The 72,089-nt window shown below is 40.2% G+C and overlaps 2 protein-coding genes and 1 pseudogene across 2 annotated transcripts; 2 read left to right on the forward strand and 1 right to left on the reverse strand.

Moving 5' to 3' along the window:
• Positions 1–27,895: 27,895 nt before the first annotated feature.
• LOC104239979 (SUMO-conjugating enzyme SCE1-like) lies at positions 27,896–31,635 on the forward strand. Its single transcript, XM_009794750.2, has 5 exons — positions 27,896–28,242; positions 28,368–28,451; positions 30,681–30,833; positions 30,928–31,041; positions 31,423–31,635. Exons 1-5 carry the CDS (start codon positions 28,174–28,176, stop codon positions 31,483–31,485), a joined length of 483 nt encoding a protein of 160 aa, XP_009793052.1. The 5' UTR covers positions 27,896–28,173; the 3' UTR covers positions 31,486–31,635.
• A 188-nt stretch (positions 31,636–31,823) lies between these two features.
• Positions 31,824–33,912, reverse strand: LOC104239981 (nuatigenin 3-beta-glucosyltransferase-like; annotated as a pseudogene).
• A 10,170-nt stretch (positions 33,913–44,082) lies between these two features.
• Positions 44,083–44,520, forward strand: LOC104239980 (ethylene-responsive transcription factor RAP2-1-like). Its single transcript, XM_009794751.2, has one exon. The coding sequence runs from the start codon at positions 44,083–44,085 to the stop codon at positions 44,518–44,520; it is 438 nt and encodes a 145-aa protein (XP_009793053.1).
• Positions 44,521–72,089: the final 27,569 nt, after the last annotated feature.

The raw sequence follows: 72,089 nt of genomic DNA on the forward strand, positions 1-72,089 counted from the left end.
CCAATGGATGAGATAGAAATGGTCACTATCTTCCTGCAAGCCCAAGAGCCCGATTACTTTCAGAACATGATGTCGGCCATGGGAAAACCTTTTGCAGAGGCCATCAAAATTGGTGACATGGTAGAACACGGTTTGAAAACAGGTAGGATTTTAAGTCAGGCATCCATTAGAGCAACCTCCCAAGCCATCCAAGGTGGATCCGGAGGAATGGCAAAGAATAGGACAAGAGAAGAAACAACCATGGCAGCATCATGGGGAAGAAGATACCGGGCCCCTAGACCTGTGTTCTCTGAAATAACCCCTCAACACTACTATCCTCATTCTGATATGGTCTATGCTCCACCACTTTATGCGGTTATGAATGCTCAACCTTTCAGTCGACCTCAACCACAGGCTAACAGAAATCAAGCTCCACATCCTAGGAATCAGCCTCCTCACCGAAACCACTACAATCCTCGACCTCCTCAGAATAATTTTCGTCCTCGGGAACCACCCAGGAGACCCAACTACACACCAATCGGTGAACCCTATTCCACCCTATTCCCTAAGCTTGTCCAAATGAATTTGTTGCAGCCCATACCACCAAACGGGCAGAACCCGGGATCACCATCATATCAGCGGGGTGTCAGATGTGCATACCATTCAGGGGTAGAAGGGCACGACACCAACGACTGTTGGACATTGAAACAAGCTGTAGAGAATCTGTTAGACCAAGGGAAGATTGTGTTGAGAGACGAGGATATCCCAAATGTGACCAATAATCCGCTGCCCGCCCACAACAACGGGCCGATAGTTGGGATGATTTGTGAAGACGATGAAGTTGATCCGGCACTTAAAGCCATAATTGCTATTGCTGATACAGAAAAGGGACCCAGGGTAACTCCGGAGCAAGAAAAAGGAATAAGTGATGTATTCAAGCAGGCCTCCATGGTATGGGGGACGATCAAACAACCTCGGCCGAACGAGCCAGTGTTTGTCGGACGCATACCACAGAAGCCAAAATACAACAAAGGGGAAGATGATAAGGTGTCCCCGCTCGAAGAGAGTGAGGAAATATGTGAGGCGGTAAGGGAAAAGCTATGCGAAATACACATGGTCCAGCCAGGAGAGGGCACTAGCACCATTGAAGTATCGTACATGGGACCAAGCACCAAGCTTCAGAACTAGAAGGCTACGCCATTCTTGATCAAACAGAAGTCCTAATGAACTTGTCTTGCCACTTTCTCTGCATCACGAGTTACCCCACGGTGTGACTCAGATGTTTTTCTTTAGTTTCATGTTTTTAATTTCCTGAATGTCAACCTTTTTCCTTATCTTCCCCAAAATGCCAAGAAATGAAATCATGTCTCATTACTCACTTTCTTCTTCTATGTTTTCTTTTGTGTTCTCTTCAATTCTGATAAATGCAGCTTTAAATAACATGACATGTTTGCAGACTTCATGCCCGTATCACGAGAACTCCGTCAGACTTCAAATAATGAGTCAAAATTTGAGATATAAAGAATTTGAAAAGTAGGAACAACTAAAGAAAATTGGTTCATGGTTTGGAAAATGTCCGTCACTAAAGCAGAGTTTGAGAGCAGTAAATGGGTTTAGACCCGTACAGATTGATAACCTTAATAACTGCGATTTGTCACGAGCAATTGTACCAAGAAAGAAGGGTCCATACGTCATTGAAAAACGTTACCAAATGGAGCATTTGTATCTGGGCGACGTCGAAAGAAACGACGTCAGCCTTGCTTGGAAAGCAGGTGCAGTGATATGTCTAAATCACTCTGGCGATATCTTTGCACAGTTTGAGATGACGAAGGCTTTCGTTATCGCTACCCAAACACTATTAACCCTTTGCAAACCCATTTGAGCTGGTTACTCTTCTTTGATTACCCTCTTTGGAACCTGAAAATATTATTGAAAAAAAAATGAGAAAAAAAAGAAGAAGAAAGAATTGGAAGAATGAGGAAATATATATACAAAAAGCAAATCAGAAAAAAAATAATAAAGAAAAATATAAAAAAAAAAAAAAAAAGAATTTCCCGAACTATCGTTTGACTTGATTCCGAAAGGATACGTAGGCAACCTCTCCTTGGGGTTCAGTCATACCAAAATAAAATCCAGGAATTCCCCCGAAAGTAAAACTGGGGCAGAAGTTATAATGATTCGGCAATGATCCCGCCCAAAAGGTTCCAAAGTTGTAGTTCAATCCACATTCTTTTCACCCCAAGCCTTTGTCCAAGTCCTTCTGATCAATCAGCAAAGCGTTTCAAAATGGAAAGTTGGAATTATTTGGGTCTGATACAACAAAATGAGGAGAATAAAATGAGAGAGTCTTGTCGGTGAAAACCTTTGGGCACCGTGAGGCGACGCGAGAAGAGAAATCGAAAATGAGAGAGCTTGTTTAGTAAAAACTCGCAAAGAGTGCTAGCAGGAGACAGTAAGAAGAGAAATGAGAGAGGTCGACTAGCGAAAACCCGCAAAGGGCGTTGTCGGCCAAAAAGATGATTCTACCTCAGAAAGTCCTGACAAGGTTCCCGGGTTATGAAAAACATAGATCTGTTTTGATTCATGAGGAAATGCAAGTTCTTGAAGGTCGGGCATCCAGTCCAAAAGGCATGTAATGTCAGTTGAAGCCATCATACACTCCAGATAAGTCCTTCTTCTCTCCCCGAAAGGGACGCTTCTATTTAAACTCATATGCTTTCCTTTACATAGTTTTCTTTGAGTTCCTTTTGATCTAACTCTTAATTCCGTAACAATTATAAAGAAAGGTGGCAGGACCGGTTTTTTTTACAGGGCCCCGTTTGGCAAAAGTCAAATAAAATGTATGGCCTCAGTGGCGCGTCAGCCCCATCCCGACTGACCATGGTAGTTGATTTGCTTCCAAAGTAAAGACTTCGAAAGAAAATAAAAGCCTACAAAGGCAAAATAAAGTTGGAAAGGTTAAGTCCCACGCGGTTAGCCACTGCAGTTTAGGTTTGAGGATCAAAATCCCTGACACAAAATCGACAAATCCCCACAGGGTCTCCCTTTGTAAAAATCCCAGTCTCCCTTGTAAAAATCCCCCAAAGAGTCTGCCCAGCAAATCCCCAACAAGTCTGCCTTGTACAAATCCCCACAGAGTCTCCCCAATAAAAAATCCCCACTGAGTTGGCCTCGTAAAGAATCCCCAAGCAGAATGGGATGAAAGAACCAAAGCCTTACACGAACAAATCATCACAAATCCGGAAATGCGAGTCTGATCAGTTTAAAACGGGTCGTCTGTGAATCCAATCAATGGCAAAGTTTTTCAACAGGAATTAGTCCAAGACCAAGCAATTGGAACGATCAAGGCCACCGAATCAACCACCGTTTTCAAACTGACAATTTTTCTTTGCTTAGGAAAATTGAGACAGGTGCAATCCAAAGCAACCATGCAAGAAGCAGGTTAGCCCAAAAGAAATGAAGCGCGCGAGCGTCGAAACAGCTTTGCAGCAGGAAAACGACCAAAAGTAAGTTTCCCCGGAATTCTTTCATGCATTTTTAAATAAAAAATAAAAATAAAAATAAAAAAATAAATAAAAATAAAAAAATAAAGACAAGAAAGGAAAATGAAAATCCCCAGAAGAAAAACAAATCATGGTAACATAGAACATCATTCCTCAACTATCCCGGTATAAACCATGGATCTCCCTGGCATCACCCAAGGAGCTTTTTCTATCCAAATCCCCGGCATAACCTGAGGACTCTTACCTTTTCCCGGCATAACCCGATGAATCTTTCCGGCATAACCCGTGGACCTTTTCCGGCGTAACCCGATGAATCTTTTCGGCATAACCCGATGAATTTTTTCCGGCATAATCCGATGAATCTCCTGGCATAACCTGATAAATCTTCCCGGCATAACCCGATGAATCTTCTCGGCATGATCCGATGAATCTTCCCGGCATGACCCGTTGAATCTTCCCGACATGACCCGATGAATCTTCTCGGCATGATCCAATGACTTCCCCGGAATAACCCGAGGACTCTTACCTTTTCCCGGCATAACCCGATGAATCTTCCCGGCATAACCCGTGGACCTTTTTCGGCATAACCCGATGACTTCCCCGGCATAACCCGATGAATCTTCCCGGCATGATCCGATGAATCTTCCCGGCATGACCCGATAAATCTTCCCGGCATGACCCGATAAATCTTCCCGGCATGATCTGATGACTTCCCCGGTATAACCCGAGGACTCTTACCTTTTCCCGGCATAACCCGTGGACCTTTTCCGGCATAACCCGATGAATCTTTTCGGCATAACCCGATGAATTTTTTCCGGCATAATCCGATGAATCTCCCGGCATAACCCGATAAATCTTCCCGGCATAACCCGATGAATCTTCCCGACATGATTCGATGAATCTTCCCGGCATGACCCGTTGAATCTTCACGACATGACCCGATGAATCTTCTCGGCATGATCCGATGACTTCCTCGGAATAACCCGAGGACTCTTACCTTTTCCCGGCATAACCCGATGAATCTTCCCGGCATAACCCGTGGACCTTTTTCGGCATAACCCGATGACTTCCCCGGCATAACCCAATGAATCTTCCCGGCATGATCCGATGAATCTTCCCAGCATGACCCGATGAATCTTCCCGGTATAACCCGATGAATCTTCCCGGCATGATTCGATGAATCTTTCTGGCATAAGCCGATGAATCTCCCGGCATAACCCGATAAATCTTCCCGGCATAACCCGATGAATCTTCCCGGCATGATCCGATGACTTCCCCGGCATAACCCGAGGACTCTTACCTTTTCCCGGCATACCCGATGAATCTTTCCGGCATAACCCGTGGACCTTTTCCGGCATAACCCGATGAATCTTTCCGGCATAACCCGAGAACTCTTTTCCTTTTTCCGGCAAAACCCGACGAATCTTTTCAACATAACCCGAACAGTGTCCAGCATAACCTGGCAATCCTCCCAATTTAGGGCTCTGATCCCTAAGTTGAGCAAGTTTCCATTTAGCCAGCATTAGGGCTCCAACCCTGAACTAAGCATTTTTTCTGTTAGCCGACATTAGGGCTCCAATCCCTGAGTTGCGCTTTGTAGATTAGGGTTTTTTCCAATCCCCTCATCAGTGCTGTAAATTTTCATGACAATTAACTCACGAAATCTTCCTAGTGAAACTGGGGCAGAAATTTCGTTCGTTTGTTTTTGTTGTCTCAGCAGGTCTGACCCTGAGGTGCATGGATCGAGACGACCTACGGGATGAGTCTCAATCCAGAATAAAGAAAAGAAGAAAAGAACAAAAAAAAAAAGATGTTCCCACATATTGGAACAAACAAAGGGCAGGTCGCTCAAAAAATTGGATCAAATTCCCGAGCTCCGCCAATCCCGTTTCATTCAATACTGCAGAAATAAACAAACGCCTACAACTTGCAAGCATCAAGATTCGGATCGAAGTCTACAAGCAGAATTAGCTGAGACCCAAGATCAAGTTGCAAAAGAATTATAGATAGGAATCTTGTAACTAGCGGTTGACAGACATAAGTAGCTAGTTCAGTTTCAATTTCCTTTGGTTGTAATAAGGAGGTCAGTAAAGCGGTAGTAGCAACAACAACAGCAGTAACAACAAGCATCGCAATCCCAGGGTAGTCCCAGCTACCAAAGTTTTCCGAACTACATTGGCCTGATTCCTGTTTAGCCCAGGATATGTAGGAAACCTTTGAAGCAAAGGTTCGGTCAAATCTTTTCCAAAAAATGCTTCAACGGAGTACTCGGATGGGCAAAAACCGCTCGCTTTATCTTTGCACGAAAACCCTTCGTGTCTTCGGGCAAAGAGGGGCAGCTGTAAGCACGTGATTTTTGCCCAATATGAGAATTACTCCCAAAAAAATCAAAAATAAAATAATTTTTCTTGGTGTGCAATTTTGTGATATTTTGGATAATTATTTGTATTTGTCTGTGTTTGTTTATTTGCTAAATTAATAAAAAAATACAAAAATATGTCGCATTTTGCATGTAGGATTCAATTCTACAATTGTTAGTAATTAAATTTGTTTTACAAAAAATAAAAATTACAAAAATAGGCATCGTTTGTATTTTTAGCATTTAATGTCCAAATATACAATTTTATGCTTAATTATTACTTAATTGTGCGTTAATTGTTATTGGGAGTTAATTTGCGCTTTTATAACTTAATTTAGCTCTTAATAATAATTTAATTATTTTTATAATTTAGTTTTAGATAAATAAAAGAAGAAAAAAAGAAGACAAAAATACAAAAAATCGAAATTGGGCCTCTTCTTCAATTTCAAGCCACATGCCCAAAAATATGGCCCAACCTTCCCTACGACCCAGTCCATTTCGAACCGGGTCGACCCAATCCATAACCCAAAAAGATCCAAACCCTCTTTTCTTTCATTTTTCATAAAACAAAATAAAACAAAAAATAAATAAAAAACCAAGAAAACCCTAACACTAACCATCCGCCACCCCCCCTCATTTTCTTTCTTCTTCTTCTTCAAGCTCCAAATGATCTCCATCCATGGCTGCCCCATCTTCAGCTTTCTTCGTCCCAAGCTTCATCTTCATCGTCAAATAACATCCGCCATCGACGAGCTCGCCAAGCTCCCATGGCTGCGAATCTTCTTCTCCTTCTTCTTTGTTGCGTCGTTGTTTCTTCTACTGCTGCTGCGTCTGCCATGGTTTCTCCCCCACTGTTTCTGCGTCGCTGCTGCTGCTGCCACTGCGTCGCCGCTGCTGCTGCCACTGTGTCGCCGCTGCTGCTGCCACTGCGTCACCACAGCTGCTGCTGCCACTGCGTCACCACAGCTGCTACTGCTTAAGCAAAAGCTTCGTCCAAATGAGCATCGTCGTCTCCATCGCTGCCACTAGTTGAGTAGCGTTGCTACTGCTGCCCGCGTCGCCACTGCTGCTGCGTTTTTCTTCCAGCTATTTGCTGCTTCACTTCATCGTCCTCTTCGCTGCTATTGTTTCGTTGTCGCTTCGTCGTCTTCAAGTCCGTTTATGTCAAAGTTTCGTTGGATTCGTTTAAAGTTCGTTCGAGTTCGTCGTTGGTCATTTACGGTTAGTTGTTCTAAGTTTTGTTTCTGTCCATAATTTGTTTGATATTTTCAGATTTGGAATTAGTATAAGTTTGCTTTAGTTTTCTTATTTATTTTAGATAAAAATTGTTAGTTTAATTATATTGTTGTTAGATTTAAGTTGAAGATCCAATTTAATTATTTTTCAGCTTGTTTTATTAATTTTAAGAGGATTTAGTTTTAATATAGAAAGATATTAGCTTAAATCGTTCAAATCTGTTGTTGGTTGTTAATATAGATTTAGTTCGTGTTCATCTTGTTTGAAGTTCGTTTTTAATTTAGTAATTTAATGCGAAGTTATGTTTTGGTTTTAATTTTTGGATCATGCATCTTTGTTATAAGTTTTGTTGGATTTAATTTAAGAAAGATTAGTTGATTATTTGAAGATTAGTGATTTGAATATGTTTATTTGTTTTGTTTAAGTTTAATTCGAAGTTTGAACAAAGCATGTTTGTTATTGTTATTGAATATTTTCATTCATGTTCATACTTTGTTTGGTTGATCTTGAATCCAAAATTTGTATAGTTTAATTTCTTGTTTATCATTTATGATTATTTCTTGAATTGGTCTCATAATCTTGTTTAAGTTTAATATAGGAATTGTTGGTTGTAATGTTGTTAGAATTGGTTTTAAGTTCAATATTATTGAATTTAGAAATTTGAATATACTTGTTTGTTGTTGTTGTTGTTCTTGTTGAATCTGAAAATAAGATTGTTTGTTGCTAAAATATTGTTCAATCAAATTTTAGTTGTTATTTGTTGTTCAATTTATGTTCATGTGATTTATTGTTGAAATGTTGAAGAAATCATGTTCATGTGATTTGTTGTTGAAATATTGAAGAAATCATGTTCATGAAATTTGTTGTTTGAACATTGTTAGAAATTAATCATATTGTCTATATTTTGGTTAAGTTTGATTAATTGATGTGTTATAGCTGATGGGTAGTTTGGTAATTTGCAGTACGTTCAGGGGTAGTTTGGTAATTTCAGTAAGGTCGGAGGGGTAGTTTAGGAATTGTACATTTTGTAATTTTTTATGTGAAGCATGGGGGACAAAATGAAATGAGGTGGGTTGTGATATAGTTGTTTAATATAAAGGGGGGACAAGACAAAATTTAGTGGGGGAATCTTGTATTTATTTATGTTAGGCATGGGGGACAAAATATAATGGGGTGGTGTGATATGTTTATTTAATGTAATGGGGATGAGTGGGAAGATAATGGGTTTGGTAGAGAAAATGGGTTGATTTTAATTGATTAAAAGATTTATGGGATGAGATATATATAGAAGTCTTGAATCAGATTTTAAGAAGACAGACAGAGATAGAGAGAAAAAAGAATAGAGGAAGAAAAATTTAAGAGAGGAAATTCCGAAAAAAAAATACTAAGACTTTAGAAAAACAAAAAGAAAAACATTCTGGAAATTCAAAAGAAGAAGAATATACACCTGGTATACAATCCAAATATTCTGAGATACGGATTGAGAAATTTAGGGTTTAACACTAACTAGTCTTTCAAAAAATCTGAAAAGTTTCCCTTTGCTTCTGTCCGCTGGTTGTTGTTGTTTCTGGATTTTGTTTTGATTTTTAAAATCTGTCACTAAGTTTCTCGTCGCTGGTTGTTACTAGTTGCTGGGATTGCTGTTGTTATGCTACTGAATTTCTGCTGATCTCTCACTTTTCTTTTGCTTCCAATATCAGGTACACAACTGACACGCTGATTATTGTAAACTGAAACAGGAAGCATGAATACGAAAAATGAAGAATTGAAGTTCTAAATTTATTTTGAATTATATTCTTAATTTTATTTGTATATATAAATTATTTAGCTTACAAAAATCGGAATCATGTAGCTATTTAATGTATATATAGTGGAACATCCAACGATAGCTTAACGGATGAACTATCTATATATTGCTTAAAAATAAATAAATGGTGTAGTAACTCCGTCTAAGTTAAAAATCAAACGAATAGACCATTTCGGAACTTGTAAGAAAATTGTTTAGTTAAATAATATTGGTTAATTCCAGCATGTAAATGTTTTAGGATTAAAATTAGATTGCCAAGTTTTTTTTTTAATTTGACAAACTGAGAACATGCCTAGTATAATGTAATTAGGTAGTAATACGTGAAGCCCAGGTTTAGTTTAATGCCATATACGTTGGGCTTGTGCCCGTATTGGCAACGGACTGCCTTGCTTGTATCATTTTTCAGAATTTACGAATCATATTCGAAACTCAACTACAACAACTCAAGCATGTAAATAAATTAAGACCTTTTCTCTTTCATTTTTGGAGACAATTTTAATAGAAAATGTAGGCACTTTAGAATTATCCTGATAAAATAAATGAGATGAGCCTCGCCCAATAAAACGCACAAATTGTGGGGCCCTCGATAAATGTTTAATTAAAATTACTTAGACTTCGGGATGAGCCGTTTAGCAAAATTCCACGGCCTTACCCAGAAATAATAATACGATAATTGCTTCAGGCGCGCATTTTAATAATATTACCTTCTTAAATTCGGGTGCACATTTATGTGACCCAGATCCAAATCTCAACGGAGTCGGAATGTATTAACAACCACGGGCGCATTGATTGTGACGTGGTTCGAAACGCATTTTCACGTCGTTGCAATTCCATAAAAAATAAATAATAATAAAAGCGGTTTTAAACTTAATGAAAGCACATAAAGTAATAACATGTATTAAATCAGATATCTAGCCATTATAACAATTTAAGCGACCGTGCTAGAACCACGGGATTCGAGGGTGCCTAACACCTTCCCTCGGGTCAATAGAATTCCTTACTTAGAATTTCTGGTTCGCAGACTTCATTTGGAAAGTCGAATATTTTCCTCGATTTGGGATTCAAGATAAACGGTGACTTGGGACACCAAAAACCTTTCCCAAGTGGCGACTCTGAATTAAATAATCTCATTTCGAATATTGTCACTTAAATTGGAAAAACTCTCTCGCGCATTCAACCCTTCGGGACGGGCACGCAAAAAGGAGGTGTGACACCGGGTCACTTAGTTTTACAAACAAGGAAAGAGTCATAAATGAGTCGGGTATTGCCATCTTGTCAAAATAACCGAATATTCCCGAAAGGGACGCCGGAAGGTTGACTTTGCAAAGACGGCCATTTTTGGTCAATTTTGATTTTTGACCGGTTGACTCTCACAGCCTTAAAATCTTCGTCCTTGGGAGTGCTGAAAGGCCGTGTTCGAAAACCGAGTCTTTCATTTTAAATTTGGAAAAGGAAATAGTTAATTTTGTTTTGAGTCAAATAAAAGTTTTGTTTTTGCTTAAATCACTTTAATAAATGTGCAGGATGAACACGATGCAAAACGAACCTTTCTCAATAATGACTAAAATCCCTTTCGAGTTGCGGCTATGGTAGAACTATTTAGGCAAAGAAGGACAAGACGGAGTCAAGAAATATCTGAAAGGTCTTACGGGTTTATTAGAAATCAAGCCTCGGGGTGATATTATAAGAGCGTTGGTCACCTGCTGGGACCCGGCGTACAATGTCTTCCACTTCTCAGATTTTAAGCTCACCCCAACTCTGGATGAAATAGCCGGGTACATCGGAAATGCTGAGGTTCCGTTAAGAGAAAAATATCTGGTTGCTCCAAGAGCCATCACGGTGCATCAGTTTTTAGATTCATTGAAGATACTCAGGACAGTCCATAATCCAGATTTGGCAAAAGGCTTCTGCACTCTGCGCTTCATATACGACAGGTACGGCCACGTGGGAGGGTTTAACAAGAGGGACATCAAGCTATGCAGTAAAAATAGCCGTCAAAAATGGGATGAGCACAGACGTGTGGCTTTCATGATAACCTTTTTGGGCCTCTTGGTGTTCCCAAGGAAAGACGAGAATATTGATATAAAAGTAGCCGGGGTCGTCAGTACCTTGCTTACTCAAGATGAAAGCACTCTTGCGCCTATGATCGTGTCTGACATTTTCCGAGCTCTCACTGCCTGCAAAGCCGGAGGCAACTTTTTTGAGGGGTGTAACTTGTTGCTACAAATGTGGATGACCGAGCATCTATGCCACCATTCCCAGCTCTTGAGTTATGGTTCGTCTGACAAAACCTGTATAGGAGAGTTTTACACAAGGATTGACGGGGTTAGTCTGCCTGAAGGAGTAACAGCGTGGATATCATACTTTCGTACTCTCACGGACAGTCAGATACAGTGGACGTTGGGATAGTTGTCTGTTGAAGAAATCATATACATGCCAGCAGCTATAGGTCGCATTTTCTTTTTATGGGACTTAAGAGCATCCAACCTTATGCTCCATGTCGGGTTCCAAGACTACTCGGGAGATGCCAAACAGTGCCACGGGAGGAAGATCTTAGTGCTCAAGTAATTGAGATTAGCCTTGACGGACAGTTTCCCGAAGCAAAATTTCGCGAGATTTGGAATGAATGTCAATATCTACAAGCAGATACTTGTGTGCAGGATCGGGCCAAAGGAGAAATGTCGCCAGAATACCTCGCATGGTACAGAAGAGAACTTGAGCATTAGAGGCCAGCTAAAAGACCCCACATCCAGGATTTCACTGAATCATCACAAGAATAATGGGGTTGGCTAGCAAAAGAAGAAGGCTATCAGGCTGAAATCGGCAAGCTGAAACAACAGATGTGAGCTCTGAAATTTGAGAACAGTGTGCAAGTTGCTGCTGATCAGGGAGAAAAGAACAGGTTGGCCCAAGAAAATGAGGCACTTAGGGCCTAAATCCAGCAAATGAGGATAGCTGCCAATAACCAACAAAGGAGCCGGTCGGACGAGCGGTTGATAAAGGGGCTGAAAAAGGAAATTAGTGAGTGCCGGGATGAGCTGAAAAAATCCTAAGGCACCATAGCGGGACTCCGGGCACAGTGGGTAAAAGGAACAGAAGAACGCACCCATTACATGCAACAATTAGAGAAGGATTATGAAAAGACCATTGCTAGTCTGAAAAGAAAAGTGGTTACCCTTGAGGATAAAGTAGCTAAGCAAGCTAAAGCTTTTGAGACCGAAAGTGGACACTGCTATGATTTACTGGCTCGAATGGAAGTAGAAATACAACAGCTGCAGGATTAGCATCTTCAGGATTATCATGTGTTGGAGGCTCGCAATAATCAAGTAAGGCGATTGCTTATAAAAATGGGTCGAACAAGAGACAGGATTGAGACCATTGCCCACGCCATCCTTAGGAGATGTCGGGCATGTGAAGACATGACCCGCACTACCTTCTTCTCGGCAGTGATGATTTATGTCAAGCGAACCATGTATGAGCTGGAGCAACTTGAAAAGGATTTGGCACCTTAGCCCGCGGCAAGGCCGAACGATGCCCCGCAGGCACCCACTTTTGAAGCACTAATGTATTCATAGATCGAGTCTGTATTTTCCATTTTAGAGTTTGTTGTTTGTCAGTCTGTTTTCTTTTTGCGTCCAAGTATGCTAGTATGTTCGGAGTCTGTATTTGAGTTTAGTTGGAGTCTGTTATTTTCCATTTCAAAATGTTTAGTTTGTAATAGAATGTCGTGGTAATGAAAAATTTGAAAATTTCCAAAAATTGTTCCTTTATTTTGGCACTTATTTTCACGAACTACGCCTGGTCTGATTCATGCGGGGTCATGATACGTAGACAATCTCCATAGGATTCGACCGTAACCGAGTAAAGAAAAGAAAACAAAGAAAGGGAAAGAAGAAAGGGAAAAGCGGAAAGACAAGAAAAAAAATGAATGAAAATAAGAGAAGAGAGAAAAGAAAAGAGAAGAGCGGAAAAACAAGAAAGGAATAGAATAAAGGAGGAAGGAAAGGAAAAAGAAAAAAAGAGGAGAAAAGAAAGAGAGAAAAGAAAAGAGAAAAGAAAACAAAAAGAAAAGAGAAAGCTTACAGTTGGAACTAAGAAAATGCCGGGATGACGCATGTGGTCGAGCAAATGCATAATAGAAATGGTTAACTGTATAGGTGCATTCATGCCCAATGTGCGGTTATCCAATCTGTTAAAGCCTAATCGCTAACGGAATTGTTGTCTAAATGTGTGAGTCTAGGTAGGTGGTTAGTTGTTTGGCATTCTGGCAACCCATCCATACAACACCCGGTCTAAAGATAAAGTGAACATGACTGGCCGGAATCTGATACGAGTATCGCTGACCCATCAAAAGAAGTAGAAGAAATGGACGTTCATGTAATGAGGGAGGAAATGTATAAGCTGAAGCAACAGATGGCTGAAATGTACCAAGCCTGGGCGAAGGGGTATCCACCGCCAGTTTATCCCGCTAACCCCGCTTATATCCCACCATTGGCTCAGCCTCAGGAGCCACCCACTGTGAATTCATCTCCAGCATTTCCCCTCTACCAACAGTGCCAATGCACCACTTCTCATACATCACAGGCTCCTCCATCCAAACAAGTCTCATACCCTCCTCCACCAATCGCTCCCGTTTTTGTGGCCCTCCGCCTGCTACCCTACACCGATCCCCTAGTGAACCTCTGTTCTAGATGCACGACAACCAGTATTATCCCCCTGAGCCTACCTTCAAAGTTCCAGAACCCTACTCTTATACCCCTCGTCTTGATCTCACGGCAGGCACCGAGAAGCCGCCCAAAAACCCTGAGCATGAGGAGATGATCAGAAAGGTCAAAAGCCTGGAGCAATCATTCCGAGACATGAGCGGGTTAGGGGGCCAAGTAAGTGTGGCCTATAAAGATTTATGTCTGTTCCCAGATGTTCAGTTACTGGTCGGGTTCAAGATGCCTAAGTTTGATTTGTATGACGGGCATGATGACCCAGTAGCACATTTAAGGGGATTCTGTAGCAAGATAAGAGGAGTAAGAGGGAGAGATGAATTGCTGATGGCATATTTCAGCCAAAGTTTGAGCGGATCGGCGTTGGAATGGTACACTAGACAAGACCATAGCAGGTGGTACACCTGGGACGACTTGGCCCAAGCCTTCACCTGTCAGTTTCAATACAATCTTGAAATCATCCCAAATCTACTATCATTGACAAAGATCGAGAAGAAGCCCGGTGAGAGCTTTCGAGAATATGGGTTCCGTTGGAGAGAGCAAGCGGCGAGGGTTGACCCCCCAATGAAAGAGAGTGAAATGGTTGATTATTTCTTGCAGGCTTTGGAGCTCATCTATTTTGGTCATTTGGTGTCAGCAGTGGGCAAGTCCTTTAATGAAGTCATGAAAATGGGAGGCATGGTTGAGGAGGGACTCAAATCCAATAAGATCATGAGTTATTCAGCAATCAAAGCAACCACCCAAGCCATTCAAAACGGCACTGGGGTGTGCTTGGGAAGAAGAAGAAAGAAGAGGTTGCAACTGTCGAATCCGGAGCATGGTCCAGGTCTAGAAGCCCTTCACCCTATTACAACCAACCCAGACCTCACCACCCAAATTATCCGTATACCCCATATGGCCCTCCTCAAAACTATTATCCACCACCAGAGCCACACTTTCCGTCCATCATGCCCAAACTTATACCCAGCCTCCGGCTCACGCGCAATGGCATGCGCCGGCTACCCAAAACACATACCCAGCTCCACAAAACACATATTCACACCCGAGGGCTTATAGGCCAGGATCCGGCTTCCGCCCAAACCAAGCTTTCAGAAACAAGAGAATGCATAAATAGAAAATATTCACTCCGTTGGGAGAATCCTATACCACTCTTTTTCACAAACTGAGACAGTTAGGTCTGTTGAACCCGGTTGAGGCCAAAATGCCAAATCCCCTTCCTAGAAATCTGGACCATTCAGTGAGCTGTGAGTATTGTTCAGGGGCTCCCGGACATGATACTGAGAAATGTTGGAGATTGAAAACTGTTGTGCAAGAGCTTATTGACACAAACAGGATCGAGGTTCAGGCCCTGGAGGCACCCAATATCAACCAGAACCCGTTGCCAGCATATCATGAGGCCAACATGATTGAACTGATACATAAGGGAGCAGAGTTTAAGAGGCCCTCACAGACAGTCATGATGATCCGTTCTAGTGAAGCCAAAGTGAATGAAAAGTCAGCTAGTGTGAAACCAGCGGTTCAGTTGAAAAGAATAGACAACAAGCCAGTTGTGGTGATGGGGAAAGGATCGTCCATTGTTGCGAAGAAACTAGAGCCGATCAAGGTAGTGGTTCGGGGAGTATCAAGCACACCTGCGGTAGTCGTGAAAGGGGCTCACATAGAACCAGTTATTATAAAGCCAGTAACCCAGTTACCAGTAATTGACAGTAAAGTCATTCCGTGGAAGTATGAACAGGTAGTTGTGACCTACAAGGGGAAGGAAATCAAAGAGGAAGTCTGTGAAACACAAGGTTTAACTCGCTCGGGACGTTGTTTTGCCCCCGAAGAGTTGAGAAAGGCCAGGGCTCCCAAGGAAAATCCGGTGCCAGTTAAGAAAGCTATTACGGAGGAAGAGGCAGAAGAGTTTTTGAAAAAGATGAAAGTGCAAGATTATTCTATTGTTGAGCAGCTAAGGAAAACGCCAGCCCAAATCTCGTTGCTTTCATTGCTTATCCACTCAGATGAACATTGCCGGGCTCTGATGAAGATATTGAACGAAGCTCATGTCCCCGATAAAATTTCAGTGAATCATTTGGAGAAAATCGCGAACAAAATCTTTGAGGTAAACAGAGTGACATTTTCTGATGATGAATTGCCCGTGGAGGGTACAGAACATAATAGAGCTCTTTATTTGACCGTGAAATATGAAGATTCGGTAGTCACTCGAGTACTAATTGACAATGGGTCCAGTTCCAATATCTGTCCTTTGTCTACATTGAACAAGTTAAAGGTTGATGATGACAGAATTCATAAGAATAGCATCTGTGTTCGGGGGTTTGATGGTGATGGCACAGACACAGTGGGTGACATCATACTTGAATTGACAATTGGTCCGGTTGAGTTCACCATGGAGTTTCAGGTATTAGATGTGGCGGTGTCTTATAATCTTCTGTTGGGGCGACCATGGATCCACGCTGCCAAAGCGGTGCCTTCTACACTACATCAGATGGTCAAATTCGAGTGGGATAGACAAGAGATCGTAGTACATGGGGAAGACAACATGAGCATTGTAAGTGATGCCATCGTACCCTTCATAGAGACTGATGATGATAAGGGGCCGTGGGTTTACTAGGTTTTCGATACAGTCTCGGTAGAAAAGGTTCCTGAAGGGAAAAGCATCTCGGTCTCCAGAATAATAGTTGCAACTGTCATGGTAGCCTCTGAAATGTTGAAAAATGGGTTTGTACCAGGCAAACGGTTGGGTGCTGATTTGCAAGGTATTGTTCATCCAGTTTATTTGCCCAAGAATCTGGATGCCTTTGGGCTGGGGTTCAAGCCTACGGCGGCGGATGTGAGACGAGCCCGCAAGATGAAAAAAAGAGTCTGGGTTCTTCCCAAGCCAATTCCACGTCTGTCCAGGTCCTTCGTCAGGCCAAGTATCGGGAAGCAATTATTGGCAAAGGTGTCTGGTCCACTGATTGGTGCGGATGGGGACTTGGAGAAAGGGCTTTAGAGGGTATTTGCTGGGGTGAACATGGTTGAGGCCGGGGAAGGGTCGAGCAAAGCAGATATACAGTACATCGGGCCACGTGCTAATGTCAACAACTGGGAAGCCACTCCTTTTCCATCTCGGAGGGAGTCGCGGTAGTGTGTTTTGTTTTCCTTTTGTTCACCCGGATTATTCCAGGGTTTATAATTCAGTTACTATGTTCCGTCCGCTTGGATGAGTTAAAACCCTGTTATCTTTACATTCAATAAAATGCAATTCCTTTTCTTTCTTAATTCCTAATTTTGTTTCCATTTTTTCTTTTCTTTTCTGTACAGTTCTTTTTATGCTGATATCAATGACATGACATGCATGAGGAATCTTCGGCCCAGTTTTAAAAGCCAATCTAACTTAGAAATAATAGTACAAGAAATCGAGTGTGATGATGAGGTGGAATATGATGATGACGAGGCCTATGAGGAAGTTAGTAAAGAATTAAGTCACTTTGAAGAAAAACCCAAACCTAACCTAAATGACACAGAAGCAGTTAATCTAGGGGACCAAGACAATGTTCGTGAAACTAAAATAAGTGTTCATCTGGAGCCACAGCTCAAGGAGGGGATAGTCAAAGCATTGTTTGAGTACAAGGATATTTTTGCATGGTTGTATGATGATATGCCGGAGCTAAGTACTGATTTAGTGGTTCACAAATTGCCCACTGACCCAGCATTCCCTCCTGTCAAGCAGAAGCTGAGAAAGTTCAAAACGGACATAAGCGTAAAGATCAAAGAAGAGATCACCAAGCAGTTCGATGCGAAGGTCATTCGGGTTACACGGTATCCCACCTGGTTAGCTAATGTTGTGCCTGTGCCGAAGAAAGATGGCAAGACCAGGGTGTGTGTCGATTATCAGGATCTTAACAAGGCAAGTCCAAAAGATAATTTTCCGCTACCGAACATCCACATATTGATTGATAATTGTGCCAAACATGAAATTGGTTCTTTTGTGGATTGTTACGGGGGTTATCATCAGATTTTAATGGATGGGGAAGATGCAGAAAAGACGACATTCATCACGCCATGGGGAATATACTGTTATCGGGTCATGCCGTTTGGTTTGAAAAATGTTGGGGCAACTTATATGAGGGAAATGACAACAATATTCCATGATATAATACACAAGGAAATCGAGGTGTATGTGGACGATGTGATTGTAAAGTCCAAACAGCAATCTGACCATGTCAGGGATCTGAGAAAGTTCTTCCAAAGGCTTTGCAGGTACAATCTCAAGCTTAATCCTGCAAAATGCGCGTTCGGGGTGCCATCTGGAAAGTTGTTGGGGTTCGTAGTCAGCCGCCGGGGTATTGAACTGGATCCATCAAAAGTTAAAGTCATCCATGAATTGCTACCTCCGAGGAACAAAACCGAGGTGATGAGTTTACTGGGAAGATTGAATTATATCAGCAGGTTCATCGCCCAGCTCACGACAACTTGTGAGCCTATCTTTAAGTTGTTAAAGAAAGACGCTACGGTCAAGTGGACAAATGAATGTTAGGAGGCATTTGATAAGATAAAGGGGTATTTGTCAAATCCACCCGTGTTGGTTCCGCCAGAACCAGGGCGACCTTTGATTCTATATTTAACGGTATTGGACAATTCGTTCGGCTGTGTATTGGGTCAACATGATATCACTGGAAGGAAGGAGCAGGTCGTCTATTACCTCAGCAAGAAGTTCACACCCTATGAGGTTAAGTATACTCATCTTGAAAGGACATGTTGCGCCCTAACTTGGGTGGCACAGAAGCTGAAACACTATTTGTCATCTTATACTACTTACCTCATATCTCGTTTGGATCCGTTAAAGTATATCTTTCAGAAGCCTATGCCCACAGGGAGGCTTACAAAGTGGCATATCCTGCTTACAGAGTTTGACATTGTCTACGTGACTCGGACTGCGATGAAAGCACAGGCCTTGGCAGACCATTTGGCTGAGAATCCAGTTGATGAAGATTATGAACCTTTGAAGACTTATTTCCCTGATGAAGAGGTGATTCATGTTGAAGAGTTGGAACAAGTTGAGAAGCCAGGATGGAAACTTTTCTTTGATGGGGCTGCAAACATGAAAGGCGTGGGAATAGGAGCGGTGCTTATTTCTGAAACAGGGCAACATTACCCTGTTACAGCTCAGCTTCGTTTTTATTATACGAACAACATGGCAGAATATGAGGCATGTATCTTGGGGTTGAGATTAGCTGTAGATATGGGTGTCTAGGAAGTCTTGGTCATGGGTGACTCGGACCTACTGGTACACCAAATTCAAGGAAAATGGGAAACACAAGACTTAAAGCTTATACTGTACCGACAATGTTTGCACGAGCTTTGTCAACGGTTTCAGTCAATAGAGTTCAAGTACATTCCAAGGATTAATAATGAAGTGGCCGATGTGTTGGCTACTCTGGCATCGATGTTACACCATCCGGATAAGGCTTACGTGGACCCTTTGCAGATTCAGGTCCGCGATCAGCATGCTTATTGTAATGTGGTGGAAGAGGAACTTGATGGTGAGCCGTGGTTTCATGACATCAAGGAATATATCAGGATGGGTGTGTATCCGGTACAGGCCACAGGTGATCAGAAACGAACAATTCGACGGCTGGCAAGCGGGTTTTTCCTTAGTGGAGGAGTGTTGTACAAAAGAACTCCAGACCTCGGGTTGTTGAGATGCATTGATGCGAGACAGGACACATCTATCATGACTGAGGTACATGCCGGAGTTTGTAGACCGCATATGAGTGGGTACGTTCTAGCAAAGAAGATTCTCAGAGCAGGTTGTTACTGGCTCACTATGGAGCGGGATTGCATCAGTTTTGTGCGTAAATGTCATCAGTGCCAAGTGCATGGAGATTTGATTCATTCTCAGAGCCTTTTGTTTCTTGGGGCATGGATGTCATTGGGCCAATTGAGCCAGCAACATCAAACGGACACAGGTTTATTCTGGTGGCCATTGATTATTTCACCAAGTGGGTTGAAGCGAAAACTTTCAAATACGTGACCAAGAAAGCAGTGGTTGATTTTGTTCACTCAAATATCATCTGTCGGTTTGGGATTCCGAAGGTAGTCATCACGGATAATGGCGCTAATCTCAATAGTCATCTGATGAAGGAGACATGTGAGCAGTTCAAGATTACTCATCGTCATTCTACACCATACCGCCCTAAGGTAAATGGTGCGGTTGAGGCAGCCAATAAGAATATAAAGAAAATACTTCGGAAAATGGTGGAAGGGTCTAGACAGTGGCATGAAAAGTTGCCTTTTGCATTGTTAGGGTACCGCACCACCGTTCGTACCTCGGTGGGGACGACTCCTTATTCATTGGTGTATGGCACCGAGGCAGTAATACCTGCAGAGGTGGAAATCTCGTCTCTGCGAATCATCGCGGAGGCTGAGATCGATAATGATGAATGGGTGAAAAGCCGCCTTGAGTAGTTGAGTTTGATTGACGAGAAGAGATTGGCATCAATGTGTCATGGTCAATTGTACCAGCAAAGAATGGCAAGAGCGTACAAAAGAAAGCGTGTCCGAGGAAGTTTGAAGTCGGACAGTTAGTGCTGAGATGTATTTTGCCTCATTGGGCTGAAGCAAAAGGAAAGTTCGCCCCAAACTGGCCGGGGCCATTTGTTGTAACCAGAGTGTTATCTAATGGTGCACTATATTTGACAGACATAGAAGGAAAATGTGTAGAAATGACCATCAATTCCGATGCGGTCAAGAGATACTATGTATGATTCTTTATTCTGAATGTACTTGTTTGTATTTGGAACCTTTTAAAGATTGAAATGACGAAGGCGTTTTGTTCTGCTATCCAAACAATTTATCCCTTGTTATCCCCTTTGAGCCTTAATTATTTTCGTTCATACCCCTCTTTCAGAATCAACGGCACAATCAAGAAATGCAGGTGCCGGACATAAAAAAAAAGGAAAAAGAAAAGAAAAGAAAAGAAAAAGAAGAAAAGAAAAGAAAAGAAAAGAAGGAAAGAAAAGAAAAGAAAAGAAAGCAAAAGAAAAGAAAAAAGAATCACGACGAAAGTAATCACGATAACGTGAACTACGTTTGACTTGATCCCGAAAGGGTACGTAGGCAACCTTACTCCGAGGTTCAGTCATACCAAAATAAAAGTCCAAAAATCCCCAAGCAAGAAACTGGGGCAGAGGTTGTGATTATTGTGAGAAATTGGATTCCGAAAGTTGTAGTTTTAACCCATTTTGAAATTGTTTTGAGCCTTTTATACCTTTCTTTCTAACCCATCCAAAAGCCTACATTACGGTCCAAAGGAAGACCTTCTGATCAGTCTTCGAGAAATGTCAAGTCAAGCAGGTAGAGTTAATTCGTGACAGAGCAGCACTCTGGTTCAAGCAAGAAAAACAAAATAAAATGAGAGAGTCTTATTGGTGAAAACCCTCACGGGCACCGTAAGGCGACGGGAGTTGAGAGAAAAATAAAATGAGAGAGTCTTATTGGTGAAAACCCTCGGGGGCACCTTGAGGTGAAAGTGAGTTGAGAAATGGCTAATTGAGAAAGGTTTGTTGGTGAAAACTGTTTCGTGGCACCGCAAGATAAACAAGGTTAAGGTTTGGGCAAAGTAATCGAGTAATGGAAATTCTGGGGAAACAAAGTATGACAACTGAAAGCTGGTTAGTTGGACCGATTGGGCCGGTTAGTCCGAAATGCATGTCATGATCATTGGTGCCAGCTGTTCCGGTCAGATAAGTTTCTCTTCTTTTTCCTTTTAACAGTCATCTGATTTTGGATTCTTCTTATCCTTAATTCATAAAATCATTGCGTTTCATTTTCTTTTGGGGGTTTCGTCTATCTAAAATGTTCCAATGTCAGTTTTTGTTCAAAACAAGAGGGAAAGGATTTCAAAGCTCACTACCAGCTTCCGAAAATGGTAAAGCATAATGTGGTCAGAGCATGTCAACAACAACATGATGTAAAGTGGAATAGAGGAGGTCGCCGGGAGTTTTATCGGTGGAATAATTGGAAAATGTTGTGGGAAATGTAAAGATTCAGATAAAAGGGTCAGAGGTATGAAACAACAACACAGATACACGACAGTCGGGTTGTCAGAGGTTCGGGAATTTGAAAGTCAGTCAGAAAGTCAAGCGGTTCAGGGTCAGTTCGAGGAATTCAGTCAACACAAAGCAAGGCAGTGGAAGGATTTTTCAGCAAGAATGCCATCAACTAACCACCATTTTAAACTAACGAAATTTGCTTTGATTGAAACAGGGGCGGAAAAGTTATTTGTTCAAGAGGAATTCTCCATGAGGGAAAAACAAGAAATAATCAGGTTTGACTGCAAGTGAGTCAGGAGCCCGCCTGGATAACAGAGGAATACATTTCAAGTTTGAAGTCAGGAGCCCGCCTGGAGAATAGAGGAATACATTCAAGTTTTGAAGTCAGGAGCCCGCCTGTAGAACAGAGGTATTACAATTCAAGTTTTAGTTTTAACTCTTATTAACATCCGATAACATGTACCCAGTTTTCCAAACTGGGTCAGAAAGTTTTCTTTGTTTGGTTTATTTTGTGAAGTCAGGAGCCCGCCCGGATAACAGAGGAATACATTTCAAGTTTGAAGTCAGGAGCCCGCCTGGAGAATAGAGGTATCACAATTCAAGTTTTAGTTTTTAAATTCTCATCCAGTAACAGGTACCCAGTTTTCAAACTGGGGCAGAAAGTTTTCTTTGTTGTGTCTGTTTTGTGAAGTCAGGAGCCCGCCTGGATAACAGAGGAATACATTCAATTTCAAGATTCAGAAGTCAGGAGTCCGCCTGGAGAACAGAGACATACAGTTCAAGTTTCAGTAATTGGGAGTCCGCCCAGATAACAGAGGAATACATTCAAGTTCAAGATTATTCAAGTTCAGCAATTTAGAGAGAAGAAATAACATCTCAGTTCACGATTTGAAGTAACAACAATGAGTTTCACTAAGGGAACACAAGACAACAAGGAAGTACACGATGTAGTTGGAAGATTTCAGATAGGATTTTGTAATTCATAGTCCATAGATTAGGCTAGCTTCTTTTATTTTGACATGGTGTAATAAGGAAGGTCAGTGAGCAGCAGCAGCAGCAATCGCAGTGAAATCACAGCTCCTGGTAGTCCCAGCTACCAGACACTCCCAAACTACACTGACCTGATTCCTGTTTAGCCCAGGATATGTAGGCAACCTCTGAAGCAGGGTGCGGTCAGCTCTTTCAAAAATGCTTCACGCGGAATATTCAAACGGGCAAAAATCGCTCGTATTTGCTCACTTATCTTTGCACGAAAACTCTTCATGTTTCCGAGCAAAGAGGGGCAGCTGTGAGCACGTGATTTTTGCCCTATATATGAATTATTCCCAGAAATTCAAACAAAACAATTTCTTTATTATTTTACAATTTTTGTGAATTTTGTGTTATTTTCTTGTAATTGTTTGCATTTTATTTGTGCATTTTAATTCATATAAAAAATACAAAAATACATTTTCATTTAGGATCTAATTTCATATTTATGGATTAATTAGGGGTTAATTTGCTTTAGAACAAAATATGAAGAAAATAACAAAAATAGTTCACTTTTGCATTTTTAATTGTTTAATTGTGAATTCGTCACGAAATAGATTTTAAACAATTGTAGGAGTTAATTAGTTTAACTTTGAAATATATTAGGACTTTATCTTTATTCTTGCATTTTTATAAAATCAGAAAAAATAAAAATACAAAAATACAAAATGAAAACAAAAATAAGTAAAAGGAATAAAAGGAAAAACAATTAAAAAAGGGTGGTCTTAATAAGAGACCAAAATTGGGCTCATTTTAATTTGACCAAACCTTAGCCCAAATAAAAATTCCCACCAGAACCCATTTCCGACCCAAGCCCAAAAACCATTCCCCACCGGTCCAGCTCTTTATCGCCCAAAACGACGTCGTCCCCTCACCATCTAATCTTGGCCGTCAATTCTCCTTGATCTAACGGCCACAATTGGCTCTTGGGTTTATAATAAAACTGTCCTAATATACGTATAGCCCTAAACGACCGTATTCATCTTCCTCGTATCTCTCTGTAGCACCACCGGCGGAGCCGCCGCCGGTGAACGTCGCCGTCACCATTCACGCCCAAATTAACACCCCGTGATCCTCTCTTCTCCCTCATCTCAAATCTACAAATAGCTCCCTTCAAAACCCAGCCCAGCTCTTCGAATATTCGTCCAAAGTTTTCCGGCCACCACGCCGGTTACCCCAAATGACCCCAAAATAGAACCGCCTAATCTTCCTCTATCCAACCCCCATAACTGTGTCCCTCAAATATTGCCCGATTTGCTCGAATTTGAACTCGAAGACTTTCCGGCCAAACCCTAAAATGCCCAAACGCATGCAAGTGACGCCATAGAGTCTCTGGGCCTTCCTCATAATGCATTTTCTTATTTTTGATTTTCCTCTGTTGATATTCACTGATTTCCTAGGATTATATAGCTTCTTAATTTGTTTGGTAACAATGTTTAGTCCGGGATTAATAACTTTTCTTTTTCATCTTTCTTGTTGATCCCTATCTGCTTGATTCATACTAGTTTTAGGTGATTAATTAGTTATTCGTTAGGTTTGTTTCAGTTTGGCCGTTTGAATAATGATTCTTAATTTTAGTTGTAATTCTGTTTAATTACATATTTGTTTGAATGTTATTTGGTTAAGTCTGATTTAATGACAGTTTGTATTTAGTTGATGATTGTTGCTGTTAATTCGTCCCAGTAGATAGGATTACATTTTTTTAGTTGAAAGTTCAGACCCTAGGACTCTTTTGGATATAGCTGTTCTGTTTAGTAATTTTGGGTTAAATTAAGGGCAATTGGGGTAATTTGGGGTAGGAAATTTAGCTAGAATTTCCTAGAAGCTTCTAGGTGTAAGTGTTAAGGCATATTTCAGTTAACATAGAGGGTTGACTTGAGTCACAAGGCAAGAAGTAGGGGATTGAAGTTGAAATTAAATAGAGACTTGAAATAAAAGCAAAAATCTGACCATTCACCTGGGTTGTCTATAAAAGTGATCACAATTGTTTTGTTAGGGGTTCTTCTTTTGATTTCCAGTCATCTTTGAATTGAAAAAACAAGTCCCTCTCATTAGTTTTTTTGTTCCAGATCTTAAATAGGAATTCAAATTTCAAAAAAAATCAAAAAAAAAAAAATTTGAACAAAACTCAAAAATCCAAAAAAAAAAGTGTTACTGTCCCATTGATCACTTTGATTCAATCTCAAGTTGGTCTGATTAATGTCGATATTCTGATTCCACAATTGATAGCTGATAGATAGAAGCTGAGTGCATTTTGAATTTGAGTTCGTCTCTGTTGCTGTTTGGTTGAAAGGGTCTCAAAAGTACCTTGTGTGGTTTGTTTACGAGTGATTGTGGGTTGTTCAAGTTGCTGTTGGGTTCGTGTTGTTATTCTTGCTTGGATTTTTGAAATTTCTGGATTTCTAGGTTTATTGTTTGGACTGGATCGTCGTTCTACTACTGGAAATCGAATATTGTTGCTGCTGCTTGACTGTTGCTGTAACTGACCATTTCTACTCTCATTTCTGTCCAATATTCAGGTACACACATGAACTCACTGATGATGTAACTCCGAGATTAAGCATGAAATAAAATATTTGGGCAGTTGCTCGCTGGATGAGGCGTCTGTTGTTATTCCATTATAAATGATAGTTGAAATATGTTTTGAGCTGATTAACACTCGATGAAATTTGAAGCTGTGGAATGTGTACTTAACGAGGACTATATGGGATCAGTAATCTCACCTTATTTGATTATAGATTTGGTAGTTAAACACTGAATTCAGTAGCATAGACTTTCAGGTTAACTGTACACTCTAAATAGTCTAGTATGCTGTAATGTGGTAGTGAATAATGTTAGTTTCCAATCGTTAATTGTTAGTGTTAGTTTAAATGAGTGTTGTTAAACATGAATTTGTTTCCAGTGATCGTAAAAAAAAAGGACAAGTTTAAAAGAGGTCTGTGTCTCGTTTGATTCAATTCCGTAGTCCAGCTGGTTTGAAGTATTAATGTGTTTGAGTGTTAATCTAGTAGTAGTGATTTGAATAATACATTATTTTGAATTGGGCCTTTAGCTGGCTTGTATGAATTGGTTATTCTGTTGTGAACTATTTAGGCACATGTGAAGTAATTTGAAATAAGTGTAGCAGATCTGGGCCTGCTGTTGGGCCTTACATGACTGGGTTGCCGATGGCCCAGTTTCCAGAGATGTTTGGTTATAGTTTAGGAAAAACACGGGTTGCCCAGCTCAGGGAATCGATCTCCCGATCTGTCCTCCAAAGCCTGATCAGTTGAGGCGTCTTGGGTCACACAGCTTGGGCCATTTGGGCCTGAGATTAAATGGAAGATGGACTGATAATACCCAAGGGATATGTGGTGGATCTCATTATCTAACAATAATTAATTAGAATTTCATTTTATTTTAGAGACAAATAGAAAATCGTAGTCAATTTTAGGTTGGCCTTTTAATAAAATAAAATGAGATGAGCCTCGCTGAACACAGATACAAATGCGGGGCCCTCAATAATGTTATATGAAAGTTAATTAGAATTCGGGATGGCCGTTTAGCGAATTTCACGGTTTTCCCCAAATAATAATACGCTAGACTCTTTAAGCACGACTTTAATAAAATTACATTCTTAAATACGGGTGCACATTTATGTGACTCAAATCCAAATCTCAACGGAGTCGAAATGTGTTGACAACCACGGGTGCATTGATGTGACGTGGTTCAAGACGTATTTTCACGACGTTGCAATTCTCGTTAAAAGAATAATAATAAAAACGGTTTAAAATTTAAAAGCCCATAAGCAAGAACATGTTTTGAATCAGATAAAATCAAATACAATAGTTGAGCGACCGTGCTAGAACCACGGAACCCGGGAATGCCTAATACCTTCTCCTAGGTTAACAGAATTCCTTACTCGGATTTCTGGTTCGCGGACTGTTAACAGAGTCATATTTTTCCTCGGTTCGGGATTCAACCGGTGACTTGGGACACCATTAATCTCCCAAGTGGCGACTCTGAATAATTAATAATTAAATCCCGTTCCGATTGTCCTTTAATTGGAAAAACTCATTTATACCCTTGCGGGCGTAGGTGAAAAAGGAGGTGTGACACTAGTATTCATATAAAATTATAAACGATACCAATTGATTGAGGTTAATCGAATTAGCCAAAAAAAAAATAGTGTGGTTTCAAATATTGTCGCTAAATTGATATCAGACGACAATGTTCAAAAGATATATTTTTAGATTCAAACTTGTACTAAGGACCGTGACACCTAAAAAAAAAATACTCGACACTAATATTCTGAAGAGTTAATAGTTTAACATCTCCAAAACTATTATTTTGCGAATTTTATACCTAAATAATTGAGTGTTTGTAAAACTCCTACGAACTCATATTAAAATACTCCCTTGAGAAATATGACCTGCTATGTGAACATCACATTACAAAAAAATCCTCAAAGAGTTTCAAGTGGCAGTGCACGTGGAATTTTCTTTTCGAGTAATCGGTAAAACTCCTAAATAGCATTGTTTTGCTATTTTTATGTCTAAACTATTAGGTGTTCATAGAATTCCCGGTAAGATACGGCTAGGTGGACTTATTTTTAAGATTTTTCATATTACACGTGCCTCTCAACAAGTTATTGTACATATTTATAGTCCATATGAATTAAGATGAACGCATAAAACAACTATTCCACGTATGCGCCAGAGCGACTAAAACTAAAGCATCTCATCTCCAAAACTATTATTTTGCGAATTTTATACCTAAATAATTGAGTGTTTGTAAAACTCCTACGAACTCATATTAAAATACTCCCTTGAGAAATATGACCTGCTATGTGAACATCACATTACAAAAAAATCCTCAAAGAGTTTCAAGTGGCAGTGCACGTGGAATTTTCTTTTCGAGTAATCGGTAAAACTCCTAAATAGCATTGTTTTGCGAGTTTTATGTCTAAACTATTAGGTGTTCATAGAATTCCCGGTAAGATACGGCTAGGTGGACTTATTTTTAAGATTTTTCATATTACACGTGCCTCTCAACAAGTTATTGTACATATTTATAGTCCATATGAATTAAGATGAACGCATAAAACAACTATTCCACGTATGCGCCAGAGCGGCTAAAACTAAAGCATCCCTTTCACCGAAACAAACAACCTAATGTCTAATTTAGGTATGAAGCTTGCAAAATGAGTATTATTAACACATTCACTCTACATCTTGTTGCATTAAACAATATGTCCCGATCATTTTCCCCTTTGCATATATACTCCTTTTTCCCTCTTTTAGTTTCGAAACAAAAACCATCATAACCAAAAGGTGAAATTGATACTACTATTTGAAGTAGTGGAATAATCAACTCATTTATTAAATCCAACTCGGATTACATTACATTATGTTCGAAATTGCAGACAGAGTTACCTAGAAAAACCCTTTCATTTTCCCTTTTCCTCCTGCGCAGTTCTTCTTGATTTCATCATTCAGAGAGAGAGGATAAAGGGGGGCAAACAAACATGTCAGGCGGAATCGCGCGTGGTCGTCTTGCTGAGGAACGCAAAGCATGGCGTAAGAATCACCCACATGTACGTCCTTTTCTACTCTTTATTTATACCCTCTTCCTTTCAATTACTATGTCTATTGATACACAGTAATGGGTTTTCATTTGATGAGTATGTTAACTTTATGGGTCTCTTCTTTTCTTTTTTAGGGTTTTGTGGCTAAGCCGGAAACAGGTCCAGATGGGTCTGTTAATTTGATGGTGTGGCATTGTTCTATCCCTGGCAAAACTGGGGTATGTGAAGTTTCTTCCTTTCTTCACGAATTTCTCCGTTTTTTTTTTTGTAATTTTTCTGGAGATGTTTTAGTAGTATTAAAAATGGAAAGCTAGAGTATTCTGATGATTTTTTTTTGAAATTTGTTTCTTGGAAAATCCCCATTCCTTGTCCATAAAAATCTCGGTGTTTGCATGAAACCACATTAATTTATCACGGTTAAGTGATACACATTGGCGGAGCCACATACACACTTTTTAGATAGATAAAAACTACTGATTTGTTATGTATATATTGAATCCCTTGGCTTCTTCGTGTATTTATTTTTTTAAATTTTGACTCCCTTTAGTGATAATTTTGGCTAGGTTACTCGTGATGCATTGAGAATTGAGATGTGGAATACATATTAGTTAATCGTGATAGGTTTGGTCCAACACTGGGTGGTGGATAAGTTTTCTTCGGGTGGAAATGGAGTGTTTGTTGTGCCTAGCCTTTCTCTTGCATTTAAGAAATAGGTTTCCACACCTTGCATCAAAAATGTGATCTACAGGTCATCAACAGCACTACCATTGTGCCAAAGATCATCCTCTCCTCGTCCATGATTGGGATTTTGTAGACTGGAGTCTGTCTAGTTTCTACAGACGCCTTTTTTTCGTTGCTTGCTTGCCTTGGTATCTAAAAATTAGTGGTTTTGCACTATAATTAATCCTTTTTTTGTACGTTGATGAGGATGTTAATTGATTCCACATTAATATGAAGAAAATATTGCGGAGTTTAATCAGTACCTAAACAAATCAATTTGGATATATTTCACAGCCGTTATGGGAAGTGTTCAATTATATTGGTTGTGACTCACTTAGTTTTCTTTTGATTTACTTCACTGTATAGACCATTAAAGCAAGGAATTAAATAGAAGTGAAGAGAATTTGGTAATGGGGGTGGGAGCTGGGAACTGGGAACTAGGAAGTAGATTTGAGAGATCTACGTTACGTTTAGTTGGATGAAAATAGTTGTCGCATACACTTTCTTTAATTGATTATGGATTAAGCTTAATTTCATCCACAAATGGAAAGTATTCTCTCTGGAAAGAAAAAATCAAACTCCAATCAATTGATGATCAATAAAATTACAGTTCCTGTTATAAGATTTAAAAAATATAAGGTTTCAGCTTGATCATAACAACTACTTGGAGCAACTTGCATATGCCTTTTATGTATCCTAATCCATAATCCAGGAAAATATTTTTTTTCTGTGGTTGAAGATGTTAGATTCTCCATAGGAAAAAAAGGGAACAAATATTGCATTGGAAAAGAAATAATCTTGGGAGAGGGGGTTGAATTATAAAGTGCCATGCATTAAAAAATAACAATATCAACCTGAACGGACTCTTCAGGAATCTATGAATGAGTGAGAAATTAGACTTCATGATGTTTGAAATGAAGAAAATATTGATCCCTTAGGTGAAATTTTTTGTAGTCTAGTAGTGCATTTAGAAATCAGGCAACAAACAGGTCTCTCTTGGATTATCTAAAATCTATAAGAAAGACCCTTTGATGGTGTTCGCAAAATTCATCTTACTGAACTATTCATAAAGGTTGTAGTTGGTGATTTTATGAATGGCATTGCCAGCTGTAGACCTGAAATCAATTTACAGTTACTTTATGGGAGTCACTTAAATCCTTGGAATAGCATTTGCATTTTGGTATTGAGAGGGCAGCGAAGAGGTTCTTACGTTGTGCTAAACAAAGTGAGAAAGTTACTCGTACAGCCTGGTAAGGTAAGTCTGTGCATTTTTCCTGGATTATAGTATAAAACGTAAGAAGAACATGAACTTTGCAAGAATGCAGAAGACCATTTTCCCGAATACCAATAAGGTTTAAACTTTAATAGCTTTAATATAAATTAATTGCATAAGAGTGAGAGCATGTTGTGTTGAAATGCTTGCTTTTAGTTAGCGCCGCCATTTGTATTTTCTTTCCTTGACCACAAAGAGAAAATGCTTGGTCTTAGTTCTGTTAGTGACTTGCAGTTAACAATCATGCGACAATCTTTTGTGCATGGCATATGCGACTCTCTCTCTCTCTTGAGTTTCAGGAAGATGCTAGTCCTAGAAGCTTTTGGGAAGTTTATCTTATTAAAAAAATTGGGAAGTTTATGGTTTTAGTCATAGTTGGGTCATTTAGGTTTTACCACCGAACACAATTTACAAGCCTGAGCAATAATGACATGCAATGTTGTAACTGGCACAGACTGACTGGGAGGGCGGCTTCTATCCAATAACAATGCACTTCAGTGAAGACTACCCTAGCAAACCACCCAAGTGCAAGTTCCCTCAAGGTTTCTTTCATCCTAATATCTATCCATCAGGAACAGTATGCCTGTCTATCCTCAATGAGGACAGTGTAAGTTCTTGTCATTGCTGTTGTGTTACTTTGTCAGTCTTGTTTGGTATAACAGCTTCCATTTGATTTTTGTGTTGGCTATAACCTTCTTTAGGGGTGGAGGCCTGCCATTACAGTTAAACAAATTTTGGTGGGTATCCAAGATTTGCTTGACCAGCCAAATCCTAATGATCCAGCGCAAACTGATGGTTATCAGCTATACATGCAGGTAGTCTACTCAAGCTTGACATGTATTTCATTGACCTTTTTTGAAGAAAAAAATTAAATTAAGTTGACATTTTGATTATCGAAACCTTTTACCATGATAGCTTTCAATTCTGAATTAGTGAATTATGTACATAGATGCCTTGATAACAATTAATTTTTACAGTGTTTGAAATCCATAAAAAAATGTTTGAGATACTGTTGGATTGTAGAAGGGATTCCAAATGATAATTAATTGCTTCCAAATTATATTGAAATTATTAAGAAGAAAATTAACTGTCGGTTTCCATTCAGAGAATGTGGTGCATTTGAAATGCGATATTGGAGTGAACCATATAAATCCCTGTTTAGCTTGCCATTACGATATGTGACATTGCTTTTGCAGGATACTGCTGAGTACAAGAGACGAGTGAGGCATCAAGCCAAGCAGTATCCAGCTCTTATCTGACATTAGTTGTTTTGAACTATATAATTATGTGACATTGGTAGTCTTATGGACATAGTGGTTTTGTGGCTAAAATGGTGCTTTTCTTCTTTATGATTCAACAATGAATATAGACAGTATGCAACACGCATGCTATCTGTTATTTTGACAGCATGATTGGTGTATTATTTCTGGTTTTACTTGCAATTCCTTAGACAAAGGCTTTGTTTTTCTGTGCTGGCGATCCGTCTGTTGCTGATTGTGTGAAATCAAAAAAGCAATCTACTGGTCGCTATTTTGTTTATAGAAGGGCCAAAGGCCAAAAGATGATAAACTTCTCTCTCAGGTAACTGAGTTTTCTTCATGTCTTATCAAATACCCTGCTGTCACAAAAATGGAAAAAATAGTGATCTTGAAAGGTTAGACGCAGCTCACTTTTGTTAATAGCTATATTTGAGACATGGGGAAGTATTGCGTTACACTTGAGATTTTGTCATCTATAAAATATTGCATGAAACGTAACATGCTTTTCTGTTTTCCTTTTATTCTGTCTTGTGATACAAGCGAGGTCAGCATCCTTGACGCATATTTTGGGAAAATATGCCAAAAGCATGACACTTGAGCCAAAATTTAGGAGGTCAGGACATTAAATTTTGGATTACTTTCCCAATGTGCCAAAAGCATGACACTTGAGCTCCTGTATTACTGCTGTTAGATGATTATAAGACGAGCCACCTTCTTCTACAGCCCTCATAACCATTGCTTCGATGTCTTTTGCTCTACTTCTGATCTTTTCACTTTCCTTGGAGGTGCTCATTAACATTTTCATGCTCTCCTCTATCTTCTCCTTCTTCACAATTGTATCCTCGATGTCAAAGGAAATGTGCCAGACCTCTGCCCCAACCCCAATCCCACATCCAAGAAGCTCTACCAGCTTCTCATTGTAGAACTGCTCTGCGAACAAGGGCCATGTAAGCATTGACACTCCGGCTGTGAGAGATTCCAAAGTGGAATTCCAGCCACAGTGAGTCATGAACGCTCCAGTCGCTGGATGGTTCAAAATCTTCAGCTGTGGCACCCAACCTCTGACAATCAAACCTTTGTTGTTTGTAAGCATCTTTTGTTCAAAGCCAATTGGCAGCCAGCTTTCTTGCTCATTTTCCTGGGTTTTGTCTCCCTTTCTCACCACCCAAAGAAAAGACAAATCCGAGGCCTCAAGAGCCAAGGCAATTTCAGTGAGCTGAGCATCAGAAAACCTTCCCATACTTCCAAAACAAATGTACACAACAGAGTTTTGTTTTTGAGAATCAAGCCAACTTAGGCTGCTGTCTCGCTCTTGAACTGCAGCGTTTCTTGATTTGCTAATTGCCTCTTCTCTCTTTGAAAAATGAAACAAAGGACCAATAAGCCAGGGTTTTTTACCTTTGATTTTCTGATAAAGCTCACCATAACTAGGCTCTAGATCATAGATAGTGTCATGAATCATGGCATAGCTCCGAGGTTCTGATTCTTTAATTCTCTTCATCAAATCCCAGTATGGTCCTTCCGGTTTGCTTTTCACATCGTCTGGTAGTTGAGATCTTTTCATTTCAATCTTATCAGGCAAACCTGGAACCAAGAAACTTTCCGAATCTGAACTTACCTTCTCATGAGGGGTATACAGCTTCAAACAATGTTCCACACACTGGAACATAACGTTTGTCGAGTAAAACATTAGTCTAGGTATCTTCAGTTGCTCAGCTACACCCACAGTCCATGGAAAGAACAAGTCTGAAATGATGCTATGGGGACGAAGCTCAAAGATAAGATCTTCCATGGGTTTTTGCAGCAAAGCAATACCCATAAATACACCTGTAGCCATTTCTGTGGTTGTGGCTGCACTGAAGTTCTCGATTCCTTCGGGTATGCCAACTTCAGCTGATGGGAACTCGAGTTTGTGAACGTATATTTGGTGTCCAGAATCGATGGCATGATCGGTGGAGGACTCGAAAAGGAGGGGGTGGTGATAATACTAACTTTGACACCATGGCTAGCAAAAAGTCTGGCTGTATCAACTAAGGGGATCATATGACTTGGTGTCAAATATGGAATGAAAACTACATGGAGTTCACCATTTTCTTGCGCCATGACTGACTAGTAGTCACTGGTTAGAGGGCTTTGAAAATGGAGGAATGGTATACCTACACTCATATAGCTTATTGGGTTTAAAAAATGTTGATTAAGTTTCATTGAAGTCACCGCCGAGTTGTTGTTGATCGTTTGACTGGAGAATATGTCGTAACAAGAAGACTTTGGCCTGCTTTAACAATTACAAGATAGAATCCAAAGGGAAAGCTGTATACTCAAAAGTGCCAATTTTTAGACGGTTTTGACTTGTATGGACACCCTTCAATCACATAGTAGTACTATTTACTCGCTTTCTAACCTTAAAAAAGAATATTAAAACTCCATTTGGCCTATTGTACTAGGTCACAGGACTGCAATAATCGCCAGCAGCAGCAATAGGGGATTCTGCCGACCGAAGTACTGTCTTGTTGGCATATCGGATCCTCCAAAAATTATGCATTTTTGGAAGATTCAACACAAGTGTGGCGATACTTTTGGAGGATGATTCGAGTAACATAGCCGACGACAAACATCCTTGTTTCATTGGCAGTAGCACTAATGTTGCAGGTGGCTAATTGCCTGTTTGGTCGAGCTTCTAAAATCAGCTTATTTTGATAAGTGCTTTTAGAAAAAAGTACTTTTGGTGAGAAACAATTTGTGTTTGACTACTTAGTTTGAAAAGTACTTTTGAGTAGCAATTAATGTTTGACCAAACTTTTAAAAAGTGATTTTAAGTGTATTTTTCTCAAAAGTATTTTTGGGGATAAGCTATTTTTTTTTTTTTTTGCTTCTCCTCTGAAGCGCTTTTTTTTTTCTTCCAAGAGCTTGGTCAAATACCTTAAATTTAAAGAAAAAGAATACTTTTAGCTCAAAAGAAACTTGACCAAACAGGTTATAAGTGTTGTCCTCTTTCTCATATATGTTACGCGTTTCAGTGGTCTTTAAATTGTACTTAACTGTAACATCCCTACCAACCTTGTCCTCTAGAAACCCCAAGTTTTAGGCGCTTGTTTGAATTAACAAGTAGTGTGTCATGTCCTTAATCATTAACTAAGTACACATGTGGCACTTGACAACTCGCTCACGATCTTGCACAATTTGCTCACGTTCTTGATATGCCAAGTCAGTTTTACTACACTTAAGAGCTCTAAGGAATGTTAGAACACATGAGAACTGCCAAAGGAAACTTTTGTATTAGAGAGAACTTGATTGTTTTGCTTGATGAATTTACAAATGAATGATCCCCTTTATATGCTAGTCTCGTAGGGACTAGAATGTAAATATTAATTATTACACAAGTCTTTAATATTTACAAGTAAGTCCATTCTCTAGAATTTCTACATAGCTAGAATCTTCCAAGAACTTTTTTAGCAACTTCATGGGGTTCTTAGGTCTTCCACGAGAAATCTTCATATTTCTCTAGAACCTTTCCACATGTACTAATTTATTTCATATGTAAGTTTTTCATATCGTAAAAATATATGCTAAGTGGTACGTATATGGCATGATGACGTAACGGTCATGAGTAAGTGACTGATTATTACTTTCACTTTTGAATGCTGACTTAACCATTAACAAAGAAGAGTGAATTAAGTGGAGCTACCAGAGCACTGAGGGTTATACCTTTTGTGAAGTCAGTTTTTCATCAAACTTTAATTAGTCCAATAAATAGATAAGATCCGTAAAGTTAAGAAATTGGTGCCTAACAGAAGGTTATTGATTGAATATGGAACTGAGTAACGATTAATTACTTTCCTTTCTCATTTATTTAAGAGGAATCTTTATAAACCACTATAGTTCAGAGTTTAGTAATTATAATTTGCCTAATTATAATCCGTAATTATTATTTAATTGCTACTAACTTGTATCACTTGTATTCAAATGGGAAAAGAATACAATCTGTGCCAACTGTATTTATTTGCGTAACGAGTATTTATTTGCGCAACGAATATAACTAAGGCGAAATATAGGAAAATAAAGTGTTCTTGTTGAGAGTCGAACTCAAGACCTCCGTTAACTAAGCGGACGCTCGAATTAATTGAGCTACAAGAGCAATATTTTAGTTCAAAATAACTAATTTCTTATTTCATGAATTTGATATAAAATTCAAATATAACTATGAATAGTAAATTTGCTAAAGTATAATTACGAATAATAAATAAAATGTACATGTTTGATGTGTCTGCGTAATTTTCCCTTCATTTAATCAAGAAAAAAGAAAGGGCCAATTGAAAGCAGTGGATGAGAGATTATCGTGATAAGAATAAGAAAAGATTAGATCAATCAAAGGATTATTAGGAGTCCTCTGTCCCAAATCCACGTATCTAGCTTTTTAACAATTGAATTATCTCATCAACCACCAAAGAGTAAGACGGATGAGATTCTTCCACCCTTATTCCGATGTTTCGAATTTGAATTATGAATTTTTTTTTGTAGGGAACACTTTTTCGTAAATTGATCTTATGTAACGCATATTCGAATTAATCGAGATCTCATCACAGACTCCAATAGAAATAACGTAATTGGCTTTATAATACTTGTATGAGTCAAAATCTAACCAGACAAGAATCGGCGTGGAAAGAGACGGCGAAAAGTTACTTGGGACTGTCGTATCCATACCACGCTGTAATGACACACACCTCAGCCTTGTATTCAGAACGCCTGAGAGGCGAATTGGATGTTACAACATTTCAACGGGTCAGCACGTACTATAGTCAAATGACTTAAGTACTATGGTTAATGACCGTTGGGTAAGGGAGAAGACCTAGTATATAAACTAAGTGAAAAGAAGAAGAAAGGGGGCTGAACCAAATACATACACAGACATGTTCTCCTAGAGGAGGAGGGATCTTCATCTCTCTCCCCGTGAAGGAGAAAGAAGCAAGGAAGCTCAGATCCTCAATATATATCATTAGTCTCATCACATCAAATGTATGGGGTTCTACTTTGTTAAAGATCAGTGACCCTTTTCATCCATATATTCTTCATTGTTGTTTAATGTTCTGAAAATTGCCATCCTCTTCTTATATAATGAGATTTAATCAATATTACAGTTAAATTTTATGCTTGCTTTGTTTTCTTAGTCATATCTTCTATCTTAGATCTAGGGTAAATTATCTTTGGCTAGGATTTACCCAAAACCTTCTTAGTTAATTAATTTAACAAAAAGCTAAACACTTTTTGGTCAAACAATTTGGCGCCGTATGTGAGGATTTTCTAGCCAAAATCTTAGTTCCCTATAGATCTAAAGCCAGCCAAAGCATCACTTCCCAGTTGTCATAGCCTCACCATCTCAATATAAACACCAACTTGAAAAAGTGGTAGACAAGCTTTTGAAATAACCAAACCAATCAGGGTCAGATCTTTGCATGAAATCGAAATAATGTGTGATATCTATAAAAAATCCGCGTCTCGCTGTGGCAATGGTTTGGTACGTCGTACGAGTACTCAAAGTGGGATTACGGCCACTACGCACTTAGCACGTCCGCGATCCTATTCGTTATATTAACGTTATATATCGATAAATACTTCTACCTCTTAGGGAAGGACGATAGCCTACTGTGTGATTCTTTGAAATAACCGGCTTATCCTGCCTTATTTTTGTACCCGTATGCACAGTGAGTAATTTATGTACGGAGTATAACTTATGTTTCCCTTATTTTTGCGCATATCGGACGGGATTGTACCGGGACCCGAGCTCGAGATCCCAACGGGCAAAGTATGTCCAGCCCATAAGAAGCCTAGACGCCACTAACGACGAAGCCAAACACGAGGCTACCAAACCCGAAACTGCCATTTGAGTATGGGATAAAACGAGTTGTCCTACAGTGCCCTTCTCCCTTCGCTGACTTATCAGGTCAAGGTAACAGGCAATTTTGTTTGGGCTTAACTTGTCGTTTTTCTTTTTTGGATCGGGATAGGAACATGAGCATTCTTACAGGTGTGCGAACAAGGAAAAACGCCACCGAACACATCAGGACAACGTTCCGCATCATGCCATCCCGTAGGCAACGGTCGAGCAGAACCCTCCACACCGTACCATATTACAAAGAACGGACAAACGGCTCAGAACAAGCCGGCATTATTAAGAAAATCTCCATGACCTGGGACTGGGCGGTGAGCCCATAGAACATACACTATCCAACACAAGCAGAACATAGGCACAAAAATCTTGCACGGCTGCTCGCCATGACGATCTTGTGCCGGTTCAACCGACTAGATATTACGAATCACACCCGAACTTCGTTCGAAATTAATCAAGTCCCAGGGTGCCCAGAAGTACAAGCGACAAAATTCATCGCCCATCCCGCCAAAGAAGGGGCTAGATAGGCTGGGACTCACCCCGATGCACAGTACTCCAACGAAAGCAAAATTACACAAACTGGGACTTGCCCCGACGCACAGTACTCCAATGAAAGCAAAATTAAACAAATTGGGACTCCCCCCGACGCACAATACTCTCCAATGAAAGCAAAATTAAACGAATCGGGACTCACCCCGACGCACGCATACTCTATGCAGCAATGAGTAATGTTCTCCAATAAAAGTAATGCAACATGAAAATATCACCATCCCACCAAGCCCGCACATCGCCAAGCGAAAGGAAAGTTTGACTTCGCTCGAACTCACAACGGGTTACAATTTCGACCCCGCTCGAATTTACACCCTTACAGCCATCGGCGATCGCCAAGAGAAAGGAAAGTTCTACTTCGCTCGAACTCACAATGGGTTACAATTTTGACCTCGCTTGAATTTATACCCTTATGGCCATCGGCCATCGCCAAGCGAAAGGAAAGTTTGACTTTACTCGAACTCACAACGGGTTACAATTTCGACCTCGCTCGAATTTACACCCTTACGACCATCGGCCATCGCCAAACGAAGGGAAAGTTTGACTTCACTCGAACTCACAACGGGTTACAATCTCGTACTCGCTCGAATTTACACCCTTACGGCGGTCGGCCATCGCCAAGCGAAAGGAAATTTCAACTTCGCTTGAACTCACAACGGGTTACAATCTCGACCTCGCTCTAATTTACACCCTTACGACCATCGGCCATTTCCAAGCGAAAGGAAAGTTCGACTTCGCTCGAACTCACAACGGGGTTACAATTTCGACCTCGCTCAAATTTACACCCCTACGGCCCCGACCATCGCCAAATGGATGTCTAAATTCGATCTCACTCGAATTAATAAGTCAAAGTTCGATGCCGTCGAATTCATAACGAGTCATAATTCGAACTCGCTTGAATTTATGCCCCTACGGTTCCCGTCCATTGCCAAGCCAAAGTAAAATTCGGCCTCGCTCGAATCTACAAGTCAAAACTCATTTCGCCCAAATTGGCAAATTAGAAGTCAACCTCGCTCGAATTTGCAGATCAAAAGTGACTTCATTCGAACTCACAAAACGAGATCCGATCTCACTCGGATCAGGTGAACTAAATTCGACCTCATTCGAATTCCCAATTAAAAATTAGGGACTCATCACGAGGAAATCTGAAGATTTTTTTCAAATAAGAGAAGAGAAAGAAAGTCAAAAGATATGTAACCAAAGGCAAATCGACTATTTTATTCAGAAGATGTACATGCGTAACAGCTGCGCCTTACGAAAGGCCAAAAACGGGCCCCCGAGAAAAAGATGAAAACAAACAACAAAAGAACAAAACAAAAACTAAGTACAAAAGTTGCAAAAAAAATTCATTCGGCATCATCTCCACCGCCGTTCTCCCCAGCATTGTCGTCATTAGAAGGAATACCATCTTCAATCTCAGCACCCTCACTGGCCTCCGGTATAGCAGGGTCATAACTGCAGGCAAGACGAGCCTCGCGTGCCTTCGCCCGAGCATCTTCAAAAGCGGCCTCAGGAATGCTCCCCGCCTCCTACAAGCCCTTATATATATCTCGTTGGGCCTCGGCATGACCCATAGCTCATACAAGCAGCGGGGGGTTGCAGTAGGGGAAGATTCTTGAGGGCGGGTCTGAGCCAACAACTGCGCCTTCTTAGCCTCGAGGGTCGTAACTCGATCTCCTAGGCTCAAAGCATCCCGATCAAGTTCACCGATCTGCCCCTCGAGCTGTGCCTCCCTTAGTGTGGTCGTCGCCTTCTCGGCTTCCAGCTCAGACCTAAGGACATAGATAGTGTCTTCCAACGCCGTCGCCCTCGCCAAAGCCGATACTCGAGCCCCCTCGGCTCTCTCCAACTCGGCTACCTTCTTTTCTAGCTCAGCCACTTTCTCCGTCCATTTCACGCTTAGGTCAGCGACTCTGGTGGCATTTTGTCCAAGCTCGGCTCGTAAGGACAACACCGTCGCCTAAAGGTCTTCGTACTCCACCGCAACCCCTTTGCCCACATCGAGCTCCTCGTCTTTGGCATTGGGTAACTCCTCAAGCTCGCTGCATCTACTGATACACCACATCAATTCCTCGGCCCATTTTCTTCAACTCCTCCCTAACGGATTGAGCACTACCGCCCGCCCTAAGCTGCGCGTGCATCTCACGGCACTTGTTGTGATACCAACGATACTTCGCGGCCATTTTTAGAAAGACTCCGGCCCTAGTCTCAGCCCTACAAGCACTCTTGATATCCAGCATGTAAGTCTTAAAAATAGGAGGGAAGGAATCAGCAAAAGCAAAATAGCACAAAACAAAGAAAAGGGCGAAAGGAAACTCACCTTCAAGGCCATCCCGGCCACACCACGTGACAAAGTGGAATCATTGATCTCCCGAAGAGACTCACTTTCAGCGGCAGAACACAGAAGGTCAAATTGAGGTACCAACTCCCCCGTGTCCTCCAACAGGTTAAAATCAGATGGAATCTCGAGCACACGAGAAGGACCTTCCGCCCGCACATCGACCCTGGTAAAGCCTTCCTCGAACATCCTCATGCCCTCAGGATCGACTTCGGAATCAGATTCGTAATCATGCACCACCACACCCTCCAACCTCTCATTAGCCGAAGAGGGGGCGCGACCCTACCAAGATGACGATGGATTGCTCGGAACAATCGCGGCAGCCCCCGAACTCTGTCCCCCTTCCACGGTGGTCTCTTCCATGATCAAAATAGGCGTCGCCTCCGCACCCAGGCCGGTGTTACCCCCAGCTTTAGATACCGCTAAATAGGGTCGCCCCTCGAGGACGTCTCAACCAAATATGCCCCCTCTGACAACCTCCGCCTCTTTGACGTCGCCTCTTCGCCACTGTTGCGAGAAGATTCGTAGTGTCTGATCGGAGAGCAACCTCCAAACGAACAAGTCCAATCGCTGACGTGGTCTGCCGAGCAACCAAACTTTGGGTGCCCTCACCCGCAATTGCCCTTGGAACGGGTCGGGCAGAGGGAGCCGGTTGGCAAAAAGCAAGCGCATGAGCTCTCACCCTTCTCACTCCTCTCTGACCTGCCAATGAGAGGAGATTCGACCAAACAAAGATAAGGCAAAAGGAACTACGAAGCAAAGAACAAAGCAACAAATCACGACGAGCCGACTCACCCACAAGAGGCTTGCGCCCAAAATTCTCATGGAAAGGCGCCCATTCGCGAATCCCCATCGTATGGGGGAGAATCACGCTCACCCACTCACGAATATCAACAACTAGCGGAGGAGGTGCTCTCTCGGTTACTAAATCCAAAACAAACCCTCAACGAGGTTATTAAAGGGAGACGACCGACAACTATCTTAAGAAAAATTGCATAAAGTAAAAAAGAAAAGAAGACCTACAGGCGAAATTCCACGTCTCAGGAAACCCCGCCGGGTTCGATACGACGTGCTCTGTTTGGACATAGAAGAAGCTCTCCCAAAAGTGGTGATTTTCCTTGTCATCCATCTTCACCACCAAACTCTTGGCTCCTCGGTGACGCATGTGAATCATCGTACCCCTAAAAAAATGGGGGGCGAATAGGTAAAGCATGTGTTGTAGAGAGATTCCTCGGTCAGCCAGCTCCGCGTACTTGATGAGCATGAGGAAAAGCTTGTATGCGTATGGAGAGAGTTAAGCCGGACACACCTCATAGAAGCGGCCAAAATCCACCACCAAGGAAGGAAGGGGAAGCGTGTACCCGATGACAAAGGGATACGTATAAAACTCACAGTAGCCCGGATGGTGTATATGCACTATGTCCTGATCCGCCGAAACCAGTTCAATGTGATCAGGGATCCCCCATTTGGCTTTGAATGTTGTGAGCACTGCAGCATCCATCCTAGAAAAAATAGGTTTTGGCTCATCTCCAGTAGGGCTATTGAAGTCGGTCCTCGCCTTCCTTGGGCAGGGAACCACCTCATCTACTGTCGGAAAACCCTCGTCCTCCGCTATCTCCACTCCCTTTTTGATTAGGGGTATATCATTTTTCGGCACCGGAGCACCGACAACTCTATCAGAGTTGGAAGAAGCATTAACCATCTTTTCTTTGATTAAAAGAAACGAGAATGATAAGGGAAAAAGGTAGTGGTCACAACAAATCCTAACAGAAGCAGAAATATGAGAAACTGAAGGAGAAGAAGAAGAGTTGCAAAAAATCTCTCTTGAGCGATTAAAAAGCGTAACATTCAAATGAAAGATTCTCCCCTATTTATAAAGATATAAATGCCCTGTGCGGTAAAATCAAATGCCGCCATTTAGAATGGCAGGGGAAATGACACAATGCATAGAAAACGTGTGCCATAATGACGCATGAGAAGTATTAATGACATTCTGAACTGACGTGACGGTCTGTCGCAGCTCTCGAAACGTCACGTCGCTACCTCGCCATGAGGTGCTCACCTCTCGCATAAAGCGTTCAGATTTATCCCAATTTTTGAATCAATAGAGTCCGCCCATCGAGCTCGCCAAGAAACCACCCCAACGGGCGGAGGGACTAACTGTATGGGTCAAAATCTGACCAGACAAGAATCGGCGTTGGAAGAGACGATGAAAAGTTACTTGAGACTGTCGTATCCATACCTCGCTGTAATGACACGCACCTCGGCCATAGCCGAGGTCATGTATTCAGAACGCCTGAGAGGCGAATTTGATGTTACTGTATTTTAGGGGTCAGCCCGTAATATAGTCAAACGACTTAAGTACTATGGTTAATGACCGTTGGGTAAGGGAGAAGACCTTGTATATAAACTAAGTGAGAAGAAGAAGAAAGGGGGCTGAAACAAATACATACACAGACATGTTCTCCTAGAGGAGGAGGGATCTTCATCTCTCTCTCTCTCTCCGTGAAGGAGAAAGAAGCAAGGAAGCTCAGATCCTCAATATATATCGTTAGTCTCATCACATTAAATGTATGGGGTTCTACCTTGTTAAAGATCGGTGACCCTTTTTATCCATATATTCTTCATTGTTGTTTAATGTTCTGAAAATCTCCATTCTCTTCTTATATAATGAGATTTAATCAATATTACAATTAAATCTTATGCTTGCTTTGTTTGCTTAGTCAAATCTTCTATCTTAGATCTAAGATAAATTATCTCTGGTCAGGATTTACCCAAAATCTTCTTATTTAATTATAATTAATTTAACAAAAGGCTCAATACTTTTTGGTCAAAACAATACTAAATCAGATGTCAATATATTGTAATCACAACGAGAAGAAAGAAAGTGGAAATTAAAACTTGAACAAAACAAAGGAAGTGATTGATGAATCACTATCTCCCTCTTGTTTAATTGGACCACAAGTCACTCTCGACACCCAAGTAGCTAATTCATGCACCACCGAGTCACCGACCAGCTAATTGTTTTTCATTTCCATAAGTCAAATTAAATTAAGATGTTTACGATTTAATTATTAATTAATCGTCCCACCTAAATATCCCCTCCACTTGGCAACAAACTAGTCATCGTCATCTTGATCATTTAGACAAATGTGCACGGTAGATCTTATTCCCCACACACTTACTACTTTAGTTGTGTTTCAAAAGCAGAGAACACAGGACAACAATATAGAACCTAACATTTGGTTTAGGGAAAGGATTGCCCTCCAACAATAATAACAAATTCGACGTAATTTTATAAATATTGTTTAGAGAAAATAGGATGTGTGGAAACTATTTATAAAAGTAAAAATATTATTTTTGATAGACCATCAACTTAAGAAAAAATAATAAAAATAATAACAACAGTAAAATAAGATGATAAGAAAATTAAAACAAAAGAAAGAAATAATATTTCTTGGTTCAATTATACTCCGTCCCATCATATTTCTTGGCAGTTCTTGTTACTGTGTATACACGCGTATTCTTTTTTAATTCCATATTACTGTATGATAGTAGTATTATTTAAGAAGTGGGCTAGTTTTTCTTTTACTTCGATTTGTTCATACTTTTTAAATAACAATATTAATCAACAAAATCTATGGTTTGTGTATATTTTTAATGTGATTCAATATTTTTTTTTTAAAAGTACGAATTGAGAACGCTATATATACCCACAGCTGCTTCGGTGTCTCTATACATTCCCACCACCTCCATATAAATTTCATCTTTCTTTAATTTCTCCCTAGTCCTATTCTTTCTTATTCCTTTTTTTTTTGGTTGGAAGATGGAAGGAGGGTCATGTTGTTCAAGAATAGAGAAAAGGCAAAATAGCCAACAAGAGAAGCCATATAGAGGAATTCGTAAGAGGAAATGGGGAAAGTGGGTGGCAGAAATAAGAGAACCAAATAAAAGGACAAGAATTTGGCTAGGTTCTTACTCTTCTCCAGTAGCAGCTGCTCGTGCCTATGACACTGCTGTTTTTCACTTGAGAGGCCCTTCTGCTAAACTCAACTTCCCACAATTCATTGTTAATAATGAAAATCATCAACTTCACAACCAACTCTCTGCTTCTGATATTCGCAAGAAAGCTACTCAAGTTGGTGCCAAAGTGGATGCTAATTTGCAAACTGCAACCAATTCTACTGAGTCCAACTGGTTATCAATGAGGCCAGACTTAAATGAATATCCAACTCCAGAAACCTGGGAGGAATTAGCTATATAATTGAAGCCGCAGTTCTATATCTTTAATTTATGGCTATATAGATGCTTGTGATTCATGTTCTATGAACATAATCTGTAACTTTCATATAGTTGTACCTATCCACAAGAAATAACAACCCAACTAGCTAGCTATAGCCAATCTTGGTTTTAGTACTTAATTTGCTGTTGGGAGTTTGTAAAGTTTGATATTTAACGTTGTTTTCTTTCTTTTCCCAATCTTTATACTGTTCCATTCAATATTAGTGTATATGGTTGGAAGGACTTTGGGCTACCTGACGAGGCAGAGACCATAGAGTGGAAATGCAAGAGATGGGAATTGAATCATAACTCATCAGACACCAAGGATTGCTGAGATGGTCAAACACTTTCCCCTACAATTCCAGGCCGTGGGTTCGAATCATCAATAGCTCCAATAAAGAGGATCAAAAGGAAATCAAAGGGACAAGAAATTTAAAAAATAAAAAAACTCATAGCTCATCACTCAGCAATCATCAATCATCATCATAGAAGATAAAACAAATAGTACAATAATAAGGGTACTGGCTTAATTAATTTAGATTCACGTTGGACTAATTCATCCAAAGAGAGAAAACTTTATTTATTTTTATTTATTTCATGACGTAAACTCATGATCTCTTATTAAAAGGATATAAATTCCATATTCCTACAATTAGTGATTCAAAGTTGCTATCAAGGGATGACAAGAATATCTCGTGCACATTTTACTCCTTGGGTTGTCCAAACTATATGTCGCCCCCGAGTATTTTTCGAATATTAGACTTTTGACTTGAATAATATGTTAGGTTGTTAATAATTAAAAATTTGATGACAGGGTATTATTTTGTATGAGCATATATTATTATGTTTAATAGTTAAATGGATCTTTCTACATTTTTTTCCTTTGAACATTATACAATTTTTAGATATATATATTTCCTACAATTTCCTATCAAAATGACTAATAGCCCGTTCGGTCAAGTTTTTTTTTTTTTTTTGTTTTTTTTTTTTGCCAAAAGTATTTCTATTTTTGGCGAAAAATATTATTTTTCTAAAGTTAAGATGTTTGGCCAATCTTTTAGAAGGAAAAAAGTGTTTTGAGTAGAAGCAGTGTCAGAAAACTAATTCAAAATACCTACTTGTTTAGGATTTGATATTTGCCAATTTATTTATTTCATGTCTAAATAAGATTCTTAGTTAAAATTAATATAGGAATAGTTTTTTTCTATTTCTATTTAAAATAAAAATAGAAGGAATTATAGCCCTTGTCACTTGGCCTAATAGCTCAATCGAAAATGACACAGATTTGAAGTTCTTACCTGGTTTAGCCCATATTGTACATAACTTCAAAGAAACTTTTCAGTTTTTAGCCCATTATTAAAGACACACTTCTAGGGTTTTTATTATTTTCTTCCTTCTTCATTCCCAGCACACCAAATTCTCTTCCCACCGCCTCTCGCTTCTTTCTTTCCCCTCATCCTCTCTTAACCAAGCCCCCGCTATTCTCCGTCCCCCTAACCCCTATGGAGTTACTGCCATCAATGGCTCAAAGAAGGCTCAGGCTCCTCCTCCGTCGTCCAAGCCCATCAAGTCTGATGGTGGCAAGCAGAAGAATATTGAAGATTTTAAAAGAAAAATGAAAATACACACAGATCTAAAAATAAATAGCTCTCAAACTTGATTTGCACCAAAAAATAATCACTAATTTTGGAAGATTTTGAAGTTTGAAACTCTGGTCATCATTGTTATGACCTTGAAGTCTCGAATCTAAAATTGGGTATATCTTGTATGGTTGTTGAATTCCGATTGTTGATGCAAAATTGTTAACCTATTGAGGAGTTGAATCATCCAATACCTTCTACTACAACTCGAAGCTTGGATAAAAAATCATAACTATGTAGCAGTTTGTATCAACATTGTATAATAGTGTATAATTATGTATATGGATATACAAACACCTCTTATACACTGTTATGCATGTTTATACAAGTTGATACATTATTTACAGTAAGTGTAGTGTTGGACATACTATGTTTTCCAGTGAAAATATTGTATGTGTGATATTTATATACACATATACAGTATTGTATAATTATGTATAATTGTGTACAAATGTGTATATTTGTGTATAATATTGTATAATTATATATTTTTTCAATTTATAAGGATATATATACATTGTCAGTGTATAAGGGCCTCTATGGAAGTTTGGCACTTTTTCTCTTTTTCTTTTTTGTGTATGTGCTGTATGAAAACGATCTTGTACGCGTTGGAGAGATTCTACAATTCATTTACTGAGTTTTAATTTTTCTTTTATCCTATTGGATTGCTTTAGCAATTGCATATAAAAGTGTATGAATTTTTTGCCTTCAGATAATATGTATAATTCAGGATTTTTGAATTGCGTTGTGGCTGATTTGTATTTTTTTATCAAATGCTTAATAATGAAAGAAAATCAACAGAATAAAAATAACTGATTGTATAAAGAGGGAACAATAATCGTAGTTGATTGAGTGAAATAAGCTATTTTTCAAGAATTAACCTATTATTTTTGGGCTATAGATTTGCAAAGTGGTATCTAGGCTATTATGTTGCAATGCAGGTGTGTGAGATGTATTTATGTGAAATTATCCCATAAAAATATTAAATTAAATTTGTGGACTGAAATCGGAATATTTAAAAACTGCAAGTAATGTGCTTAGAACGTTTTACTTTTTCTAATTATAATACTTGGTTATCCGGAATTTGGGGGACAAATTCCTCCTAATTTGAGTACCATAACCATGATCTTAGGATCAAGATAGGTTATTTTATCTAGTCATTAGATTTTCTCGGCTATCTCAATGATGTAGTGTATACATTGAAAATGGGTCACAAGAGTTGGGTGAATTAGGAATAAGCAACATATGTCAAGAATGACCAGACAACAATGATTCAACTATGTTGATATCGGATATAAACTTGTGGCCGGATAAGAAGCAATTAAAATATGACCGCTGCTGAAACGTTACAGAAGACTCCAAGATCCATCCAACCGTTATTAGTCTTTGTTAGCCTTTATTAGACTTTATTAACTTTTAATTATTTTTTATTGCAACATTAATATTAGTAATTAAGGGGGCATGATTTGTAAATTATTTACCTCATAACTCTAGTACAAATAGAGGCTTTCATTCTATTATAAGTCATCAAAAAATACTAATAGCAAAAGACTAGTATTCTTTCTCTCATTCTTTTAAGATTTATACAAGTGTGATCGAGATTTTCCAATTATTCTTAATTCTAGTGGGAACATTCTGAAGCTCAGGCTTATCTCTTCTCAATTATCCTTATTTACTATATTTTGCACTTTATTATTTTACTTTATCGGGTTAATTTAATTCATGTGTCTGTAAATCACGTATAAATTTAACGGTACCGTTTTACGGGTAAATAATTTAGCGCCCACCGTGAAGCATAGACAATTGTGATGTTATTTTGATCTGTTCATCTTTTATTAACGTACTTTGAAGTTTTCCTGATGTAAGCGTAAAATAGATATGACACCCAATGATGTCAACAACTCGCTCAATGTTGAAACAAACAATAACGACGAGCCCATGGACAATCTCTATAATGGAGATCAATAGGATGGTTCAACCACTGAAATCTGTCTCGATGGGAATGAGTCAACTCCTAACCGGGTAGAAAGAAATACTCGGCAGGCAAGGAGTCCTTGTTACAACCCAGCCCACTAGTGAGATTGTCCGCTTTTTATCTCAACCACCAAGGATGATTGAGCCTTATGGAACACAGTCAAGTTACCCTTTTAGTCTTGTCAAGTCTGATTCTCTCATTGTTGGACAATTTCTGCACTTCTTCTGCCAATGGCCTCTCCTCTAAGTAATTGTGTTAAAATACCCCATAGACTTGCGGTTAAGAGCATCGACTACTACATTAGCCTGTTCAGGGTGGTATAAGATATTTATGTCATTGTCCTTCAATAACTCCAATTACCTTATTTTTCTCAAATTTAACTCTTTTTGCTTGAAAATATACTAGAGGCTCTTATGATCTGTGAATACTTCACAATGCTCACCGTAAAGGTAATGTCGCCATATCTTCAAGGCAAAAACAACTGTTGCAAATTCCAGATCATGGGTAGGGTAATTCTTCTCATGATTTTTTAATTGTCTCGATGAATAAGGGATGACCTTCCCATTTTGCATTAGGACACAACCGAGTCCAACTCTGGAAGCATCACAATATACCGTGTAGCCGCCCGAGACCTACGGTAATTCTAAAACTGGTGTAGTAGTCAACCTCTTATTTAATTTTAAAACTTTGCTCACAGGCATCAGACCACTGAAACTTGACAGCTTTTTGAGTCAGTTTAGTCAATCAAACTTTCTATAGTAACCAGCTAACCCCAAGAAACTCCTAATCTTTGTCGGTATCGTCGGCCTTGGCCAAATCTTGACCGCTTCTATCTTCTGAGGATCATCTGTTAACCCTTCACTAGATACCACATGGCCTAGGAATGCAACGGATTGCAACCAAAAATCACACTTAGAAAATTTGGCATACAACTCATTATCCTTCAAAATCAGTAAAGTTGTTCTGAGATGTCCTGCATGCTCTTTCCTGCTTCGGGAGTACACCAAAATACCATCTATGAACACGATAATAAAAGTGTCCAAATTGCTTGAATAACCAATTCATGAGGTCCATGAATGCAGCTGGAGCATTAGTCCACCCAAAAGACATTACTAAAAATTCATAATGCCCGTAACGAGTTCTGAAGGCCATTTTTGGAATATCCTCTTCCTTGATCCTAAGCTGATGGTATCCTGACCTCAAATCTATTTTTAAAAAATATTTCGCTCCTTGAAGCTGGTCAAATAAGTCGTCAATTCTAGGTAGAGGATATTTATTCTTGATAGTGGCTTTGTTCAACTAACGATAATCGATGCACATCGGAGTGATCCATCCTTCTTTTTGACAATTAAGAATGGGGCACCCCGAGGTAACACACTTGGTGTAACGGCCCGACCGGTCGAGTTGAGATTTTGCACTTCGCTCACCAGTTCGGGCATGACTTGCCCCGTGTGTTATATTATGCCTTATGTAAATCGTTGGTGTTGGGTTTCAGGTTAATCAGAATGAATTTGGAAGAACAGTCTCAGTTGAAAGCTTAAAATTTGAAAGGTTTGACCAAGATTTGACTTATGTGTGTTTGATCTCAGATTAGAATTTTTATGGTTTGGTTAGCTCTGTTAGGTGATTTGGGACTTAGGAGCGTGATCAGAATGCATTTTGGAAGTCCGTGGAAGGTTCAGGCTTGAATTGGCGAAATTGAGATTTCGGCGTTTTCCGGTTGATAGGCGAGATTTTGATATAGGAGTCAGAATAGAATTCCGAGAGTTGCAGGAGCTTCGTTGTGTCATTTGGGATGTGTGTGCAAAATTTCAAGTCATTCGCACGAGATTTGATAGGCATTTTGATCGAAAGCATAATTTAAGAGTTCTTGGAGTTCTTAGGCTTGAATCCTATGTTAAATTAGTGATTTGATATTGTTGTGAGCGTTCCGAAGTTTTGAACAAGTTTGAGCAATGTCATGGGATGTGTTGGTACAATTGATTTGAAGTTCCGGGGAGTTCCGGGTAGGTTCCGGGATGTTTTAGGCCGAAAATCATAGTTGTAGCAGGTCCAGAAGGGTTACAGGCCTCGGAACCCACCAGCTCGGTCCATACAAAAAGAAGTGCGTCCGCGGTATATGCTATGCGGACCGCCAAAATGAAGTGCGGCCGCGGTAGGTGCTGTGTGGACCGCACAAAATGCTGTGCGGCCGCGGTGGGGGACATTTCACTAATCCTACTTCGAAAACTCCTTTCTTTTGATCTACAAGGAATTTTAAGATGATTCAAAAACGAAAGTTGTAGGCCTTCGTGCCTAGTTTCCAGAAAGGTAAAGATATCATAATTTGGATATCTATAGTGAATTTTATGGCCAAAATACTAAAGCTTGTCACTGTAGCGGAAAGCCTGTGCAGCCGCGGTCGATTTTGTGCGAATCGCGGTCGATTTTGTGCGGTCCGCGGAGGTGGAAATCTGTGGGGTACTCTATAAATATGAGGTTTTGGCTTTTATTTGATATTTTGTCCTAGAGAGCTCGTATTTTGGCGATTTTTCGAAGGTTTTTCAAGAAATTCATCGGGGTAAGTAATTCTAACTTAGAATGGCTAGAGTACATGAATCTATCATTGAATTCATCATTTAATTCGTGATTTGGGATGGAATTTGGGAAGAAATTGTAAAATCTTTCAAAAATATAAAATGATGATTTGAAGGACCAAATGGTATCGGAATTGGATAATTTTCGTATGGTTAGACTCGTGAGAGTATAAGGATTTTAGTGTTGTAAATTTTGTCAAATTCCGAGATGTGGGCCCGGGGGTCGGGTTTGACCAATTTCGGGAATTTTGTGATAATTTGATTATTTTCGAGTGGGCTTTGTTCCCTTAGCACATTTTGACGGTTTTGTACTGATTTCGGCTAGATTTGGAGCATCCGGAGGCCGATTCGAGAGGCAAAGGCATCGCGGGCTAGAGCTCGGACCGGATAGAGGTAAGTAATGATTGTAAATGATGCTCTGAGGGTTTGAAACCCCGGATTGCACATCGTAGTGCTATATTGAGGTGAGGCACACGCTTGATGACGAACGTAGGGTCGTGTGCTATTGGGGATTGTGACTTGGTCCGTCCCGATTGATGATTTTACCGCGTATTAGATTGAAACTTATTTGTTATCATCTTGATTTGGGCTGATTGCCATATTTGGGCTTCGTTCCAACTATTTGAACCATTCGGGGATTTTTATTACTATTTTCTCACTGTTTTGACTTACTACTTGAACTCAGTCTTGTTATTTTTCACTGTTTTACTACTCAGCCATTTTACTCAGTTTTGAGACTTAAACGATATTTTTAAATGATGTTTTGGGCTGAGAAATACTGTTTTACTATTGCCCGAGGGGCTTGTAAGTATTGTTGACTAAGTAAGACTGAGGGCCTAGTTGTGAGGAAACACTGATACTGATTGAGGCCGAGGGCCTGAGATATATACGCTACGGGGTGGCTTGTTGATGTTATTTATGAGGTCGAGGGCCTGAGATATATACGCCATGAGGTGGCTTGACTGATATGAGGCCGAGGGCCTAGATTCGATGCCACGAGATGGCTTGATATTGAGCTTGGGCTGTAAGGGGCCCATCTCGGAGTCTGCACACCCCTAGTGAGCGCGGGTACCCATTGTGATGTGAGATATAGCCCGAGGGGCTGGTATTGTTCTGAGATTGTGCCCGAGGGGCGAACCTTTATGTGTCTATCTTCTTAATTGCCTGTCATTACCTGTTGATTGTGTATTTGTGCCCGAGGGGGGGGGGGGATTTTTGTGCTTATTTGTACTGATTGTTTGCATTCATTGCGTAACTATTGAAAAAGTCATTTTTAAAGAAGTTTAAACTGAGCTAAGATATTTTAAGAGATTTTTACAACTTCACCACTTTGTTACTGGTTTTGGACTGCTTCTATACAATATCTTGATATGTTTTGTATGATTTCTTGTCTTTAGTCTTTATTTATTATTATTACTCACTGACTCGGAGTACTCACATTACTCCCTGCACCTTGTATGCAGATTTAAGTATGTTTTGGCTTATTAGAGGCAGAGTCATCAGAGTTTAGTAAGGTAGCTGCCGGCGTTCGCAACACTGCTTTTCTCTCTTTTGTTTTCATTAGACTGTATTTGTACACTCTAGGCTTTCAGTTGTATTTATACCCTAGTAGATGCTCGTGACTTGTGACACCCCAGTTAGGGCTGTGTTGGGTTGTACTTCCGCACCTTATTGACATTATCCGCTACTTAGTATTGTTATATCATGTTTTAGACTGCTTTTATGATATTTAACTATTTAAAAGGTGAATTGGGTATAATTGGCTGGCCTTGTCTTCACGAGAGGCGCCATCACGACCGGGTTCGGGTTTAGGGTCGTGACAAGTTGGTATCAGAGCCTAGGTTACATAGGTCTCACGAGTCATGAGCAGGTTTAGTAGAGTCTCGCGGATCGGTACGGAGACGTCTGTATTTATCCTCGAGAGGCTGTAGAACCTTTAGAAAAACTTTACATTCTTGAATTTTTATCGTGCGTCCTTTGATTCAGCTTGAAATGTAACTCTTTAAATTCCTTCCATGCATTCGTGTGCATGCATGAGCGCTCAGTATCAGATGTGTATCGATGGCTTGTGATTCCCTGATCGAGGGGCGAGATACGATCTCTGTGTATTGATGTTGGGCCAGTCTGGAGGACTTGAGGCCGGATTTTTGCCTATAGCTTGAGCACCAAGGTGCTGATTGTGTGAGCAAGTGCTTTTGAATTTATATGTTCAGTATATTTCCCTATTAGTAGAAGTGATGGCTGGATGGCTATGTAATGAGAATGTTAGTGCTGCGAGATATATTCATATGATTTGGAAGTGACGAGAAAGGTATGCTGGAGTATAGAAGAACTATTAGGTGCTTGATTTCCATCTTGATTCGAGTTATAGCCCGAGTTATGGGTGTGTGAAGAATCTTTTCATGTCTCCTAGTTGGGAGTGGAGAAGATTTCATGTTGCGGTATGAGTTAAAACTCAGGAAGACTAAGTGACTGCGTAATGGTTATGACGGTGGAAGGTATACATAAATGTTAGTTTAAGGCAAAGCATGTGGGTTATCTCTTGCGAAGTGCTCTGGAGTTGTGTGATCTTTATGTTGTTTGTTAGAAGATCCCATTTACAAGTGAAATATATGTGTGAATTTAATTTGGGTCGCTTAAGAGAGTGGGTTTAATTGTTACGAGAGTAAATGCGAGATTTGTAGAAGATATGAAGTACCAGATGGTCTGTATTCCACGAGCTTATGAAGGATTGAGTTAATCTCACTATGGTGTTATGGCAGCAATAAAGTGTATGCGTTATGAGTTATGGTGCGTGTTTTGATCTATGGCTTCGAGCCTAGTGGGAGAGTCCGCTATTGAATAGTTGATTGCACGGTTATGTGCTCTAATGGTTCCAGCTCAGGGCGTATTTGTGAATCAGTTATGGCTTGAGTAAAGAAAATTTCAATAAAGGCTATGTTATGCTTTATGGGTGTACGAGAATCGGGGAATGATTTGAGTTGTGGTTGGTAAGGAATGCTCGGTGCATAGGGCAAGAAGTTGCTTGGTTATATTGGAATGAGGTCACATTCTGCAGTGTTGGAGTGCTAATGAAGCACAGGTTGTTCGGTTCGTTTAATCAATCTAACTGCGGGTTGAGTAGAGTAGATGGCTGTAGAGAATGGTCCTATTGTGTTCAAAACTCCACATGCAATAATTGGAGGCTTTCAAGTTGTACTTATGGCTAGAAACTGAGTTTTCAGTAGAAGATGGCAAGACTTGTGGTATTTTCTATATTAATTATGGGATTCTATATATCGGTATCGGGAATGTGAAGGTAATGGCTTTGGGGAACACTTAAAAAAGTATTCAGCGGCTTATGAGCCTTAGACGGTCTGGCTTTATGCTTGGGTTCCGTGTGGTAAGTCTGGGTTGAGGAATTGTGATGATATAGCAAGGAGGGATATCAAGCTGAAGGTAAATCAGAAGGGAACTTGGATAGATGGGGTAGCTTGGTAGTAGGCCAGATCAGTATAGTAAGGATATGATTAGTTCCTTGGGGGTGTTCAAGGTAATGAGTTTTTACGGGTATTTCGCAGCAATGCCCTTAGGCTTTAGTGACTTGCGTAGGTTGGTTGAGTTAGGAAGATTCAGTCCTGGTGGACTTGTTGTGCAAAGGGGAGTCGGAGAATTCTTGTCGATTTCTACCTTGGTTAGAGATGTATATTTCTGCCGGCGTGAGAAGCAGGGGATGTATAGTGATTTTCTTCCACGTTGGGCTCAATGGAAAGTTCTTGGTTGGTTGAGTGTGTAGTTACTTGTGGTTCGGAAGGGATATGAAGTTCTCATGGTTATCCTAGGACGGTATAGTATATGCGGTATGTGTGGAGGATCGAGATTTGCGTGTGTAAGGTTACAGTTCAGTTTTGAACGGAAAGTCATAAAATTCTAGGCAGCACAGGCAGTTTCAAATGATTAGAGAAATGAGCTTCAGATGATTAGGGGGATGATCTTCAGATGATTAAGGAAATGGTATTGCTAGTTGGAGTGACTTGACGAGGGTATATGTTTTAGGAAAGGTAGTGTGATTAAGTTGATGGTAAATTGGTAGTATTGCGACACCTTCTTGTTAGATCGACGGCTGGTGTTTGAGTTTGCTTGGTGGCACCGAGGAATTTTAGAGTATCTTTCGTGGAATGATTGGGTATTTGAGGTGCAGTATGCATTCGAACGGCGGAATTGGGATCAGGTATGTTGATTCATGTGCCATATGGATTTGGAGACATGGAAGTTTTCACATTCGGGCTATGTTGTGGTTGTGAGTCATGTGTATCGGCACTGTTTAGTGACTATCACGGTTTGGAGACCCGAGCGGATCTTTTGTGCTTGGCATGTTAGATTTTGGATGGGATATTGGGTTCAGACTAGTTTTCTCCGTATTATGTCATTCTAGGCTATTGCGCTAAGGCGACACTATTGGCTATTCCAAAAATGCCATGAATTGAGTGGCGAGGTCCGTAAGATTATGCCCTAGTGGAGTGGTTTTATATTTCGAAGACCCAGCAGACGGTTGAGAAGGATTGTCTTTCTTATTTGGGCTTTCATGATGGATGTCAGTGTAGAGGCTTCTACCATTGATTCAGTTCCGGTGGTGAGGGAATTTTCGGATATGTTTCTTATGGCCGAGCAATGTTATTGATTTCGGTATTGATTTGATGCCGGGCACCGTATCGTATGGCACCAACAGAGTTAGAGGAATTGAAGGAACAACCTCAGGATTTCCTTGATGAGGAGTTCATTGGCAGGCCAATGTGGATGTGTGTTCTAACTTGAGTCGGCTTGGGTGGCTCTGAATTGTATTACTGAGAGAGGTGTTGTGATTTGTTGGTTATAGGCACCTAGGGTGCGGTTCTATTGGGGTTTCATAGTGGAAGTCGAGCAAGAAGAGTGATTGGGTGTTGCTCGATGAATGGTGTATCGGTTATGTCCTTTTGGGTTAGTGTGGTGTATGTTATTTGCTCTACCGTGGGTATGATGACTTGCTTTGGTTCCAGACATCGAATTGTGCATGGTTGTCGATTTCGAGCATAGTGACTTAAGGTGGTTCATGTGGAGCAGTGTTGGATAGGGTCATACATCATAGAGAAGTTATGTGGAGGTATGACCTTGTGGGTTAGATTCGTGTGTTCTATTCCTATGATGTGAGATGGGTTCTCAGCCTTGTGTTGTGGTGGTACTGGTGAGCTTGAGGTACATCTATTTCATTTATGTCATTTTCATAATTTGAGTACATTTGGACTGTTGCTTATTGGTGCACGTATTGTGCAAGTTGTGGCATAGGCCTACATTGATGTGTCGTGTCACCAGAGTAGTGTGTTGGATTAAAGGAGACCGTTGGGATCATTAATGAATACGAACGCATTCGATTTCAGCATATCGGAGGGATAATATCGAGTTTTGGCTCAGAAATTTGCTATGGTATTTGCCAAAGAAGAAGTGGCTTCTTGAATGGTTGATCTGGGAAATGGTTATGGCTTACCGCGTGTTTTAGTGATCATTAGCAGTATATGAAAGTGTTGGGGTGAGACTTTAGTTGATAAGAGTTTTTCTATCGGTATTCGGGTGTTGTGTGCAGCAGCTGTAATTAGAAGTTATCACTACGAGTGTTTGAGTTATGTGGTATATCAAGTGATTGCACCTAAGATTGCAAGTATGGGTGATTACAACTTTTTCGGGCTTATTCGGAAAATAGATGTGAGATTCTGATCTTGTGAATGATTTTAGAAGAGGAAATGTGGTTCTAAGGCTTATGGGCTAGGTTGGTATGTGGAAATACAATTTCATTGTGTTATCAGACCTATATGAGATAGGGTTTCGTGGGATCACCCCCGAGTATATGCATGGTAAGGTTATTCAAGCGATTGGTTGGCTTTTGGAACAACTCTAAGCACGTTCGAGGACGAACATATGTTTAAGTGGGGGAGGATGTAACGGCCCGACCGGTAATGTTGAGCTTTTGCACTTCGCTCGCCAGTTCTCGGACATGACTTGCCCCGTGTGTTATATTATGCCTTATGTAAATCGTTGGTATTGGGTTTCAGGTTAATCAGAATGAATTTGGAAGAACAGTCTCAGTTGAAAGCTTAAAATTTGAAAGGTTTGACCAAGATTTGACTGTGTGTGTTTGATCTCAGATTGGAATTTTTATGGTTTGGTTAGCTCTATTAGGTGATTTGGGACTTAGGAGCGTGATCGGAATGCATTTTGGAAGTCCGTGGAAGGTTTAGACTTGAATTGGCGAAATTGAGATTTCGGCGTTTTCCGGTTGATAGGCGAGATTTTGATATAGGAGTCAGAATAGAATTCCGAGAGTTGCAGGAGCTTCGTTGTGTCATTTGGGATATGTGTGCAAAATTTCAGGTCATTCACACAAGATTTGATAGGCTTTTTGTTCGAAAGCATAATTTAAGAGTTCTTGGAGTTTTTAGGCTTGAATTCTAAGTTAAATTGGTGATTTGATGTTGTTGTGAGCGTTTCAAAGTTTTGAACAAGTTTGAGCAATGTCATGGGATGTGTTGGTACAATTGGTTTGAAGTTCCGGGTAGGTTCCGGGATGTTTTAGGCCAAAAATCATAGTTGTAGCAGGTCCAGAAGGGTTGCAGGCCTCGGAACCCACCAGCGCGGTCCGCACAAAAAAGAAATTGCGTCTGCAGTATGCGCTGTGCGGACCGCACAAAATGAAGTGCGGCCGCGGTAGGTGTTGTGCGCACCGCACAAAATGCTGTGCGACCGCGGTGGGGGATATTTCACAGGTCCTACTTCAGAAGCTCATATCTTTTGATCTACAAGGAATTTTAAGATGATTCAAAAACAAAGTTGTAGCCCTTCGTGTATAGTTTACAGAAAGGTAAGGATATCACAATTTGGACATCTGTAGAGGAAGTTATGGCCAAAATAATAAAGTTTGTCACTGCATAGGAAAGTCTGTGCGGCCGCGGCCGTTTTTGTGCGGACCGCACTGATTTTGTCTGGACCGCACTGGTTTTGTGCGGACTGCGGTCGATTTTGTACGGTCCGCGAAGGTGGAAATCTGTGGGGTACTCTATAAATACGTGGTTTTGGGTTTTATTTGATATTTTGACCTAGAGAGCTCAGATTTTGGCAATTTTTCGAAGGTTTTTCAAGAAATTTATCGGGGTAAGTGATTCTAACTCAGATTTGTCTAGAGTACATGAATCTATCATTGAATTCATCATTTAATTCGTGATTTGGGATGGAATTTGGAAAGAAATTGTAAAATCTTTCAGAAATTTAAAATTGATGATTTGAAGGACTAAATAGTATCAGAATTGGATAATTTTCGTATGGTTAGACTCGTGAGAGTATAAGGATTTTAGTTTTGTAAATTTTTTCAAATTCCGAGACGTCTGCTCGGGGGTCGGGTTTGACCAATTTTGGGAATTTTGTGATAATTTGATTATTTTCGAGTGGGCTTTGTTCCCTTAGCACATTTTGATGGTTTTGTACTGATTTCGGCTAGATTTGGAGCATCCGGAGGTCGATTCGAGAGGCAAAGGCTTTGCGGGCTAGAGTTCGGATCAGATAGAGGTGAGTAATAATTGTAAATGATGCTCTGAGGATTTGAAACCCCGAATTGCACATCGTAGTGCTATATCGAGGTGAGACACACGCTTGATGACGAGCGTGGGGTCGTGTAATATTAGGGATTGTGACTTGGTCCGTCCCTTGATGATTTTACTGCGTATTTTATTGAAACTTATATGTTATCATCATGATTTGGGCTGATTGCCATATTTGGGCTTCGAGCCAACTATTTGAACCCTTCGGGGATTTTTATTACTATTTCCTCACTGTTTTGTCTTATTACTTGAACTCAGTCATGTTATTTTCCACTGTTTTACTACTCAGCTATTTTACTCAGTTTTGAGACTTAAATGATATTTTTAAATGATGTTTTGGGCTGAGAAATACTATTTTACTATTGCCCGAAGGGCTTGCGAGTATTTTTGACTAAGTAAGGCCGAGGGCCTAGTTATGAGGAAACACTGATACTGATTGAGGCCGAGGGCCTGAGATATGTACGTCACGAGGTGGCTTGTTGATGTTATTTATGAGGCCGAGGGCCTGAGATATATACGCCACAAGGTGGCTTGACTAATATGAGGCTGAGGGCCTAGATTTGATGCCATGAGATGACTTGATATTGAGTTTGGGCCGTAAGGGGCCCCTCCCGGAGTCTGCACACCCCTAGTGAGCGCGGGTACCCATTGTGATGTGAGATATAGCCCGAGGGGCTGGTACTGTTCTGAGATTGTGCCCGAGGAGCGAACCTTTATGTGTTTATCTTCTTAATTGCTTGTCATTACCTATTGATTGTGTATTTGTGCCCGAGGGGCGGATTTCTGTGCTTATCTGTACTGATTGTTTGCATTCGTTGCGTAACTGTTGAAAAAGTCATTTTTAAAGAAGTTTAAACTGAGCTAAGACATTTTAAGAGATTTTTACAACTTCACTGCTTTCTTACTAGTTTTGGACTGCTTCTATATAGCATCTTGATATGTTTTATGTGATTTCTTGCCTTCATTCTTTATTTATTATTATTACTCACTGAGTCGGAGTACTCACATTACTCCCTACACCTTGTGTGTAGATTCAGGTATGTTTTGGCTGATCAGAGGCAAAGTCATCAGAGTTTAGTAAGGTAGCTGCCGGCGTTCGCAGCACTGCTTTTCTCTCTCTCCTTTTCATTAGACTATATATATACACTCTAGGCTTTCAGTTGTATTTATACTCTAGTAGATGCTCGTGACTTGTGACACCCCAGTTAGGGCTGTGTTGGGTTGTACTTCCGCACCTTATTGACATTATCCGCTACTTAGTATTGTTATATCATGTTTTAGATTGTTTTTATGATATTTAACTATTTAAAAGGTGAATTGGGTATAATTGGCTGAACTTGTCTTCACGAGAGGCGACATCACGACCGGGTTTGGGTTTAGGGTCGTGACACTTGGCCTAATGAATCCATTATCAAGAAGGTCTCTCAATTGTTCCTTCAATTCTTTTAGTTCTGCTGGAGCCATTTTATAAAGTGGAATAAATGTAGGTTGAGTGTCTAGTTGTACCTCAATGACAAAATTGATTATTCTCTCTAGAGGAAGACCGAGCAGGTCATGAGTAAAAACTATTTAAAATTCTTTAACGACTGGAACAGACTGGAGTGTTTGTGCTTCTGATTCTAGATCAAAAATTTGGACAATATAATCTAAACACCCCTTGCCCATCATCATTTAGATTTAAGGTAAGAAATAAACTTACCTTAAATGACTTTGTACAACCTTTCCATTCAATGACTTCTTCATTTGGAAACTGAGATCTAACTATTTTGGCTCGACTATATACATATAGCATAGCAGGGTAATAACCAGTTGATACCTATAATCACATCAAAATCTATCATTTCTAGTTCTATGAGGTCAGTTGTAGTATTACGGACATGAATTGAGATTGTGCAGCCTCTGAAAACTCGCTTTGCTTCTATACAATCACCGGTTGGAGTGGAGACTAGAAAGGACTCTTTTAGTGGTTCTGACTCTATTCCCACGTTCTTAGAAAAATATGAGGCAATATATGAATAAGTAGATTTCGGGTTAATTAATACATATGCATCATATGGACAAATTGGTAATATACTCGTGACCACAACTGGGGATGCCTCTGCACTATCATGATCCAAAGCTACATATAGGCGAGGTTGTCCCCATACCTAACTAAATAAGCCAGTTCCCTTACTCGCTCTACGGTCGGGCTGAGTCTAAAAGCCACAAGCTATGGTAGAGTCGAAGTAATAGCACAAAAGAACCCAATAGGCGAGTTGACGCCCCTTGTGCTCTCTGCTGTGCTTTTGGGAAATTAACCTTGATGTGTCCTAGATCACCACAACTATAGCATCCTCGAAATCCGAACCTTTATTGTCCCAAATGGTTCTTTCCACAAGAATTGTAAGGTGATCTTTGTTGAGACTGCTACCCAACACTACTCTGACTCTGTAAGACCAGAGTTCTAAAATTTTGACTTTGGCAGGACTGATATCTGAAACTTTGACTCTGGCTGGAAGGATTATTTTCTCTAAATTGAGGATTAGACTGTGTTGGTGCTGATGTCCCCTTATTAAACCAATTATTTCCTCATCCATCAAGTGCACCACTGTACCTACCTGTGGTACAAGCCTTCTTGTTCTGCTCCTTGTTTGCCCTCCCCTTATGCCTGTTCAATTCTAAGTACTTTGCAAATCCCATGACTAAAGAAAAGTGTTCCATACTTACAACTGCAACTTCAGTAGTGTCCTGAATATGCTTTCCCAGCCCGAGTACAAACTTGCAAATTTTTGCCTTCTCTGTAGAGATCATGTTCGAAGCATATTTAGCCAGTTTGATGAACTTCATATAGTACTCTTTCACACCCATAGTCCCATGTCTAAGCTGCTCGAATTTTGTGGCCCGAGCTTATCGGTCCTCTCCTGGAACGAAGTTGGCTATAAATGCCTCGGTAAATTCCTTCCAAGTAGTAGGATAAGTGTCTTCATCCCTACCTTCCTTCCATAACCAAAACCATGTATAAGCAACATCCTTGAGTTAGTAAGATGCCAACTCTACAACATCAGTTCCTATCACTTTCATCATTCGAAGTATTTTTTTAACAAACCAGTCTAATGGGTCCTGCTTAGGATTAGATCCATAAAAATCTGGAGGGCTCATCTTGACGAACTCGCTACATAAAAATGATAATGGATCCCTCTATCTGCCTGCCTGGGGTGGAGCACCGCCCCCTCTTTGTCCTTGGCTGGACATGAATGTGGTAAATATTTCCATTGCACCTTTTGTTGCACCAAAATCCTCTTCTATCTCTGGAGGCATGATGACTTGAGCTGGGGTTGCCGCCGGGGGTGGTGGTTGTGCTTGATTCTGAAAATTCTGTTCAACTCCCTTAGCTAGAGGCACTTGTCTAGCCCTTACAGCCTTTTTAGTCTGGAAAATTGGGCTACCTTAGTTGGCCGCCCCATCTTATTCTTCTTTGTTGCAGCAACACTTACATCAGTTGGGATAGGAGCTGGAATAGTAGCTGGGGAGGGAGTGCTATCTACTGAATCGTGAGTACGAGCCATTTCTATGAATTCAAAAACTCACCTATTAGAAACATACTAAAGGTCACGCTCTATAGCACGATCTAGAGTGAAAAGAATGAGAACTTTTTCTTAAATGTCTGTAGTTCCTTATTTATAGATGTGGGGACTTCACAATGATAAACAAGACTCTACTGACATGACTTTATAGACCCCTAGAACTCTCTAAACCTGGCTTGATACCAAGTTTTTTACGACCAGATTTCTGACCAAGTCATAACCGGCACCCGGTACCTTAACTTGACCAAGAGAACCTTCTTACTTATTCTTTTTATTCTACTAGGCAGGTCAACATCAAACCAAGAGAAAACATCTTTTTTTACGTCAAAAAATTTGATCTTAAAGCATTATGCATAATCAAAGACTTAACATTCGGTGTCTGACAAAACCAAATAAAATGTATCTAACTCTATAACGTCTACAAAGACTCTATAGAGTCTGGGCGGATTGCTCAGGACTTGATTCACCAACAAATCCTCAAATAAAAATAATGAAAATAGAAAATCAAGAATTGAAATCAAACAACGAATTCGATGACCAGAATCGGAGCTCACTGAGAGTCTGCTAAGATGAGAGAATGTCTTAACTTATAGCTCTCTCATTTATAAATCATGTACCTACATTGACATATGCTAATATAAGTTCGAAAAAAATATTGAAACATCAGTACACTATAGTGGTAATTAGTAAGTAAATCAATCCTCCCATTAAAGCCTAAACGAGACTCTAAAAGAAGTATGTATGCATGATAAAAAAAATTCTAAAAGCTTTTGATGAAGAGTTGAAACAAACAACTCATATATCTATTATAAAGTTCTTCTTGATGTCATTCATGAAAATTCTCTTTCTTTTCTTTTCTTTTCTCTTCTTTTCTGAAAAAAATATAAAATTCAAATAGATAAACATATAAACTTTCTCGACATAATCCTTGTAAATTTTTTAAAGCATTTTATTTTCTATTATTTTCTTTCCTTGACTTTACTGGGGAATCTCATTGATTCTAACATTCTTTCTTATTATTATTCTAAAAATGTCACCATATGATCTGTATGGTGGGCGTTCCTAGCCCGATCACCTGGACACCATTCCTGTGGTGCCTCACAGTCAGGGTTCTAGCATGCTCGCGTTCTTGTGTCTTACCACGACACTTTTATTATAGTGCACGAACCAACGGTACACTAATATCCTACTCTGGAACGAGTAGTTTCGGGGTAACATAAACCACTAGAGGCTATGAACTCTTCTCAAAGATTTATATCACAAAATTTTAAACAATGATATATCTTCACAGTTCTCATCAAAACAGTTGCATAAAATCATATAAAAGAAATTTCAATAATCTGTACATTAAAGAAATAAATGCAAGTCATGAATGTACGAGACATGATTTAAGGAACAACATATTGTTCTTGAGTTATTAACTGTCATGACCCAATTCTATAATAGGCGTGATGGTACCCAGCGCCATCGCTAGGCAAGCCAACACTGAACTAACCTCGTGATTTCCCTTTTTAATAAATTTCCAAATAATTTAACTTTCCTTAATTTAAAAGATTTAAGAAATAACAGATTTAAAATAAATAAAATGAAAAGCAGCTTAGTGCAATCATAACCATAGAAGTAAACCAAAACCACAAGTCTACTAGTATGTGTCTCTAGATCTGGTGTCACAAGTGTATGAGCAACTAGTAGAATATACAAAAGAATACTAGTCTACTGTCTGAAATGAAATAGAATGAAATACAAGTAAAAGAAAGACCCTTGATGTAGTAGGACGACTCAGAAGGGCAGCTCACCGCGAAGTCTCGGGAATCAGGGATGCGCGCCGGATTGATATCCAGATGCACTTGCCTCAGATCCTGCACATTTAGTGCAGAAGTATAGCATGAGTACATACACAACATGTACCCAATAAGTATCCAGTCTAACCTCGAAGAAGTAGTGACGAGGGGTCGACTTTGACACTTACTATAGGCTAACAATGAGATGTCAAAACTATACTAAACACGAGTTACATAAATATAGCTGAAAGCTAAATCACAGGAAAATAATAGGAAATCCTCTCACTAATAATAAAACCCAAGTTTGTTTCAATCATTTAACAATTTATATCTCAAGCCAATAAAGCAATGTCAATTTTAATTAGTTCCAAAGATTTATTACGCGCAATTTATGCTGAGATCGTACGACCCCATCCAACATAAAATATTTAAACTGTGCACTGCCGAGTGTCGAACAACATGACCCATAGATGCATCTATTTTCTACCGAGGTATTCGGCCTGCTCCACAAGAAGAGAAAAATACATTAAAACAATCAATTCAAGATTTATTAAGGGGCAAATATTCAAAGAAATACCAAATTCTCATTTAGCGATCCCATAAATGAAGTTTAACCTTTTACAATTCCTTTATCAAGTTCCAATATGATTTAAGCAATTAAATTAACAAGTAGTGTGCAAATATAGCAAGTATAACATAATTTGGGTCCTAGACTACCCGGACATAAGCATAATTTTTAGCTCTCGTCACCCTCGTGTGTACGTAGCCCCCACAAATAAAAACACATATTAATTTAATTCACCTATGGGGTTAATTCCCTCTTACAAGGTTAAAAAGAGACTTACCTCATCTCAAGACCTACTTTCTGGTCCAAGATTATGCTCAAACCCTCAATTCGGTGTCGAACAATCCAAAACTAATCAATTGGTATATAAATTAATCTATACATGTTCAAAAGTTGATACTCCGATTATTAAAGGGATTACCCAACCCCAAATGTGGATTCCTAAAATCCACCTCCAGGCCCACGTGCCCGAATTTCGGAAATTTTCAAAGAAAGTTACTACTCATAACCTTATGAGCTCAAATATATGATTTTCATTAAATTCCATAACAAATTTCGTGGTTAAATCTTATTTTTATTAAAACCCTTGGTTTTTTATCTAAACCCAAATTTTTACTAATTTACATGTTAAAATCTACCCATAAACTATGTATTTAACTTACATTAGATAGAATTTACTTACCTCAAATAGCTAATGAAACCCCCCATAACCAGCTCCAAAATCGCCCCAAGAAGTGCAATAAATGAGCAAAAATACCTAAGTCTCGTATTAAATAAAGGTTCCGGCGTCTGCGATTTTCGCACCTGCGGAGGGACTTCTGCTGTCAAAAATCCACTTTTGTGGAACACTCCAGGCCTCTGGCCCATCACACCTGCGGTCGTGTCTCGCATCTGCGAACCCACTTCTGTGGATGGGCACCGCATCTGCGGACCTGCTTCTGTGAAAGCTTCGCCGCATCTACGATTTAATGTAACGACCCGACCGATCGTTTTGCTTTTTAGAACCCCGTTCCCCTAGATAAGACTTCCTGTACATTCTTTACTGATTATGTCTTGCGGGGACGGTTAATTCGGGATTTGGAAGAGTTCGGGTTGAAATCAGAACACTTGGTTCCTTAAGTTGGCTTAAAAGGCTAAGTTTGACTTCGGTCATTATTTTGAGTAAACGACCTCAGAATTGCGATTTGACGGTTCCAATAGGTTTGTATGATAATTTTGAACTTGGGCACATGTTTGGATAAGGTTTTGGATGACCCGGGAGCATTTTAGCGCTTAATAGTGAAAGTTGGTTCTTTGAAGATTTTAGAAGTCCTTTCAATTTAGTTTGGAATGGGTTTTTGTAACGACCCGACCGGTCGTTTTGAGCTTTTGCAATTCGCTCTCCAGTTCTCGGGCATGACTTGCCCCGTGTAATGCAATATGACTTATGTAAATCGTTGGTGTTGGGTTTCAGGTTAATCAGAATTTAATTTGGAAGAACAGTCTCAGTTGAAAGCTTAGAATTTGAAAGGTTTGACCAATATTTGACTTATTTGTATATGATCTCGGATTGGAATTTTATGATTTGGTTAGCTCCGTTAGGTGATTTGGGACTTAGGATCATGATCGGAATGCATTTTAGAAGTCCGTGGAAGGTTTAGGCTTGAATTGGCGAAATTGAGATTTTGGCATTTTTCGGTTGATAGGTGAGATTTTGGTATAAAGGTTAGAATGAAATTCCGAGAATTGCAGTAGCTTCGTTGTGTCATATGGGATGTGTGTGCAAAATTTCAGGTCATTCGGACGAGGTTTGATAGACTTTCTGATCGAAAGCATAATTAAGGGTTCTTGGAATTCTTAGGCTTGAATCCTATGTTAAATTGGTGATTTGATGTTGTTGTGAGCGTTCCGAAGTTCTGAACAAGTTTGAATGATATCATGGGATGTGTTGGTACAATTGGTTTGAAGTTTCGAGAGTTCCGGGTAGGTTCCGAGATGTTTTAGACCAAAAATCATAGCTGTAGCAGGTCCAGAAGGGTTGCAGGCCTCAGAACTCACCCGCGCGGTCCGCACAAAAGAAGTGCGGCCGCGGTATGTGCTGTGCGGACCACACAAAATGAAGTGCAGCCATGGTAGGTGTTGTGCGGACCACACAAAATGGTGTGTGGCCGCGGTGAAGAACATTCCGCTGGTCCTACTTCGGAAGCTCATATCTTTTGATCTACAAGGAATTTTGATATGATTCAAAATCGAAAGTTGTAGCCCTTCATGTCTAGTTTCCAAAAAGTAAGGATATCACAATTTGGAAATCTGTAGCAAAAGTTATGGCCAAAGTACTAAAGACTGTCACTGCAGAGGAAAGTAGTGCGGCCACGGTCGTTTTTGTGCGGACCGCACTGGTTTTATGCGGACCGCGGTCGGTTTTGTGCGGCCCACGGAGGTGGAAATATGTGGGGGTACTCTATAAATATGAGCTTTTGGGTTTTATTTGATATTTTGACCTAGAGATCTCGGGTTTTGGCGATTTTATGAAGGGTTTTCAAGAAATTCATCGGGGTAAGTGATTCTAACTCAGATTTGGCTAGAGTACATGAATCTATCATTGAAGTCATCATTTAATTCGTGATTTGGGATGGAATTTGGGAAGAAAATTGTGAAATCTTTCAAAAAGATAAAATGATGATTTGAAGGACCAAATGGTATCGGAATTGGATAATTTTTGTATGGATAGACTCGTGAGAGTATAAGGATTCTAGTTTTGTGAATTTTGTCAAATTCTGAGACATGGGCCCGAGGCTCGAGTTTTGGTAATCTCAGGAATCGCGCCCTTTGTTGATTGTTTTCGCTTGGGCTTTGTTCCCTTAGCATATTGTGACGTATTCGTTCTGATTTTGGATAGATTCGACGCGCGTGGAGGCCAATTTGAGGGGCAAAGGCATCGCGAGCTAGAGAATTAGCCGGTTCGAGGTGAGTAATGATTGTAAATGATGTCCTGAGGGTTTGAAACCCCGGATTGCACATCGTAGTGCTGTATTGAGGTGAGACATATGCTGGCTGATGAGCGTGGGGTCTTTTACTACTGGGGATTGTGACTTGGTCCGTCCCGTTTGATGATTTTATCGCGTATTGACTAAAACTTATTTGTTATCGTCATGACTTGGGCCAATTGCCATATTTGGGCTTCGTGCCAACTATTTGAACCCTCCAGGGATTTTTATCACTAATTCCGCACTTTTGACTTATTACTTGAACTCAATCCTGTTGATATTTACTGTTTTACAAACTCAGCCACTTTTATTCGTATTTGAACTTAAATGATATTTCTAAATGATGTTTTGGGTTGAGAACTACTGTTTTACTAATGCTCGAGGGACTTGTGATGATTTTTGGACTGAGTGAGGCCGAGGGCCATATGTGAGGATATGCTGAGTGATATGAGGTCGAGGGCCTGAGATACTTTTTATTGCCACGAGATGGCTTGATATTGCGCTTGGGCCGTAAGGGGCCCCTTCGGAGTTTGCACCCCCACAGTGAGCGCGGGTACCCATCATGATTTGAGAGTGAGCCCGAGGGGCTGATACTGTACTAAGAGTGAGCTCGAGGGGCTGATATTGTACCGAGAGTGAGCCCGAGGGGCTGATATTGTACCGAGAGTGAGCCCGAGGGGCTGATACTGTTCTGAGTGATTATTACTGTGCCCGAGGGGCGGATTTCTACTTGTTATTCACCTGCTAAATTACCTGGTTTACTTGGTTTAAAGGAACTTCATTTGATTTCTTCATGGATTTACTGCCTTAAGTGATTTTACTGCTTGATATAGAATTGCTTTGTGCCTTTACGTGTTTTTCTTGCTTTTAGCCATTATTTATGATTATTACTCACTGGGTCGGAGTACTCACATTACTCCCTACACCGTGTGTGCAGATTCAGGCGTCGTAGAGTCTGTTCTTGAGTGCTGATCCTCCCAGTCCAAGCAGTGTTTTTCGGAGACTACGAGGTAGTCGTTGGCATCCGCAGCCCCCGTGCCTCCCTTATCTTACTATTTTCATGTTTTTGAACTTCTATAACAGATTTTGTATCTAGTAGACTAGTATCCGGAACTATTAGTTGTTCATGACTTGTGACACCCCGGTTTGGGCTATGTAGGGATGGTTTCTACTGTTGTTATCGTTAATTCCGCAAATTATGGTTATTATATTATGTTTTAGAACTACTTATGGTATTTAACTGTTTAAAAGAGGTGGTCTGTTTTGGTCTGGATGGCCTTGTCTTCACGAGAGGCGCTATCACGACCGGGTTCGGGGAATTGGGTTGTGACAAGTTGGTATCAGAGCCTAGGTTACATAGGTCTCATGAGTCATGAGCAGGTTTAGTAAAGTCTCGCGGATTGGTACGGAGACGTCTGTATTTATCCTCGAGAGGCTGCAGAACCTTTAGAAAAAATTCACATTCTTGAATTCTAATCGTGCGTCCTTGATTCAGCTTGAAAAGTAACTCTTGAATTCCTTCCGTGCGTTCGTGTGCGTGCATGAGCGCTCAGTATCGAATGTGCCTCGATGGCTTGTGATTCCCTGATCGAGGGGCGAGATGTGATCTCTGTGAGTTGATGTTGGGCCAGTCTGGAGGACTTGAGGCTGGATATTTGCCTATAGCTTAAGCACCAAGGTGCTGATTATGTGAGCAAGTGCTTTTGAATTTATATGTTCGGTATTTTCCCTATTAGTGGAAGTGACGGCTGGATGGCTATGTAATGAGAATGTTAGTGCTGTGAGGTGTATTCGTATGATTTGGAAGTGACGAGGAAGGTCTGCTAAAGGATAGAAGAACTATTAGGTGCTTGAGTTCCAACTTGATTCGAGGTATAGCCCCGAGTTATGGGAGTGTGAAAGATCTTTTTATGTTTCCCAATTGTGAGTGAAGTAAATTTCATATTGCGGTATGAGTTCAGACTCAGGAAGACTAAGTGACTGCGTATAGTTTATGACGGTGGAAGGTATACAAAAATGTTAGTTAGAGGCAAAGCAAGTGGGTTGTCTCCTACGAAATGTTCTGAGGTTGTACGATCCTTATGTGTCTGTTAGAAGACCTCATTTGCGAGTGAAGTATATGTGTTGCAATTTAAATTGGGTCGATTAGAGAGTGGATGTAACTGTTGCAAGAGTGGAATGCAAGATTTGCAGAAGAGTTAAAATTCTAGATGATCTGTGTTTTCACAGGCTTATAAAAGATTTGAGTTTAATCTCACTATGGTATCATGGCATCAATAAAGTATAATCATTACGAGTTATTGAGTGTGTGCTGATCTATGGCTTCGAGCCAAGTGGGGGAGCCTGCTATTGATTAGGTGATTGCACGATTAGGTGCTATGTTGGTTCCAGTTTGAGGCATGTTGGTGAATCAATTATGGCTTGCGGAAATTGAGACCGAGGATGACTCGAGTAAAGGAAAATTTTGACGAAGATTATATTATGCTTCATAGGTGTGTGAGAATCACGGGATGTCTTGAGTTGTTATTGGCAAGAAGGCTCGGTGCATAGAGTAGGAAGTTGCTTGGTTGTATTGGGATGAGGTTACATTCTACGGTGTCGGAGTGCCTATGAGGCACGGGTTGTTCGGTTCATTTGATCAGACTAATTGCAGTTTGAATAGAGTGAATGACTCTCGAGAATGGTTCTAATGTCTTAAAGATTCTATATGTAGCAATTGGGTATTTTAAAGTTGTATATGTGGTTAGGAACTGAGTTTTCATTTGGAAGATGTCAAGACTTGTGGTACTTTCTACATTAACTATGGGATTCTATATATTAGTATTATGAAGGTAATGGTTCCAAATTCGCAGGAAGCCCCTTCGGGGTAGGTATTTTGAATATGGTGCTTTTGGAAACATTTAAGAGAGTACTCAGTGGCTTATAAGCCTTAGACAATGTGGTTTCATGCTTATGTCTCGCGTGGTGAGTCTGGGTTGAGGAATTTTGGCGTTGTAGCAAGAAGAAGTGTCAAGCTAACGGTAGATCAGAAGGAAACTCAAATAGATGGGACAACATGGTAGTAGGCTAGATCAATATGGTAAGGATATGATTAGTTCCTTGGGTGTCTTCGAGGTAACGAGTCTCTACAGGTGTTTCACGACAATTCTTTTGGGTTTTAGTGACCGTGCGTAGCTCGGTTGAGTTAGAAGGATTCAGTCCTGATGAGTTAGTGTTGTGCAAACGGAATTCAGGGAGTTCTAGATGGTTTCCACCACAGATAGAGAGGTATATTTTTCCTATTGGGTGAGGAGCATGGGATGCATAGTGATTTCCTTCTAGATGGGAGCAATGGAAAGTTCTTGACTAGTGGAGTATGTAGATGTTTGTGGCTCAGAAGGGAGATAAAGTTCTCATGTTATCTTAGGATGGTATGGTATATGCGGTGTGTTGTAGAGGATTGAGATTTGCGTGTGTAAGGTTACAGTTCAGTCTTGAACGGAAAGTCATAAAATTCTTAGGCAGCACGGGCAGTTTCAGATGATTAGAGAAAGGAGCTTCAGATGATTAGGGGGATGATCTCCAGATGATTAAGGAAATGATATTGCTAAATGGGAGTGATTTGACGAGGGTATATGTTTCAGAAGAGGCGATGTGATTAAGTTGATGGTGCTTCGGTAGAATTGCGGTGCTTTCTTGTTAGATCGACTGCTGACATTCAAGCTATGTTATGGTTGTAAGTCGTGTGTATCGGCACTGTTTAGTGACTATCGGGGTTTGGAGACCCAAGCGGATCTTTTGTGCTTGGCATGTTAGACTCTGGATGGGATACTAGGTTCAGACTGGTTGTCTCCATGTTGTGTCATTCTGGACTATTGCGCTAAGACGGCACTGTTGGCTATGCCAAAAATGCCACGGATTGAGTGGCGAGGTCCGTAGGATTATGCCCTAGTGGAGTGGTTTTATATTTTGAAGGTCCAGCAGATGGCTGGGAAGGATTGTCTTTCTTATTTGGGTTTTTGTGATGGATGTCAGTGTAGAGGCTTCTACCATTGATTCAGTTCCGGTGGTGAGGGACTTTTCGGATGTGTTTCTTGTGGTCGGGCATGTCGTCGGGCAAGGTTGTTGATTCGATATTGATTTGATGCCGGGAACCCTATCGTATGGCACCGGCAGAGTTAAAGGAGTTGAAGAGCAACTCCAAGATTTTTGTGATAAGGAGTTTATTGGCAGGCCAATATGGATGCATGTTCTAATTTGAGCCGGCTGGGTTGGCTCTAAATTGTACTGTTGAGGGGTGTGTTTATTTGATTGTTATTGAGCTTATTAGTAATCTGGGGAGATCCATGAGTTACCTTTCTGTGTTGTGAGATGTTATGATTTGTTGGTTATAGGCACATATGGTGCGGTTCTATTGGGGTTTCATAGTGGAAGTCGAACGGGAAGAGTAATTGGGTGTTGCTCGGTGAACAACGTATCGGTTATGTCCTATCGGGTGTGCGTGGTGTATGTTATTTGTTTCACCGTGGGTGTAATGATTGCTTTGGTTCCAGACATCAAGTTGTGCGTGGTTGTCGATTTCGAGCATAATGATTTGAGGTGGCTCATGTAGAGCAGTGTTGGATAGGATCGCGCATCGCAACAAAGTTATGTGGAGGTATGACCTCGCGGGTTAGATTCATGTGTTATGTTCCTGTGGTGCAAGACGGGTTCTCAGTCTTGTGTTGTGGTGGTACTGGTGAGCTTGAGGTACAACTCTTTCATTTGAGTCATTTTCATGATTTGAGTATGTTCGGACTGTTTCTTATTGGTGCGCGTATTATGCAAGTTGTGGCTTAGGCCTGTATTGATGTGTCATGCCACCAGAGTAGTGTGTTGGAGTAGAGTAGATCGTTGGGATCATTAA

This window comes from Nicotiana sylvestris, chromosome 10 (genome assembly GCF_000393655.2).
Source record: "Nicotiana sylvestris chromosome 10, ASM39365v2, whole genome shotgun sequence".
Classification (NCBI taxonomy): domain Eukaryota; kingdom Viridiplantae; phylum Streptophyta; class Magnoliopsida; order Solanales; family Solanaceae; genus Nicotiana; species Nicotiana sylvestris.

Bases quoted from the DNA above. Each gene is read 5' to 3' on its own strand.
- LOC104239979 (XM_009794750.2), top strand. From the start codon at position 28,174: ATGTCAGGCGGAATCGCGCGTGGTCGTCTTGCTGAGGAACGCAAAGCA. The intron at 28,243-28,367 runs GTACGTCCTTTT...TTTCTTTTTTAG, and splicing joins GGCGTAAGAATCACCCACAT to GGTTTTGTGGCTAAGCCGGA. The intron at 31,042-31,422 runs GTAGTCTACTCA...TTGCTTTTGCAG, and splicing joins GTTATCAGCTATACATGCAG to GATACTGCTGAGTACAAGAG.
- LOC104239980 (XM_009794751.2), top strand. From the start codon at position 44,083: ATGGAAGGAGGGTCATGTTGTTCAAGAATAGAGAAAAGGCAAAATAGC.